The sequence below is a fragment of the Antechinus flavipes genome, chromosome 5 (assembly GCF_016432865.1).
Source record: "Antechinus flavipes isolate AdamAnt ecotype Samford, QLD, Australia chromosome 5, AdamAnt_v2, whole genome shotgun sequence".
Classification (NCBI taxonomy): Eukaryota; Metazoa; Chordata; class Mammalia; order Dasyuromorphia; family Dasyuridae; genus Antechinus; species Antechinus flavipes.
This window is the reverse complement of record NC_067402.1, coordinates 63,275,534-63,347,622: the sequence shown is the minus strand read 5'-3', so window position 1 is coordinate 63,347,622 and position 72,089 is coordinate 63,275,534. Positions and strand designations below refer to the sequence as shown.

General features: G+C 34.9%; 2 protein-coding genes across 2 annotated transcripts; one reads left to right on the top strand and one right to left on the bottom strand.

Annotated features, from left to right (window-relative positions):
• Window positions 1–21,300: 21,300 nt before the first annotated feature.
• PTCHD3 (patched domain containing 3) lies at window positions 21,301–30,315 on the bottom strand. Its single transcript, XM_052001605.1, has 4 exons — window positions 28,966–30,315; window positions 28,065–28,186; window positions 27,254–27,399; window positions 21,301–24,959 (listed from the first exon to the last, which is right to left on the bottom strand). Exons 1-4 carry the CDS (start codon window positions 29,830–29,832, stop codon window positions 23,404–23,406), a joined length of 2,691 nt encoding a protein of 896 aa, XP_051857565.1. The 5' UTR covers window positions 29,833–30,315; the 3' UTR covers window positions 21,301–23,403.
• A 14,143-nt stretch (window positions 30,316–44,458) lies between these two features.
• On the top strand, window positions 44,459–63,858 carry LOC127538547 (uncharacterized). Its single transcript, XM_051962358.1, has 6 exons — window positions 44,459–44,513; window positions 46,704–46,857; window positions 50,116–50,276; window positions 54,403–54,606; window positions 56,264–56,445; window positions 58,330–63,858. Exons 1-6 carry the CDS (start codon window positions 44,459–44,461, stop codon window positions 63,856–63,858), a joined length of 6,285 nt encoding a protein of 2,094 aa, XP_051818318.1.
• The last annotated feature ends 8,231 nt before the right edge of the window (window positions 63,859–72,089 follow it).

Below are 72,089 nucleotides of genomic sequence, written 5' to 3'. Positions count from 1 at the left end.
CAACACCATCCCAGAATCCCAGGCTTACAACCTAGATACTATCACTTTCTACCAATTACTCACTTTCACTGAAGCTACATATCCAATCTGTTGTCAAATCAAATTATTCTTACCTTTATCATAACTTTCCTATATGTTCTTTTCTCTGAATTCATGCAGCCTCCACTTTAGAGGAAGCCCCGAATCACTCATATTTGGATCATAATAACCTGTTAGTTGACCCCATTGCCTCAAATTTCTCCCCATTCCTGTCTATCTTCCACTCAGTTGACAGAATGATCTTCTTAAAATGACCACATCACCTATCTACATCTACATCATCATCATCACTATATTATCATCATTATTATCATTATATTTGCATTTTTGTAGCATTTTAAGATTTCAGAGCACTTTGTCTGTGCTATCTTATTTAATCTTCACAATAATCCTAGGAGGCTAACAAAGATTGTGACTTGTTCAGGGTCACACAATGATTTATTCACTGAGCGAGTTGACTCAATGAAACAAAATAGGGACACAACAACAGAAGCAACCCCTCCCCCCCACCAAAAGCACAGTGTTTGCTAAAATCAAAGACCCAATTATTAGAAAAAAGACTCATTATATGACAAAAGCTCCTGGGAAAACTGTAAAAATTAGGTTTCGACCAAACCCTCTACTAAATACCAAGATAAGATCCAAAGGGACTTATAACTTAAAAATAAAAGGTCACATTACAAACAAATTGCAGGAAGAAGGAAATAAAATCATTTCAAGTGTATGTAAGGGGGAAAGTTCACAAACAAACAAGAGTTAAAGAGAATTTTTTAAAATGGACAATTTTAATTTTACGAAATTAAAAAGGTTTGAACAAATGAATCCAAAGCAGCTCAAATTAAAAGGAAAACTCTTAATTGACGGAAAAAAATCTTTGTAGCAAACTTCTATGATAAAAGCCTCTTAACAGGTATTAATTTAAAATGAAAATAAGAGCCATTACCCATTTAATAATTGAAATAAATAAAAATTTTAACAAAACATATACAGAAAAACAATTAGGCAATAATTTTAAGGAATATTCCCAAAAGAAAAAAAAAATACTGATAAAGGTAGATATATCTCTAGACATAAAAAGCTATTACAAAGTTGTTAACAGCAAAATAATAAAAATCCCAGACACTGGACCAAAAACATACAAATGATCAATTTTTTACAAATCTATAGAAAACTAAAAATTAGAGAAATAATATGATATAAGATACATTCAAACCTATTCATCATACCATAATCAATGATGAATTCCTATTGAATCATAAACTTGTATGTAGCAAACAATTTTTTAAAAATAGAAGAGATAATCTATCTTTATTATTATGAAGACATAACACCTATAAACAAAGAGCAGAATTTTTTAAAAAACAGATGGCCACGCCCAATTACAAAAAAAATATCTGCACAAGAAAAAATGTCATCAAAAGAAAAACAAACAGCAATATATTAAGAACAAATATATATGGCAACATGACAAATTAAAGACAATATTTCAAAAAATATCCAAAGGTTGACCCAGTCAATTGGCCAAATGATACAATTAGCAAAATAAGAAATTCAAATTGCTTATAAGAAACTAAAAATACTCAAACTCACAAACTAGCAATTAAAATAAAACAAATATGAAATACCACTTTATTTCCATCAAATTGGTAATAATAATAATGTAAAGCAATGAAAAGCAAATACCAATACCAAGACATTGATATACGCAGCATAACCAGGGAAACAAATAGACTCCAGCTCTGAGAACCACTGTGAGCACCAGTTTAGCTCTGAACAAATAGATAACTGCCAGTGGCTGGACTGCCACATTCTTCAGTGGACTACAGAGAAAATGCAGAAACAGCCTCTTAGCTTCTGGTATACCAGATACCATCAACAAGACCCCAGCTTAGCAAAGCATCAGACATGAGGGTCCTCCATTGGTCTCAAGGAAATATCAATACAGCATCAGGCCTGAAGCCTCTGGCGCAAGAAACCTATAGCAGAACCTCAAATTTAAAAGAAAGGAAAAAGGCTAAAAGATCATTTTAAAAAACAACAAAAAATGATCTGACCATAGGAAGTTAGAATGGTGACAAGGAAAATCAAAACAACAAACTTAGAAGAAGATAACAATGTCAAAATATCTAGAGATAAAACTCCAAATTAAAAAATGGGAAGCATTCTGAAACCTAGAAAGAAATCATGGAAGAGATCCAAAAAAGAGCTTAAAAACAATATAAGAGAGGTGGAAGAAAATCTGGGAAAATTAATGAAAATATGTAAGAGAAAATATGGAGAAAAAAAAGTCAACAGCTTGAAAAAAAGAAAACAATTCCTTAAAAAGTAAATTTGGTTAAATGGAAAAGGGGATACAAAAATCTACTAATAAAAACAACTCCTTAAAAAGTATAACTGGCAAAATAGAAATGAAAGCACAAAAGCTAATTTAGGAAAACAACTACTTAAAAGTTGGAATTTGGAAAGTGGAAGCAAGTAACTTTATGAGACATCAAGAAACTTTATGAGACATCAAGAATTAATCAAACAAATTCAAGAGAATGAAAAAAGAAAAGGAAATGTAAAATACCTCACCTGAAGAAGAGAGTCACACACAAAGAAAAAGTACAGATCTGGAGACTAAGCAAGATAGCCTAGCAATACCAGATGTCAAACTATATTATAAAGCAGTAATCATCTAAATTATCTGGTACTGGCTAAGAAATAGAGCAGTGGGTCAGGGAAGGGACAAAAATTTGGAACTCAAAATCTTGTAAAACTGAATGCTAAAAATTGTCTTGACATATAATTGGAAAAAATAAAATACTATTAAAAGGAAAAAAAAATCAATGAAACTCAATCCTTTAGAGCATGGTAGCGAAATGGTCGATTCATTCCTCATGTAACTCTAAACTGCTAGAATAGTTTTAAAAAGCAATCTGAAAAAAAGTTTTAAAATTATGCAATGTTGTGTCAATAATTCCATTGTTAGCAACATGCATTGAGGGTTATCAAAAAAAAAATTCCTTTGTTTAAAAATACTGATAGATGCATTGTTTATAAGTGCAAGTGACTGGAAAAACCTTAAATGCCCCATAATCAGGGAGTTGTTAAATAAATTACAATAGATTAGTGTAATAAATCTGTATTGCCTTTAAGATTAAGGACTATAACAAGATATAGCTGAAAGAAAAAAATGCAAAATGAAAAAAGTCAAGCCAGAGCAGAGCACACAGCAATTGAATCACGTAAGAGCAAAAATCAGAAGATATGGAATAAGAAAGTTAATAAAAACTGAGGTGGAATGATGGATATGTCATTATGGGTTACATTAAAATTCACTCATTTATATGTAAAAACCAGGTTTAAATAGTTCTATGTTTAATATGTTAATAATGATTCATTTAAAAAATATATACTTGCATGAAATCAAACCAACTAAAGAAAGCCAAATGCAAAAATACATTTTGGACTACAATGATATGAAGAACAACAAAATTTTCTAATTAGATGAAAAAAGATCAGAAAGGGTTACAGAGCAAATAAGTTATTGCTTTGTTAATTTTTTAATTTTATGATTGTATAGGTATAACTTTTATCATTTTGCTTGCTTTCTTGTGAGGGGAAGAGGAATGGTGAGGGAGAGAAGGAGAAAAAAAATTGGAACTGAAAATCTTATACATATAATTGAAAAAGTAAAATACTAACCAAATTCAAAAAAAATAAAAGGTCCACAAATTCCTTCAGTAACCAAAAAATTATTTTATCAAAATTTAAGTAATTTAGATTTTTATCATTTTAGTTGGGTTTCATTTTTTGTCCTTATTTTTTTGGTTTTGTTTTGCTTTTGGAAAGATTAATTCTACTTTTTTTTTCAAAGTATATACTAACAACTTTCTACATCTCTAGTTTTCTTAACAATGTAGGGTACCAAAGCTTGAAGAGTATCTCTGGGCACTCCTCTGTATACTCACATGCCCCATCTAGGTACCCTACCTACTGCTTAGGATCTTAGCATAACAGAGCAAGGGAAGGATCTTAGAAACATCTAGTCTACTCTCCTTAAATTACACATGATGAAAACAGGCCCAAAAGAGATGATGTGCCTTATCCAAGATCACTAGCTTTCAGTCACCAGGTCCTCTGACTCAATCCAAAGCCATTTTACTACTCTTAACCCTTGAGATCTAAAAATCCCTAGTCTTGGAAACCATCTCTTACCGTCTTTCTGATCAATCCCAAGTGTTCTAGTTGGTTTGAAGCAATTCTTCTGACTGCTCTCTCTGACTGCTATTGTCCTTGTTGGTGAAATTGGCTTTTAAAAACAATAATAACAGGACATTATATAATGATTTATAAACATTACAGTGAATCATCATAACAGCTCCTGTGAACTAGGCAGAGAGAGGATTAGCCCTTCCATTTTAGAGTTGATTAAATTGACATTAGGGGAAAGGAAATAACTTTCCAGAATTCACAAAGATGGAAACTTGAAGAACTGAGTCTCAAGTACGTTCTTTTGACCTTAGATTCAGCTCTCTTTCCACTGCCAGACTGCCTCTGTGATTTCTCTCTATAACCAACAAGTTCCCCTTTTTTCAGGAAGTGTTGTAACCCTTGGAACCATATAATCTAAGTCACTATGATTCTCTGAACTTAATTCAAGTTTCTGAAATGTTCATAATATGGTCCCCTTCTAGACTGAATTATTTTTCCACTTAAAATACTTGTGGTGTAGGATGACCCTGCCAGGAAGTACTCTTCTGATTCTTCATTATAGCCAGTTCACTGATAAAACTATATTAACAGACATGTCCTAGGGTGACCCTGTCACGAAGTATTCTTTTGAGTCATCCTTATGGCCACTTCACTGATAAAGCTACATTCACAGACCTATCCTTGGATGATCCTGCCAGAAACTACTCTTTTTTAATCTTTCTTATTGTCAGTTTACTGATAAAGCTATATTCACAGATATATCCTGGGGCAAATAATAATGGGCAACTTTTCTTTCATCCTAATCTCCTCCCTGTGGATATGGTTTTTAGAGATTTCCCAATAAGAAACGTTCATGACAAATGTAAACTGATTAGTTTAAATGAAAAGAAAGTACTTACTAGTTTCTCCAGCACTGCCTCCAAAACTAAATGACTAACATTTTTTAAGATGGAAACATCCAAAGAATAGAATTAAGTAATTCCTCAAGTAAATCTAACTTGATGGGAATATTCCTTAGAAAAACCAGTTCCTTGTTTCCATTTGAAAAAAAAAAAAAAAGATAAACCATTGATTAAAGAAAAAAGAAGAAAAACAAATACCAGTGTCAAAAATGAATGGGTGAATGAATTACCAATGAAGATGAAATTAAAACAATTGCTAGGAGTTATTTTGCCCAATTATATGGCATTAAAAGTGACAATAAACTGTGCAGATTAACAGAAGAGTAAATAACATACTTAACACTATCTTAGAAATAGAAAGTGAATAAAGCCACTGATAAGTTTTCTAAGAAAAAATTCCCAGGAAAAAAATGGATTTACAAATGGATTCTATCAAACATTTAAATGGCAATTAATCTCAATTCAGTACAAATTATTTTTTAAAATAGATAAAGAAGGAATCCTATCAAATTCCTTTTATGACACAAATAGGACTTTGACACTTAAACCAGGGAGAGCAGAAATAGAAAAAAAATGCTATAGACCAATTTCTTTAATGAATATTAATGCAAAAAATTTTAATAAAATATTAGCAAGAATATTATATTAATATATCACAAAGGTCATACATTATAACTAGATGGGATTTATATCAGGAATGCAGGGCTGGTTTACTATTAGGAAAACTATCGATATAATTGACCATATCAATAACAACAACAAAAAATCATGTCATTATATCAATACACTAAAAGCATTTAACCAAATATGTACTCATTCCTATTAAAAGCACTAGAAAGGTTAGGAATCAGTGGAACTTTTCTTTAAATATTAGATAGTATTTATCTAAAACCATTATGAAGCATTATCTGTAATGGGGATAAAGGTGAAGACTTCCCAATAAGATCAGGAGTTAAACAAGAGTATCAATTATAACTATTATTATTCAATGTTCTATTAGAAAAGCTAACTGTCTCTATAAAAGGAGAAAGAAAAATTGAAGGAATAAAAATAAGCAATGAGAAAATAAACTATCACTCTATGCAGATAATATGTTGGTATAACTAGATAGCTTTAGAGAACACATTAAAAATTAGCTGAAATAACAACTTCAGCAAGTTTTCACAACTTTCAGATTAGCTAAGATGACAGGAAAAGATAATAATAAATGTTGGAGGGAATGTGGGAAAATTCGAACACTAATGCATTGCTGGTGGAGTTGTGAAACAATCCAACCATTCTGGAGAGCAATTTGGAATTATGCCCAAAAAACTATCAAACTGTGCATATCTTTTGATCCAACTATCTCACTGCTGAGTCTGTATCCCAAAGAGATCTTAAAAGAGGGGAAAGGACCCACATGTGCAAAAATGTTTGTAGCATCTCTTTTGTAGTGGCAAAGAATTGGAAATTACTTGAGTAGATGCCCATCAATTGGGAAGAGCTGAATAAGTTGTGGTATATGAAAGAATGGAATATTATTGTTCTATGAGAAATGATGAACAGGCTGATTTCAGAAAAGCCTAGAAAGATTTACATGAACTGAAGCTGAATGAAGTGAGCAGGACTAGGAAAATATGTACACAGAAATAGCAAGATTGTGTGATGATTAACTGTGATGAACTTGACTCTTCTCAGCAATTCAATGATCCAAGACAATTCCAGTAGACTTGGGATGCAAAATGCCAATCACATCCAGAGAGAAAACTATGGAGACTGATTGTAGACTGAAGCACAATAATATCCCATCACAATTATATACCACAGCTCAGTTAGCCATTCCTCAATTGATGGGCCTTCCTTTGGTTTCCAATTCTTAGCCACCACAAAAAAAGCTGGTACAAATATTTTTGTACAAAAAGGTCCTTTCTGGGGAAGCTAGATAGCACAGTGGATTTGGCACCAGCCCTGGATTCAGAAGAACCTAAATTCAAATCTGGCCTTGGACACTTAATATTTATTATCTTGTGTGATCCTGGGCAAGTCATTTAATCCCAATTACCTCAACAACAACAAAAAAGGTTCTTTCCCCCTTTTTTGGAACTCAAAATGTTTTGAAATTGTTTTTGAAAAATTTACATATAACTAGGAAATATTTAAGGAATAAAAATGATTTTTTTAAAATTTCACTTTTGACCAAGTCACATGATCAACAAAATTGAAGACCAGATATTTTTTCCAATTCTCACAACCTCTTTAACTTCTTCACAATAAGAATGATGCCCAAGAAGTAAGTCAAATATTTACTTGATCTAAGAAACAATTATCCCAATAAGATAAAAGCCTGATGCACTAACAGCAGAAAAGGCTAACCTAATCTTTAAGGAAATCCTTGAGCATCCCTTTCCTCACTAGCCTTCATGCTCTTCTAGAACAGATCAGCTTGACTCATGAGTTTGCAAGAAAACTTAACTGATTCCTCGTTCCCTAAAGTTTAGAGTAAGTGGAAGTACAGGAAATCAAGAAGCTTGCTTTGTCTGGGGCAGTAGCTTAGCAATAGATTAGACTATAGCAATACTAATTCAGACAACCAAGGAAAAGATAGAATTTGGGCAGGATGCCATTATACTGTAGGCCTGAAGAAAAAACACTGGCATCTACTTAAGAACAGTCCTATCCTAGAAGAAGTTTCTTGCAGCTGAACCTGAAGTCAGTAAAAAAGTGCATTGCCTATTATGAGAAAAGACTAAGACAGCTTTAATAGCATTAAAATAGCATTAAATAGCATTTAAAAGAAAGCACAATCTCTGTAAAGCAAAACATATTGATGTCTCTATTGATTGATGGAGACAATTTAAGGATTATAGATCTCTAGGAAAACATGTCATAAAATCTTAATCCAATAATTTAAGAAATACAAAAAAATTACCCAAAACTTCTGAACCCAGAAAATGAAGTACAACTTGAAAGAATCCACAGAATGCCTTTAGAAAAAATCCTTTGCCAAAAACTCCAAGACACATAGTGGTTAAATCTAACAATTCTAGTACAAACAATAAATTCTGGAAGTAACCAGGAGAAAGTCTTCAAATATAAAAGAAAGGAAATTCAAATAACACAAGACTATTCTGCACCAATCAGACACCATAGAAGGGAATGGAATGACGTGTTTTGAAAAGCAAAAGGACTCAATCCAAGTGATAAACCTTTCAAACTTGAGCCAAATTGTCAATGAAAAAAATGAACATTCAATAAAAAAGATACATTTGAATGACTGAAGGTAGGAAGGAAAGAAGAATCTAGTGGAAAAGTCTACTCGACCCAGAAATTAGGGTACAACAAGGAAATTTTGTTAAAGAAAGTAGAATTTCAGCTAAAATGGGACAGATGTTTAGAAAACAGCCTTCTTTTCCAATTCAAGGAAACTGTGTAGAGAGCATTGTCAGAGTTATGAAAAGCTAAGGTTTAATTACAATTTGGGAGCAGATCACTGAACTTTTAGAAACTGTAAGTACACATCTCCTTGATTCTCTATGAAAAAAGAATTGGATCTAGAGGAGTGGAAATTAGTAGAAGAGCAACTATGTAATTCTACAATAAAAATGAACCTGACTCAAATTCCAAAGACACACTTAATACATCTAATTTAATACAGCTGGCTTTAGGAAATTATATAAGTTATAGAATAAAGAAAAAGATGAAAAACAGGAGGGGGAGGAGCCAACTAAACTAGGCGAAAAGGATGAAGAATCAGATAAGAATGGAGTTAAGTACAATTTTGAGTGTGATACTTCACAGCAGAAGAAATTAGGTCATTCCATATCCTCTGACTGCTTCCCTGAATTAACCCTTTGTGGGTGGAGGGAGGGGAAGGGGAGAGGCAGTGACACAAACAGAACCATCTATTAAGCAGGCTATGACAAGATTACAAAGAGCACTGGTTAAGGCAAAAAATGAAGGACAGAATGTATCTGATTTAATACATGCATACTTTGTGATTGAAGAGCTTGACTCTTTGGGTCAAAAAAGGAGAAGATACACTTTTTTTGATTTAGAAAAAATTAAGGATTTGAAAAAGGGTTGCACTTTTTGTGGGGCTACATCATCTTATGTTGAGATGTTACTAGATAGTTTGTCTTATGAAATCCTAACCCCTAGTGACTGGAAATCCATAGCTAGGACATGTTTAGAACCTGACAAAACTTGTTGTGGCTTTCGGAATATCATGAATTATGTAGGATTCAAGCCCAATGAAATAGGCAAACAGAAGTTAATGTACAAATCACTTTTGACTAACTAGCAGGTGAAGGTCAGTATGGAGAGAATTTAGCACAGATTAATTACCCCGTAACAGTGTATGAGCAAATGTCTAAGGCTGCAATAAAAGCTTGGGGTTCCCTCTCAGGAAAAGATGAAGGTAAAGCCTTCACAAAAATAGAGCAAGGTCTCAATGAACACTTTGCAAATTTTGTGGGACATTTGCAAACAGCTGTCACAAGGACCATTGAAGAAAATGCAGCTACAGAAATAATGACCAGACATCTGGCTAAGGAAAATGCTAATGAGGTTTGCAGAAGAATTATATGAGGACTACACAAAGATGCTCCTTTAGAGGAGATCATAAGACGCTGTGCCACAGTGGACAAAGTGCTTATTATATCCAGACTATGATGACCATGGGAAGACAGGGTCCCTCTTGGCAAGGGACTTCTAGAGAAACTCGTCAATGTTTTCAGTGTGGAAAAGTTGGACATTTGAGAGTCCATTATAGATATGGAGATAGAGTGAGAAGACAGGGTGAGAGAAAACCCCAAACCCCATGTCCAAAGTGCAACCGAGGCTTCCACTGGGCTTCAGAATGTAGATTGACTCAGGGAAATGAGAGGCAGGGCCCAGCTCCAAGATATCATACAAAAGACAGGTGGGGAATGATGACAGCTGAGGTTACACCCAAAGAGTCTTTAGAAGGTCAGGACTCTGATGTGATCAATTAGCCTAAAAGTAATCACATGGCAGAAAGGGATTATATGATCAGTCAGCCAAAAAGCAATCAGATGGGAGAAAGGGATTACAACTGGGGAGAATACAGGCTTTTTAAACCAACAGGGCAGTGTCCAGTGCAAACAGCTTCAAGATAATTGCCAGATGATGAGGAGAAATTTAGAAAGTGGTAAATAGAAGGGACTAGATAGATTAACTGCCTGGGAGAAATGGTTTGCTTGTATTCCTACAAATGGAGAAGGAAACAGATGGGTGGCAATGAGCCCCTGGAGAGAGACAGAAAAAGAGAAAAACCTTGAAACAACGGAGAAGACCTAAGAACAAAATCTGCAGGAATCATTAGATTCCCTAACACAAGATGATACTGTTGTAGGACTTGAAAACCAGCAGGAATCATTGGATTCCTTGAGATGAACAATTGTTGATGAGACTATTGCAGGACTTCAACACTTGCAGGAATTATTGGATTCCTGGCACATGAACCAATGGACAATAGATTCCTTTTGGACTATTTCTAGGACTTATGGACATGTATAATTCCTTATGTTGATTCATGTTATTTGTTACCTCACTACTAGCCTGTGTTATATTGCTATGTGCTTATGTAATGTATGTAATTATGTGTAATACCTCCCATATTGATGGATTTATGCATACCTGTATTAAGAGTGAGATCCTTCAGAAACCCATTAATTTGATTTGATTTCCCATTTCCTTTGGTGTTTTCATCTCCCTTCCTGAACAGCATGATCACCTCCTTTTCATGGTGTTTTCACCCCTTTTTTGAGCAGTCAGGGAAGGTGTGGTCATCTTCTTTTGGGGAGTTCTCACCTCCTTGAGAAGTCAGGGAGGTCATGACCACCTATGTTCTAAATCAAAAGAAAGCAAGAGATTCTATGTACCACTTTGGGGATTTCTTAGCACCTTGTAAGAATTCTAATGAAGGAAGGAAGGAAGGAAGGAAAGAAGGAAGGAAGGAAGGAAGGAAAGAAGAGAAGGAAAGAAGGAAGGAGGGAGGGAAGGAAGGAAGGAAGAAGGGAAAGAAGGAAGGAAAGAAGGAAGGAAGGAAGGAAGGGAAGAAGAAAAGAAAGGGAAAAAGAAAGAAAATAAAGAAAACTTATCTCCCTCTGTTCTTATTCTATAATATCACTCTTTTTCTTCTCCATCCCCACCATAAAACTATTGATTTTATAATTTGACCTCTTGATGGACTTACCAGAAAGGTAATAAGTGATGCCATTTTTCAGTGCCAAGTATATAAAGACATATCATATTGTAAAGTAATAAACTGATATTCACTTTAACCGTAAATCATTCTCTAAGGGCACGATTGATTCTGAAAGACTTTAAAAATCCAGTTCCTGAATACCCAAACTAGAATACCAAAGGGCAAACCTTGTGCAAAGGCCAGCCTGAGCAGGATCCAACCAACCATACAGTTTTTTCACTCTGACTTTTCATCTCTTTTTTTCTCTGTCTTCTATAGTGAAAATTCATTAATGTTCAGGAAGAGGACACATTCACTCACTCAACACCACTGTGGATGCTATGTATTGCGATGAAAAGGTTTGGTTCAAGAAAGGAACCTCATACATTCAATTAATGCTATTGGATGAATGAATGTCTCCAAACTGTAGCCAGATGTTATGCATTCTATCATAAAGCGATTTTCCTCCCACTGCACTAAAGTGGGAGCTGACTAGTCCAAGATAAACATAAAATCTATCTCCATTTTAATTTCCTGAGGATGGGTTTATTATCTGCCACCAGAGAAGTAACTTAGGTGCACTTTGTTATAGCAATCCAAATTTCCTCCTTCTCTTTCAGCTACCTTGATAGGGACTAAAGGGTGACCCCAATTTTAGTAGGGGGTGTAGAAAGTATGAGAGGAATTTACTCAGCAATTTCCATTTATCTTGCCTTGAATGACCCCAAATAGCCATTAACTAGGTCATTGTGATCATTTAACAACACCCATAATTTGTCTTCTTCCAAATGTATCTGATTCCTCCTCTCTGAAGAACCTATTGTGTCCCAGGTACAGTGGTAGTTGCTGTAGGTTGAAAGCACAAACCCCTAAATGATCATAGAATCACAGATTCAAGTCAGAAGGAAACTTAGAGACCACCAAGTCCAAGACAAGAAACTGAGGAATAGAAAGGTTTAATATCTTGTCTAGGGTCACATTAACCAGTGACTTTCTAAAGTGAAAATTGGATCTAGATCCTCTTTACATAAAGTCTGGTGCTGCCTTGAATTAAATGAAATGAAACAGTCCTATCTTTCAAGGAGATTACAAACTATTTGTGAGATAATACATATTAGTAAATATATACAAAATAAATACAAGGTAATTTGGGATAAGAGATAAGAACAGCGCTATTGATGCAAGGAGGCATTGGGACATAAAGAAAAACCTCCCATAGAAGATGGTGCTTGAGTCTAGCTTTGTTGTTTTTTTTTTAATTTATTTTTATTTTTTATTTTAATTTTTTATTTTATAATAACTTTATATTGACAGAACCCATGCCAAGGTAATTTTTTTACATTATCCCTTGCACTCGCTTCTGTTCCGATTTTTCCCCTCCCTCCCTCCACCCCCTCCCCTAGATAGGAAGCAGTCCCATATATGTTAGATATGTTGCAGTATATCCTAGATACAATATATGTGTGCAGAACCAAACAGTTCTCTTGTTGCACAGGGAGAATTGGATTCAGAAGGTAAAAATAACCCAGAAAGAAAAACAAAAATGCAAATAGTTTATATTCATTTCCCAATGTTCTTTCTTTGGGTGTAGCTGCTTCTGTCCATCATTTATCAATTGAAACTGAGTTAGGTCTCTGTCAAAGAGATCCACTTCCATCAGAATACAGCCTCATACAATATCGTTGTCGAAGTGTATAATGATCTCCTGGTTCTGCTCATTTCACTTAGCATCAGTTCATGTAAGTCTCTCCAGGCCTCTCTGTATTCATCCTGCTGGTCATTTCTTACAGAACAATAATATTCCATAACATTCATATACCACAATTTACCCAACCATTCTCCAATTGATGGGCATCCATTTATTTTCCAGTTTCTAGCCACTACAAACAGGGCTGCCACGAACATTTTGGCACATACAGGTCCCTTTCCCTTCTTTAGTATCTCTTTGGGATATAAGCCCAGTAGTAGCACTGCTGGATCAAAGGGTATGCACAATTTGATAACTTTTTGGGCATAATTCCAGATTGCTCTCCAGAATGGTTGGATTCGTTCACAACTCCACCAACAATGCATCAGTGTCCCAATTTTCCCGCATCCCCTCCAACATTCATCATTATTTTTTCCTGTCATCATAGCCAATCTGACAGGTGTGTAGTGGTATCTCAGAGTTGTCTTAATTTGCATTTCTCTGATCAATAATGATTTGGAACACTCTTTCATATGAGTAGAAATAGTTTCAATTTTATCATCTGAAAATTGTCTGTTCATATCCTTTGACCATTTATCAATTGGAGAACGGCTTGATTTCTTATAAATTTGAGTCAAGTCTCTATATATTTTGGAAATGAGGCCTTTATCAGAACCTTTAACTGTGAAGATGTTTTCCCAGTTTGTTGCTTCCCTTCTAATCTTGTTTGCATTAATTTTGTTTGTACAAAGGCTTTTTAATTTGATATAATCAAAATTTTCTATTTTGTGATCAATAATGGTCTCTAGTTCATCTTTGGTCACAAATTTCTTTCTCCTCCACAAGTCTGAGAGATAAACTATCCTATGTTCCTCTAATTTTTTTTATAATCTCGTTCTTATGCCTAGATCATAGACCCATTTTGATCTTATCTTGGTATATGGTGTTAAGTGTGGGTCCATGCCTAATTTCTGCCATGCTAATTTCCAGTTATCCCAGCAGTTTTTATCAAATAATGAATTCTTATCCCAAAAGTTAGGATCTTTGGGTTTGTCAAACACTAGATTGCTATAGTTGACTATTCTGTCTTGTGAACCTAACCTATTCCACTGATCAACTAATCTATTTCTTAACCAATACCAAATGGTTTTGGTGTCGAGTCTAGCTTTGAAAATAACTAAGGATTTTAAGAGGCAGAATATGTAAAATGATATGCTAACCTATATATGGCTGTATATATATGCATATATATGTAGCTATTATGATGATTCTATTATAAGTGGCTTAGGGTAATATATAGGTAGATGGAATAAACCCCAAAGGAGAAAAGATTGACAAAATGTTGTTGTTGCTGCTGTTGTTGTTTATACTTTATTCTTTTTTTTTTAAGAGTTGAAACCAGTATGCCCCTTCATTTCAGCATCCCAACAGTTGAGAAAAAGGGAAGAAATTAAACTGACATGTAAATATTTATACTGAAATACCAGCTGATGGACATTTAAGGGAAGATGCAAAGAGGGAATGGAGAGACTAGTCAGCAAGAAGCACACTATGCTACTTTATTTATTCTTGAAGTCAAAGGAAGTTCTAGAGGGGACAATGAGAACAAGCAATAGGACTGCTTCTCTTCCTCCGCCTAGTGCAGTATGTTGGAGTTCATCAGAGAATATGTATTCAGTACTGGAGAAAGTACCAAGGAATGTAGTAACAACAATAATAGTAGCAAAAAAATTTTAGGTTTGCAAAGCATTTTGCAAACATTTTATTATCCTTGCAACAAGATTGGGAGATGAAAGTGTCGGTCTTTTACAACTGAGAAAATTGAAGCAGACACATGTTAAATGACTTGCCCAGAGTTACACAGCCAATAAGTGTCTGAGGCTGGTTTTAAATTGGAATTTCCCTGACTAGTTCCAGCAATTCTATTCTGATTATATATTTAGATTTTTGATCATACAAGAATATGGTAGAAATAGGACAGAAAAAGTTCTAAAATAAAAGCAAGTTTGCTTACCATAAGATACATGTTCCAAAGGGTACAAAGAAAAGGACTAGGAAAAAGTAGAATTGATGTGGATAATAATAAGAGATCAGGAGATGCAAATAAGGGAAGACCGTTGGCTAAACAGTCTGAAAATTTTGAATGGCAACTTGTCTTTTGAATGGCATTTAGTATACAGAAGGGAAGAAATGAGTAGGATCCATAAAAGGATAAATGGTGGTACTTTCTTTCATCCCTTAACAGAATTTACCTGTTTCCAGAATTCCTAATTGTGGATTTGAAGGATAATATATTTTCTAAAGATTAACAAAAGGGATTAATGTTATTCATTTGCCTTCCCCAGGTTACTGTAAATATTTATCTAAGTATAAATGGTAAGATAGGAAAATCCACTGATAAATGGTAGGGCAATAATTTTCTTAGGAATTAACCTATACAACTATACAACCATTAATGGGCAGCAATAAGGAAGAGAAGCAGGGCTGGGGAAAATTTTAATTACAACAGGTACACTGTGGCTTGAGTTTCATTTCCCTATTTGGGTTATCTCTTTCTGGATTTCAGGACACAGTGAAAGACTTGATTGGATAGGTATGACTTTAAAACGTTCAGTTTGTTATCTAAGGACTTTTTCCAAGTTTCGATTAAACTAACGATTGGCAAAAATAATATTAATAGTAATAACACATTTATTTAGATCTTTAAAATTTGTAAAGTGTTTTATAAATATTGTCTTTTTATCTTAGCAACTCTATAAAGTATGTGCCATTATTATCTTCATTTATAGATGAAGAAACTGAGTCAGCAGTGACTTGTCTAGGATCACAAAATAAGCGTCTGAGGTGAATTAGAACTCAGATTTTCCTGACTACAGATCTAATGCTTTATCCACTGTATATATAAGTAGAAAGTGCCCTATGAGATGAATTTGAGGGAATGGGCAAGGGCCTAAGCAAAATTAGGCGGTAAATACATTTGATTTGGTCTCTGATTTTCCCGGTTAATATTCTTTCCTTCTTTTTGAGAACTCTTGTAATATCAGTTTTCTATTCAGTGTCTCATTTTTGCTTCTAGAGTTTCTAGCTGCTAAGGTATTATCAGACCATTAAAGCATAACTTAATAACTTTTGACTAAGAATAAAGATGATGGGAATCACCTTCCATGAGATTTGTTGTTCCCCAAACCAGGAGGCTATGGGTAAATGGAGGTAGTAGGATGTTTTGATGCTTGTCTATGCTACTAAATAGTAATTATCATGCATACAGCTCCCAATCTCTGGATCCCTAAAGATTTTTGATAGTTTTCAGACCCCAGGGGACAACAGATAATGTCTCTGGTCTCTGGTTTCTTGTGAGTCTCCCACAGTGCTAGGTCTACTGACTTAAATTAAAATAGTGGGAAATGAGTCACTTTCCTTCAAATAAATATAGTCTGCTTTTCATTATATTCTGGAATTTCCTCAGATCACTCAATTCAATGTAGGGCATTTGGAAAATAAGTATACTTCAAGTGCCTTGATCCTCCAAACTAATTCAATTGAGCTCTTTTACCATCTTCTGAACTGCATTTACACCAAGTTAACAGACCATACAAAGAACATATTTTTGAAAAGTTAAATATTCCATCAGGATCAAAACAATTAACAAAAAAATATATAGAATAAATGGCTTCTATAAAACAATTAAGAAATTTAGATTTGCACTTCAGGGATAGAGTTCTAAAATAAAATAGATATTTTATTAGAGTAGAGAAAATGTCTCTTCAAGACTGAATAGAGTATAGCAAATGTCTTCTTTGTTGATCTGAAAACTTCCAAGCTATGATTCAAACCAGTACTGACACTGGTTGATATTCTACTGGGTCATCCACATGGAGTTGGGTCTCTGAGCATCCTGAACCAGCAGAGAGCATCCTACATCTAGTCTGTTTGTTTCTTTGCTTTTTCTGGTTGTACTCCCAGCAACTCAGAATTCTTCTTGCTCAAGAAATGTTCCCATTTCTCAAGTATATGCTGAAAGTGAGCATATTTCTGACCTGAGCTCTTGGGCTCAACCATTTTGGACTCAACCACACAGCTCTACTCCTTAGAAGTCTCCTGATCTGCTAACAGAATTTGCACCTCCTGAAGCAATTCCCTTGCAACAGACACACATCTCATGGAATTTCAGATTTAGGAACTCCAAAAAAAGGTATTATGGGAAAGGTGGTCAGGTGAGCAATACTTTTGCTCCATCCTTTTACATGCCAAAGTTCTAATGGCTTTAAAGAATTAAGTCCCCTTTTGAATATATGCTATCTTTTCAAGGATTGACATTGAAAATTCTTACTTTAAGAATCTCCTTGATATGCCCCTTTCTCTTTTCTGCGACGCAGTCAATGTCTTTGTTAAGCTTTGCTAAATCCTAAACATTTAGTATACAAAGAAGGCAAAGGCAGAGACTGTCCTCAGGTGCTCCCTGTCTAATGGGGACATACAACTATGTATAAACAAGCTATATACACAAGGAAATAACCGTAGGAGGTGAAACTTGAAGGAAGCCTGGAATTGGAGATAAGGAAGGAGAGCATTCCAGGTCACTACCCTGGTGCAGCTCCTCCTCTGCACTGCCTCATGTCTGCACTATTGCAATAGCTTGTTAGTTGGTCTCCCTGTCTAAAGTCCAGTGTCTCCGAGTAACCTCCAGAATCAAAAATCAAGACATCTGTTTAGCTTTTAGAACCTTGTTCCTTCCTACCTTTCCAGTCGTTTTTACACTTTAAATCTAATGATAATAATAATAATTAACATTTAAATGCATTTCCTAGATATCAGGCACGTGCTAAGTTCTTCAAAATTATTACTTTATTCGAACCTCTCACTAACCCTACCTGAGAGCTAGGTGTTATTATTATCCCTATTTTACAAATGAGGAAACTGAGACAAACAAGGATTAAATGATTAATAGGGTCACATAGCTCATAAGTGTCTGAGGTCAAATTTGATTTCAGATCTTCCTAACACCTGGCTTGATACTCCACCCAATGGATCACCAACTGTCATATACTCTGTGTTCCACTGTCACTGGCTTCCTTACCATTCCTTGCACAGGACCCTCAATCTCCTCATTCCAGGAATTTTCACCAGCTCTTCCTCATATCTAGGATTTTCTCCTTCTTCATCTCTACCTCCTGGCTTCCTTCAAGTCCCAGATAAAATCCCATCTTCTGCAAGGTATTCCTTTTAATGTTGATGCCTTCCCTCTGTTGATTATCTCTAACTTATCCTATTTGTATTTAGTTGTACATAACTGTTTTCATGTTGTCACTCCCACTAAATTAGGAGCTCCTCAAGAGAAGGGGCTGTCTTTTGCTTTTATTTTGTTGTGCCATAGTTCCCTTTTACTGTCCTGTCTCAGTTTCCCTAATTGTCCTGCCTCGGTTTCCCTGAATTGTCCTGCCTCAGTTTCCCCAATTGTTCTGTCTCAATTTCCTTGAATTGTTCTGCCTCAGTCCCCCTGGTTGCAATCTCCTTTTCTGCTATCTCAGATACCTAATGGATATCCTCTAAGTATAGACTTCTTGGCTCTAGTTGGACACCTCCTTAACTCCCAATTTGTAAGAATTTATAGTCCTGCCCACAATCTGTCAGAATCACATTGATGGTCCCCTTCTTGGAGATTCCTGCTCACCAGAGTTTGGACTCCATTCTCTTTGTTTACCCAAGCTTGGAGCTCCTTGTATATTTAGGTCATTGAGAACTCACATTCTCTACTGGATACTTTGAGACGAGAGTCCAATCCAGTCAATCAATTAAGCTCTCCAATAAATAAAATATTTAAAACTCTCTAATCTCTATCTTGCCTCAGTTTCTCCAGCATTACAATTTATATCCTTAATACTTAGTACAGTGCCTGGCACATAAAATGTGCTTCACAAAATGTTTGTTGTTCTGACTTGGAAAGAATAGTCAAATGTCATTGACTTGCACTAATTATATGAATACATTTAGAAGCAGAAGTCTTGTTTAAAAGCAAAAAAGGTAATTATGCTCCATGAGCAACAATCTTTTAAAGCTGAATCTGTATCAATAGCTAAATTTAAATCATATAAAGCCATGAAAGTAGGAGAATGATATGGCAGGCTGTAAGAACGCAGAGGAAAGAACACTTCTGAACAAGATGACTATCTAACTAGGAAGCAGATCATCCAGCTCTCCTATGGTTACTTCAACAAAAATCTGATTTGCCCCAGATTGAATAATGATGAAGTAACCTAATGAGAAACTAAAATTAGTGACTTCAGTCTTAGAACTGCACACGAGATTTATCAAATAAAAGGACAATAGAAATAGTCATGCAAAGTTGTTTGAATAAAGCAGTAAAATCATAAGGTTCCCCTAAAAAAGCCTCAAGGTGGCCAGAAAATCCCAGGGTTAACCCTTGAGAGAGGACCTTGGAAGGGCCAGGGAGTCAGGGAATGGTAATAAAGAATATGCAATATGGTAGTGTTCAGACTGCTACAGTAGGGCCAGGTGCTCCGAATATTTAGCATAATATCCTAAGATAACCTAATGCTTGAAGACCTAGTGCTCTGAACCTCCAAAATCCAGGGAGGGCCAAAAGATGGTGACTGGTGCAGACCTCAGGGAATCTCAGGGCAAGACCAAACAGAGATCACCACAGCCAACAAAAACATAACTAAAAGTGTCCTTTCCCTTTAATTCTTACAATTATCATTTCATTCTCCGACTTTCATTATTTTAATTTAATTTAAATTTTGTTCTTGATATAGGATCAAGCTTAAAAGATCACTGCTCTTGGAATATAATTACTTCGTATCATTTTTTAAAATAAGACTACTATTTGCAAATATACCCTATAATACCTGACTCAAGTCATTGACATTCTTTCCAAGTAAAATCAAGTCATGCATTTTTTTTTCACATGGCAACTGTATGATTTATTTTGCTTGGCTCTGCTGATTTATTATTATTTTTATTTTGTTTTTCTCTCTCAGTTTTTAAAATGTGTGTGTGTGTGTGTGTGTGTGTGTGTGTGTGTGTGTGACAGAGGGTTTAGTCTTAGTAATGCCAAAAACAAAAATTTCCAAAAGATGACCATCATAACATTGTTTAATGCAAAAAAGAGAACAGAAAAGTTAAAAAAGAAAGCAAAGATAAACAGGATAATTATGAAAGTAATATGTAAAATTTATGATATGCTTTCCAAAAAAAGCAAATGATGTGAAGTAGAGATTCAGATTTCATGCTTCTTGCCTTCATTTACTCTTTTCCCAAAGCATGAATGGAAGACATTATTCTATGTATGGAAGTTAAAAAACAAAAACTGAATGAGCCTTAGAAACTGTCTGGTTTAACTCTTTCATTTTACAGATAAAGAAACAAAAATTTAAAGAAGAGAATGACTCTCATCATAATTATCTTTTGTGATGCTGTTCAATGTCATAAAACTCTTTGAGATAAAAGAGAGACTAGAACTTGGGTCTTAAATATGAGAAGAAAAGAGATAACAACTGAGAAATTACGCAGAGGTTTCAGTTTCTGGACTGTGGCCAGTCTACATTATAGGCTTTTCCATTCAGTGACGCATTTCATACTTTATTATAAGGAGAAAGTCCAGAGGAAATAACTTACAAAATCTTAGTTCCCAAGAAATTAGAATGCCAGTTTATTCATTTGTAATGGGAGATATATCTGGCTAATGAATGAGTAATCACTGTTACTTAATTAATCTATTTTTTTCTATCTTGGTTTTTCCCTTTTGTTGTGATTTTCATCAAGGTAAAATCCTACTCACATGAGTCATTATGATGAGGTTACTAAACCAACAAGCATTTATTAATATTAGGTATACTCTTTGTAATATGCCCAATTCTGTGCTAAGCACTGAGAAACAAAGAAAGGAAAAAATATGGTGCCTTCCCTGTAAGAACTTACAATCTTATGCAAGAGATAACATGCAAATAACTATGTACACATAAGCTTCATAAAGAAATGTGTATTTTTAAAAATTAATGTATATGTATAACTAGAAAAAAGAAAACAATAAAACATCCCTCATGTTTGGAAAAAAAAGGAGTCATAGATATAAAGATGTATCAAAAGCCATATCTACAGTAGAGTAAACCACAAAAAATAAAGAACGAAAAAAGTGAAAATGGTATGCTTCAAACTGCATTCAGACTCCATAGTTCTTTCTCTAGATGTAGATAGCATTTTTCATCATGAGAATTTTGGAATTTTGTCTTGGATCATTTCATTTTTGAGAAAAGCCATGTCAACCATAATTGATCATCACACAATGTTTCTTTTATTGTTTACAATGTTCTCCTATTTTTGCTCAATTCACTCAGGATTATATAAATCTTTAAAGGTTTTTCTGAAATCCAACCACTTATCATTTCTCATGGCATAATACTATTATGCATACATCCATATACCACATCCATATACCACAACTTGTTCCATCATTTTCTAATTCATGGGCATTCCCTCAATTTCCATTGCTATAAATATTATTATACATGCAGGTCCTTTTCCCTTTTTTATGATCTCTTTGGAATACAAGCCTAGTAATGGTATTGCTGGTTCAAAGGGTATGCACAATTTGATTGCCCTTTGATCATAGTTCCAAATTGCTTTCCAGGATAGCTGAATCAGCCATTAACAACTCCACCAACAATGCCTTAGTGTCCCAATTTTCCCACATATTCTCCAATATGTATCGTTTTCCTTTTCTGTCCTACTAGTCGTTCTGACAGGGGTAAGATAGTACATCAGAGTTGTGTTTTTTTAATAGCTCTTTATTTTTCCAAATATATGCAAAGGTAGTTTTCAGCATTCCCCTTGTGCAAAACCTTGTGTTCCAAATTTTTCTCCCTCCCTCCCCCATCTCCCCTAGACAGCAAATAATCCAATATAAGTTAAATATGTGCAATTCTTCTAAACATATTTTCAGATTTGTCATGCTATGCAAGAAAAATCAGATCAAAAGGTAAAAACAAAATATGAGAAAGAAAACAAACAAACAAACAACAAAAAACCCTCAAAGGTGAGAATACTATGCTTTGATCCACATTCAATCTCCATAGTTCTCTTTCTGGATGCAGATGGCTTTTTCCATCCCAAGTCTATTGAAATTGCCTTGAATATTCTCATTGTTGAAAAGAGCCAAGTTCATCAGAGCTGATCATCACATAATCTTATTGTTACTGTGTACAATGTTCTCTTAGTTCCATTGATTTCACTTAGCTTAGTTCGTGTAAGTCTTTTCAGGATTTTCTGAAATGTCTGCTCATCATTTCTTATACAACAATAATATTCCATTACATTCATATACACAACTTATTCAGTCATTCCCCAACTGATGGACATCCACTCAGTTTCCAGTTCCTTAACATTACAAAAAGGGTTGCTACAGACATTTTTGTATTTGTGGGTCTTTGCCCTATTTTATGAACTCTTTGGAATTCAGACCCAATAGGGACACTGTTAGATCAGAGTATGCCTGGTTTGATTATCTTTTGGTCGAAGTTCCAAATTGCTCTCCAGAATGGCTGGATCAGCCATTCCCAACTTCATCAACAGTATCTTAGTGTCCCAATTTTCTCACATCTTCTCCAATACTTATCATTTCTCTTTTCTGTACTATTAGCCAATCTAATAGTCTAAGGTGATACATCAGAGTTGTTCTAATTTGAGTTTCTCTAATCAATAGTGTTTTAGAGAATTTTTATATGACTATAGATGGCTTTAATTTCTTCATCTGAAAACTATCTGTTCATATCCTTTGACCATTATTAACTGGGAAATGGCTTGTATCTTTACAAATTTGACTCAGTTTTCCACATATTTGAGAATAGCAGGAGAATAAAAGTCAACAAAAGAAGGCAATAAGATCATCCTGAGTTCATTCAGATGATCAAAGTTCCACTTTTGCTCATTGTAGACCATTGGACAAATGTTAGAGCAAGACTGGAGCTCATTCTAGCAATTTCTGGACTTGGAAAACCAAGAAGCAATCAATAGCTTGAGTCATTAATCCCCTGAACTAATCAAGTCTCAAAGTTGATTAGAGAAAAATGAGCGTAATCTGCATGGGTTTGGAAAGGAGAACCTTACACTTACCACAGATGGTATAATTGTAAAGGGAAGGAAGGAAAAGTACACTAGTGGAATTGAGGAGTGAAATGTTAGGGGATATTGTTGTGAGAATAAGTCATTTCCAGCCAGAACCTGCATCTTATGCTAATGGATTTAAAAGGTTAGCAAAGAAGGATTTTGACCCAAACAACCCAATACATTGCATTTGGGAAATGTGGATTTCAGATTAAGAAAAAATGCATATTGTCAACTCCTCTAAAGGCATCGTTTACAAAAGAGCATAGAAATTAAGGACAGTCAGGATCTCTATCAGGGATCTTTTCACGGGCTTTGCTACAAATTCCAAAAAAGGTTAAAAACACGGGAATGAAGATGAGGCCATGAGCTGCCCCAAACAATATAACCAGAAACATGATCTTGAAAAAGGTCCTGAAGATGTAAGCATTTGCTGCAGCTAAGGCGATCACCCCTATTATGGTAGAAGCAGCTCCTTGTATCACTGGGTAGCCCAGAAGAACCAGTGCTTCAATGACTTTTTGGTTTGCATTCGTAGCATCACTGGAAACAAATGCATAGGACACATGAGCAGAAAAGTCTACTGAAAATCCAATACAAATTATAAGGTTGATCATGGATATAGAATCAAGATTGACGTTCCAATAGGACATGAAACCCGCCACACCTACAATCACAGAGGCAATAGCAAAGGTAACCCACAGAGAACATAGTGGATTGGGAATGAACAACAAGGAAATTATCAACATGGCGCCAGCTGCTACGGCAACATTTTGAATAGTGTTGTCTACAATCACAGCATACTGATCGAAATAGATAAATGCCGGGTGATACACCGTAAGGGGGATGTAGCATTGTGCAGCAGTGTTTCTTAGTTGGTTTAACATCATCTTTTCATTTACTGCAGTATTAACCTTTACTGACTGAATGAAGAAGCGTGAAGATAATATTTCTTTTGCAGTTCTATTCATTTTAATATCCAATTTAAATTCGGGAAATATTTCTAAAAATAGGTCTATGAAGTTTAAAAATACAGTCCTATCGTTTATATCTTGGTGTGATGCTGTTAAAAATATCTCATATGCCTTTAACCAAGACTCTGAGAAATTTTCATTCACATAATCATTACTTTCTAATGATTTCAAACAATCGTTCAATTCGTTCCGAGTGAGTTCATCCCAATATGAAACAGATTTAGTAACTAAAACCATGACCCTGGGACCAAATTCTGAAAAATATTCTTTTTCTCTAGAATAATAAGGAATGACATAGGAGTTATCATTGGCCAGGTTTCGAAGGTCTATACCTTCCTGGATTTGGAAACACCCGTAAATACTAGCAGCTAAGTAGCCAGCATACAGTAGTATCACAAAGAGCTTAGACCCTTTTTTGGTGAGTAAGGGGCCATAATACTTCCTAAAGAATATATTCATTGCATGGATTTCTTCTTCACCATTTGGTGAGATATAAAAGCCTTTTCTATAGAGAATCTTTTTTGCACAGGAATTTTTTTCCTGTTCCTGCTGAAAGACAAATTGGTTCAGATAGACTTCAACTTTACCATTGAGGGCAAGAAATGCTCCAAAACAAGTAATGTTATATAAAAAACAAAAAAGAAGGGTTGTTCCTGTGTAGATACAGAAGGCCTGCACGGATTTGAAAGGGGTCATGATCCCAATATAGAAAGCGAGGACATCAGTCAACGTGGTGATTGTGATGGACACAGCTGCCTCTGCATAGGTGTCAGCCAGCCTCTGTTCAATACTATGTATGGATTTGGTCTTCTGCCAGGCAGAAATCATGATAAACATGTCATCAACACCAACTCCTATAAAACAGGGGGAAAGAACTGCAGTTTATAACAGTTCATTTAAAATTAAGACAAATTTCTTATTTATTTAAACATGACAATCTGTACTCTTTTCCCTTCTTTACAGAGGTGAGGACTGTGTATTTCTACATTCCACATACTATGGAACTTGGTTGATTTTCTGGTTAGTTCTATTGAAATGCTTTTTGTTCTTCCTTTTTCATTCTTTGTAATAAAAACTGTCTCTTTGAATAGAACAAGGGGAAAAGGTATGCTTGGAAATTAAAATAATATAAAAAGATGAAAAAAATTTTAATTGACATTTTTTTAAAAAACAATGACATCCTTTTGGACAAGCTGGATTAGAATTCTACAATTTAACCAGATGCCATCATAAAATTCTGAAAAAAGGATCACAGCTCCTATATTATATGGAATGTATCAGCCTCCTTCAAAGTGGTTAAGTTACAACCCTGAAATCTCATAAACAGACATTAAAACATGATTGGTAAAAGGTGGTTTGAGACAAGCCAAATGGTCCTATTCCCTTGCCTGTCAGATAAACAGGAAAACATATGTGAATTGTGAGATGAACAAAGGACATTTTCATTGCCTAGCTGAAATACTATGAATGTAGAATATTGCTGTCACTCAAATGATATGCTGGTTAGGTTTGCTAAATTACTTTTTTTTTTTTACCATTCTTTTTAAAATCTTTGTTATAAGGGATGCTTCAGAAAGGGTTAGGATAGATTTTTAAATGAATGCAATATAAAAACAAGAGATAGTTACAAAAAAATTTTAAATGCAGGAGGGAGAAACCTGCTAATGTACATGATACACAAAGAAAGATACCCTAGAAGATCCAATGTGGAAAAAATAGGATGGGAAATAGTATCCAAAAAGAAAAGCATCAATATATCACATGGCTCAACTTACTATTGCCAAGTTGTTGAAGTCTAGATAACAAAGCAGGAGGAGGGCAAATAGGCAGTAAGAGATACTAATATGTATTTGAGAATTAGCAGGATATAACATAACTGAATTATGACTATGAAATGGCATATGTTATTCAAAATGAATCAATAAAAGGAATGGTGGAATATCATTGTATAATAATCATTGCTTTACAGTTGTAGTAATTCCTACTCCTACTTCTCTATTTTAATTAATAGAAAGATAGGTTATATCCCTTCTCCTGGGGCACTAGTCATTGGCACTTAAAAGAGAGGAGAACATATTATAGATTCGAGCCAATGATATTAAATAAGAAAGATACCCCATAATACTTCAGAGTACCTCACACCCTGTTTCACTATCTCAGAACCAGGCCAATACCATCTTTTTTCTCAAGGTTCAAGGATTATCTGGGCCTCAGTTTCCTTGTCGGTAAAATGAGGAAGTTAGATTAGATTACTTCTAAGGTCTTTTCTAGGTCTACATGAATGATCCTAAGATTTGTAATGTTTAAAAAAATAGTCCGGATGGAAATCACATAAAATAAATGAACTTTAAAAAATAATTCAAAGATTTTTAAAAATTAAATTTTTAAAAATTTTCAATGCTTATTTGATTTTTTTTCTCTCTCCTTTTCTTTCTCCTTCCCCAAGATGGCAAGCAATTTGATAGAGGTTATATATTTACAATCATACTAAACATAAATTAATTAACTTCTAAATTATGCAATTAAACATTTTTTCTTTTCTTTTTTTTTTTTTTTTTTTTTTGCTGAGGCAATTGGGGTTAAGTGACTTGCCCAAGATCACACAGCTAGGAAGTGTTAATTGTCTAAGGCCAGATTTGAACTTAGGTCCTCCTGACTTCAGGGATGATGCTCTCTCCACTGTGCCACCTAGCTGCCCCTGCAATTAAACATTTTAAGTACATTTCATTTTGTAGATTTTTGTTCTGAAATTTTCCTGAGACTGTATTTCCTTATTGATATAAAATAACTCTAAATCTATTCTACTTAAGCTTCTCAATACCCAAACTTCCATTTCCTATCTTTATATGATTGCACAGAGTACCTCTCTAGGTACTCTCTTCACCTTAAAGAACACCTAGCTTCCTTCAAAGATTATCTCAGTTGCCATGTTGCCTTTTCCAATCATCAGCTTGTTAGTAATCTCTCTGCCAAAATTACCATGTAATTATTTTGTATTGCCTATTCATGTTATCCCTTCTACCCCTCAGCAAAATATAAGTTCCTCAAGAATAGGGGCTGTTTGATTTCTGTCTTTGTTGGCCTAGTGCTAAGAACATTGAGAAAGATTAGCTATATAGATTTATAATCATATTTCTCTTTTGCTTACCTAGAATAAGAAATGGTGCATTGGAAACTGTGACAACAAATGGTATTCCACAATGCAGCAAAAGACCAAAGCTGCTCAGCACTGCTAAACCAGCAGAAATGACTCCAAATGCTGCCACCCACATTTTGCTGATTATGTGATTCATCCTAAAAATTTGAGCAGAAATATCATTGAGATAGTGATTCATCTACTTAACTTCAGCTAATTCAAAAAAAGTTTTGTTGGAAATCTGTAAGATATCACTAAATAGTAAATGTATTTGAAGCAATGACTTAAACTACCTTATTAACTTATAGAAATCCCCACTTTGAAAATAAAAAAAACTTCTACTTTTTGAAGGTTAATGCCTCCATCAACATTGATCTGCAAAGAGATATACAAAAGGCAATGCAAATCTATTTTTTTCCTAAGTATAGGCATAAACATGTCCTCTTTCAATAGGAATATAATGTGGTCAATAAATGGCATAAGCGTTTTCTAAAATCCCCAGATTGTAAGTTCAGAGTTTTGAGCTAAATCACAGAAGCAGAAAATTTCATAGAGTAGTCCAATCCAGTCTCCATCAGGGATAGATTTATTGTAAAATCTATTGTAAAATAGATTTACATTTAAGGTTCCACTGCTCTCTTAATATAAGATTATACTAAATACAAATACAAAAATAGGTTCAATAAGGTATTGGATAAGGCAAATATGATGTGTCAGTTCTAATTTGTACCAGTTTCTATTGCTTTAGGAACCTACAGGGAAGTTAAAATTCAATTCAATTCAATTCAAATTTAATTAAAGAATTTTTTAAAAGTACAGTTACCTGTAACATGAGACAATTGAAAAGAATATGATGAGAAAGTAGGAGACAGAAAACAATGGAATTACTTCCTTCACATTTCCTTCGAATTCCTCCTGCCTGGATAGCGATGTAAAGTAGGATATCTGACATAAAACCGAATCAGAGCAAATTAGATTTTTTTTATTTGTACATAAATTTTAAATAATATAATGCAATATTTTATAATTTATAATACGTTAAAATTCTAGGAGAAATTTAAATGTATAGTTTTTTTTGTTTTTTTTTTTTGCTACAGAAAAATGCAAATTTATTAGTACTATCCATCCTCTTCTTCCACGTTCCTCACTGGGTGATAATTCCCTTTGTTTATTTTTTTTTTTTAAAGGCTAATAGCTTAGGAATGCACTTCCAAAATCAATTTTGAATTAAGAAAAAATAAGAAAATGGGGTTTTTAACAAGAACAATCTAATAACGACGGGGACAGCTTTTTATTGTATTCAATTCTAAATGCTTCCATATTCTTAGAACCCCCATTTCGCTTTGGCGATGAGCCAAGATAGGTCTACTGGCAGCTTCCATCCGGAGGGTTTTATTGTAGGAAAATAAGAGAAAAACCTAGCCCACCTGAAGCCACTGATTTCATCAGATGGCAACTTTCATTTCAAAGCGTTCCCCCCCTTTCACACATACACCTCCCCACACCCACACCCCGGAAAGAGTAATGGCATAGTCGGTAGCAAGTTGGTCTGGAAGCCAGCAAGACCTGCCTCAAATTCGCTGTGAGACCCCCGCCAAGTGTCCCAACCTCTCTCCCTGTCCCGGTGGCAATCCTTCAAAGCCCTAGAGCAGGGGAAACCCCACATTGCGCCCCTAGCCAGAAGCCCTTGCCTCCCCATCTCCAGCGCGCGCTCCAGTAGGTACCTCCAAGTTCTTCTGCGGCAGGGACGGGATGAATTTGAGGAAAGCGCTCAGCCATTTCTGGCTCCTTAGGCGATCCTGCTCTGAGTCTTCGCGCAGGTAGTATATCAGCTTCAGAGCCTTCGCCTTCTCCAGGATCCTGTTCGGGGCCCGCCCGGCCCCGAGTTGCACGCCCCCGACCGAGTTGCCCAGAAAGATTTGGACCGAGCCGTTTGTCATGATGGGGAAAGTAAGGTTCGTGGGGAGAACCCGAAATGCCAGAAGCGGGTTGGGGAGACTGCACCCAGAGAGAGTCTGGGCGCACAGGCTCTTGTAGGTGAAGGAGACGCCATCTGCATCCTTTATACTAAAGCCCTTCACGATTTCGTCCAGCAATTGGATTTGCATCCAAGTCGTTGATGTCAGCAACGAGTCCGACGTGGAGACCAGCAGGAGGGAGGCGAACGTGCCCTCGGTTGTGAGCCTCGACGCCGAAAAGTGCTCCGAGTCATTGGTGGGAAAATACTTCTGGGCCAGACTCCTCTCTCCCTTCGCCGGGCCCCCAACGGGCGTGAACTGCTCCTCGATGTCGTCCGTTTTGCGCTGCTCCAGGAACATAAAGCCAGTTCCCAGGCCGGCCGACAGCAAGAGCGACGATAGCAGGAAGAGCCAGGGGTACCTGGCCACCCAGCGCCCCAGCCCGCGGAACAGCCGCGACAGTGGGGCCTCGATGCAGTTCGTGTGCCATCGGGACTTCCTGACTTCTTGGCACTTGCCGCTGCCGACCACGGCGGGAAGTGGCAAGTCTCTCTGATGCTGTAAAAGAGATTTAGGCGGCGGCGGAGGCAGCGACAACCTGCTGTTACTTGTCTTCAGGAGGCCGGGATCCATGTCGAGTCCCAAGAGAGCTGACAGGAGGCAGCTTCCGCGGACTGATCCGCCTTCTGATCAAAGGCTCCGCCGTCGGGGGAGCTGTCCAGACCACTCGAGTCGCTCCCTAAACAGTTTGTCTGGTTCTCTATACACAGATCCCCTAGGCCTTGCAGGTGGAAGTCACATCCAAAGCCAGCCTTTGCGACAGACATGAGAGAGGCGGGGAAGTGAAACTCCAAGCACTTTTTCCTGGTCTCAGTTTGACTCTGGCCGTCACAACCCCGGTGTGCGTTGAGACCTTGGACTGGCTGAAACAGTACTTGTGGCGGGATCTTGGGGGAGGGAGAAGGTTGGATTTCGGGAATTGAGACAACCTGGCTGGGAGATTCTCTCCATTCCCATGTGGAACTCCAGCAAAAGGGAGTCAAGAAGCTGAACAAGCATCATAATTCCATGACAGCAGAGCCTTTCAGATGAAAGAAAGAAAAGAGAGAGAGAGAGAGAGAGAGAGAGAGAGAGAGAGAGAGAGAGAGAGAGAGAGAGAAGGAAAGATAGATAAAAAGAAAGAAAGATAAATAAATAGAAGGAAGGTAGATAAATAGATAAAAGGAAAGATAGGTGGATAAATAGAAAGAAAGATAGATAATAAAGAGATATTAATTAATGCACCAGTAATGTAGAAAACCAATGGGGTCTTTGAAGGGGCATTGATGGCCTACTCAGTTTCAAAAATAGTTGCACCATCTGTACAATTTTCTAAGGATGTAAAAGATAACAATATAGTCAGCTCCAAATCATTAAAAAAAAAAAAGGCAGATTTAAAAAATGACTTTGAGTGACCTTTCCCATCACATTTCCTTTCTTGTATCTTGGGCTAATAGGGTAAGGAGCCTAGATGAGAAGCAGTTGTAGAAAGAGAAGGCCATTTTGGATTTTAAATGTTCAGTGGATATACAAAGCACAAGGAAGTTAATTCTCAGGTGGACAAAATTGAGAGTTTCTAATATAGTATTGATGCAAAATTGGTAGAATGAATCTGAAGAGGAAGAATCTCTATAAGGTGAGAAGTGTTCTTCCATGCAGTCTCAAATTCTCACTGGCCTTTGATCTGGATCTGTTAACACAGTCTAAATTTTAATTTTGTAAATTCCACTTCTCTGGGATTTAATAATTCATGCAAGTTAGAATAAGGAGAGTCACATTTTTAAGGTTTCCCAAATATTTTCCTTGCAATAAATACAAGATACTGCAAGCATTTTATCCTCATTTTACAGAAGAAACTAAAATTCTGAAAAATTCTAATGACTAGCCTACAGATGCCATAGCTGTGTGTGTGTGTGTGTGTGTGTATCACCCAGGTAGGATTCATAAGCAGATTCCACTTATACCACTTTAAAGGCTATATGATTCTGCTTTAGGGATCCTAGACAATGTACTTGCCATGTGATATTAAGTAATATAATTATATGGGTTTCTGTCTTATTCCTCCTATGACTTATGATGGAAGTAAAAAAAAACCTTTTTTCCTTCAATCTCCAATCTAGGATGAAGTTTTTTTGGAATATATGTTGTTATGGATGTGAGCATCATCAACATAGAAATGATCATTAAATCTATGAGAAAGGGGGAAATATATAAGAAAATGTCAAGCTCTTTTAGAATCAGAGGGAGCAGTCTTGTTGAATGAAGAGGCAGGGTGCCAATCTCTTTTAGGAAAAAAAAAATAAGGTTCCAGAATCCAATCTTATATTAAAAGAAGGCAGCATATGCTCTTAATAACAAAAGTAATTACAATGATAATGATGATAGCTAATATTTACAGAGTGTAGGCTGCAGAACACACACACACACACACACACACACACACACACACACACACACACACATATGCTTTTCAAGGAGGAAATATTGTAAACACCCAGAAAAAAAAAAAACAACCTAATACTGTTAACTGGATAGGATCTCACAGGATTTAGCAGCTATGTTTAGAAAACAGGGGCTCAGAATATAACATTCTAGAAAGCAAAAGAGCTAGGACTAAAACCAAGAATAATCTATGTAGCAAAATTGAATACAATCCTTTGGAAGAAAAATAGACATGTTGAAAAGACTAAAAATGAATAGAAAATTTGATTTTCAAATATAGGACTCAAGAAAAGTATATCAAGGCAAGCAAGAAAGAGAAATCACAAGCGATTTAACAAGTTTAACTGTTTTCCATTCTTAATAGGAAGATGATACATGTAATTCCTAAGTTATTAGGGTATGAGAGGGGATCAATTATGATGGGTTAATCTAAAAAACTGGATGATCTGGAAAGAGGGATATACTGGGATTACGAGAAAATGAAGAATAAAAGAAGCATTCAAAGAAGAATGTTTATTGTGGAGGAGGAAATGGGGTTTATAGGTAACATTTGAACCTTATTTTCATCTGAATAGAATTAAAGAAATATATATGTGCATGTATATACATATATGTGTATATACACACCCAATTGGATATAAAAATCTATCTTACTCAAGAGGGAAATAGGAAGAAAAGGAAATAAGAGAAAAATAGAAGGAGTGATAAAAAAGGAGGACAGATAAAGGAAGCAGTAATCAAAAGCAAAACAGACGTTAGAAGAATAACAGGAGAGAGAATGAGAGAATGTGTGTGTGTGAGAGAGAGAAAAAGAGAGGAGGATGGAGGGAGGGAAGGAAGAAAGGAGAGAGAGAGGGAAAGAGAGACATACAGACAGAGACAGAGATAAAGAGACAGAGAGAGGAAAGAGGAGGAGGAGGAAGAGGAAAAGGAGAAGAGAAGAAGAAGAAGAAGAAGAAGAAGAAGAAGAAGAAGAAGAAGAAGAAGAAGGAAGAGTTAATAAAATAAGATAAGAGAACCATTATGTAAGGTTTCTGAACAATGATTGGGAAATTACACAATGAGACAATATTTCTTTTTTTAAAAAAAAATTTATTATAGCTTTTTATTTACAAGATATAGGCATGGGTAATTTTTCAGCATTGACAATTGCCAAACCTTTTGTTCCAACTTTTCCTCTCCTTTCCCCACCCCTTCCCCCAGGTGGCAGAAAGACCAACACATGTTAAATATGTTAAAGTGTAAGTTAAATACAATATGTGTATACATTTATTTTGATGTACAAAAAGAATTGGAGTTTGAACTAGTGTAGTATTAGCCTGTGAAGGAAATCAAAAATGCAGGCGAACAAAAATAGAGGGATTGGGAATTCTATGTAGTGCTTCATAGTCATCTGCCAGTATTCTTTTGCTGGGTGTAGCTGTTTCAGTTCATTACTGCTCTATTGGAACTGATTTGGTTCATCTCATTGCTGGAGATGGCCACGTCCATCAGAATTGATCATCATATAGTATTGTTGTTGAAGTATATAATGATCTCCTGGTCCTGCTCATTTCACTCAGCATCAATCCATGTAAGAATGAGACAATATTTCAATATTTGGGACTTTTGCCCTTCCTGGTTAATAATGGGAAAAAATCCACATTTATAAAGTCCATTACAATACACAGGACATCTTTCTCCATAGCAAACCTATGTAGGAAACAAAGCATCTATAACTGGTAACAAGACAGTCTTGCTTAGTTGGTTAAATGATTTTCCCAAACATAGCTGTCAGCAATTGCTAGAGATAGAATCTGAACACAGTCCTTCAGAGTTCAAGTTCTATGCATTTTTTATTACATGATAACACCTCTCCTATCTCCTAATGTAGATTGTTCATTGGCCCATAGAACACATCTTTGATTGCAAGGAATACTAGTAAGGGAAGTTTGATAGGAAAATCTATTTCTTGGGGTCAATTTGGCTGCCTTCCAGTCCTGCAATGACTCCTTATCATTAGTTCCAGGAATAAGAGGTGGTCAGTGACCTAGAAATTAACTACTCACAAATTATTGATATTTGTTTATCCCTTCAATTGACTAACTTATGTCTTTAATGATCTTGTATCAAGATAATCTATGTTACACTGCTAGGACTCTGGTTTCTAGTCTCTTCAAGAAAATTTGCTACTGGGGAAGTAGTGGTTAGAAAGCCTCCTTCTGGCAAGAAAAGCTAGTTCTACAGCTCTGTACCACTATACCAAACAATGGAGTCAATAGAATCCAGTAGTATGCCATAGGCTAAAATTTAGTATATTATTTTGACTTTTCTTGGTATGAGAAGAAGAAAAGAGAAAGAAGGAGGAGAAGAAAAATAGAGAAAGAAGAGGGAGAAGGAGAAGAAGAAGAAAAAAGAAGGAAGAAGAAAGAAGGAAGAAGGCTCAAAGGCTCTAGTATTAGCCAGCTATATGATTTGGGATTCAAAAATACTTTTTAACTGTTATTAAATTCCTGTGGATTTCTTCGACAAAGAGATCCAACTCAGTTTCAATTGATCAAGAATGGACAGAAGCAGCTACACCCAAAGAAAGAACACTGGGAAATGAATGTAAACTGTTTGCATTTTTGTTTTTCTTCCCAGGTTATTTTTTTACCTTCTGAATCCAGTTCTTCCTGTGCAACAAGAGAACTTCAGTTCTGCACATATATATTGTATCTAGGATATACGGTGACATATTTAACATGTATAGGACTGCTTGCCATCTGAGGGAGGGGGTGAAGGGAGGGAGGGGAAAAATCGGAACAGAAGTAAGTGCAAGAGATAATGTTGTAAAAAAAATTACCCAAGCATGGGCTCTGTCAATAAAAAGTTATAATAATAAAAAAAACTGCTATTAAATTCCTGCTTGTGAATTTGCATCTCCAAAACTCATCTGCTATTCAAAATCCCAAGGAAGTTTTATATGGAGGATTTGAGGTAATGAAGCTCACTTCCAAAATCATCTTGGATTAGTATGAGAATGAAGCTAGGACAACAACAAAAACTAGCTGAAGAAGGCAGGTTCCACAACTTCACATATCACACACAACTATCAATGACTTTTCTGCTTGCTACATTTTACCTAGCACAAATTTCATTATTTTCACTACAAAAAAAACACAAGAAAATATTGCATTAATTTAATAAGTATCCCTTCAGTTGCTTTGCCTTTTTATTATATGTCCCCAAAATATATCTTTCCCAGAGATAGCAAGCCTTTCTAAGATTCATACTAGATCTGGAGGAATTATGCATGGACAAAATGTACAAATAGATCATACAGAATCAGCTTCCACCAGCATGAATTCAGGCTCTGAACCATTGTTTAAAAACAGAAAATATTTATGAAATAATGGTATTCTCAAGATTGATGAAATCCCTCATATAACTGTTAAAAATGTGAGTGTTAGGACTTTTATGGGAAAGTTATGCAAAACTTCACATGTGCTTTCTTAAAGGAGGCTATGGGTAGAGAAACTGGAACTCAAAAGTTTTAAAAACAAATGCAAAAAAAATGTTTAAATTCAACTGGAGAAAAATAACAAACAAAGTTTCTTTTAAAATCTAAGTGTTGGATAGTTGTTAAGCAGGAAGGAGTAAATTTCTTTCTTTTCCCATGTAATCCCTTCCAGGTGGTTGCCAACACCATTAAAATTACCCTGTAGCTTTGGCAAATGACAAGAAGTCTCTTAGCAACCCCATTAGAGTAGAGAGGAGCTGGCAACCTTTGCTCTATACTCTGCTTTTGGTTCCTATCTCCCTTACACCAAGACTTACTACCCCAGGCAAATAGACACCTGGAATATGCAAGCAAGAATAGTAAACACATACACAGCACACATAACAGAATGAAATTTGGTTAAGGCAAGATCTGTCAGAAAAATGAAACATACTCTGCCCTTGAAGCTCATCTTTTCAAGATTCTTCTCATGTGTTTGCTTGGCAAAATATAGGAGAGGCTCAGCCCATGCTGGCAATAATATCTGAAAATGGGAATCCAGGTTACTCAGTAAACTCAACAAACATTGAGGAGGAGAAGGAGCAGGGCAGGTCCCAAATAAACCAGTAGAACAAAGGCACCACTGTAGGGACCATGAAAATGGCTGAATCACAGGTATCTCTCTTTACATAAGCCCTCCTGAACTTTAGACAACATACAGAGGTCTATTTGTCATTTTTTGGACAATGAACTTCTTCACTTGTTGGACTACCATACGCCTGAAGATCACTGAGTTTTTCAGAATTTGTACATTAAATGAGTACGTTTCCCCAAATTTCTAGAGTATCTATGGGATGAATTTTGATTCTGTGTGAGTGAAATCAAAGGACATGTAAGGAATAATTTGTTTTTACTTTTGTAACCCCAATATCTTACGTAGTACCTTATACCTGGTAGGCACTGGATAAAAGCTGGTTAAGTTTAATTGAAGTTGTCAATAAAGAATTCAGTCTGAAGGAATACACTTGGAAAAGAAGAGGATATATTCATTCCTTCTCTGTGGCTACAGAATTTGATCAAAGTTGATTCAAGAGACCTTAACAAGTTTGCCCAACCAAACTGAGGGGGACCTGTAAGAGGAGGCTGAACTATAACCAACTGATCTGTGTGGTTATGAACCAGGTGTAGTAGGGATATTTAAAAGGCAGGAAGTGTTATCCCTAGTTCTGATGATGACAGCAAATCTTTTCTTTTCTCAATAGTATTTTATTTTTCCCAATACATGGAAAGAGAGTTTTAACATTCATTCTTCTAAGACTTTGTGTTCCAAACTATGTGCAATCCTTTAAAATATATTTCTTTATTTGTCATGTTATGAAAGAAAAATCACATCAAAAGGGATAAAACAGAAGAAAGAAAAAAAACAAGTAAGGAAACAACAAATCACATCTACATTCAGTTTTTATAGTTCTCTCTCTGGATAAGATTGGTATTTTCCATCTCAAGTCTACTGGAATTTCCTTGAATCACCACATTGTTGAGAAGAGCCACGTCCATCACAGTTGATTATCATGTAATCTTGTTGCTGTGTATGATGTTCTTCTGGTTCTTTTCACTTCACTCTCATCACTCATGAACTATTTGTTCATGTAGGCCTTTCTAGGCTTTTCTGAAATCCACCTGCTTATCATTTCTCATAGAACACTAATATTCCATTATGTTCATATTTCATAACTTATTTAGCCATTCTCCAACTGATGGGCATGCCCTCAGTTTCTAATTCTTTGCCACCACAAAGAGAGCTGCTATAAATATTGTTGTACATGTAAGTCCTTTTTCCTTTTTTATGATATATTTTGGATATAGGCCTAATAGTAATATTGTTGGATCAAAGGGTATGCACAATTTGATTGCCTTTTGGGCATAGTACCAAATTGTTCTTCACAAGGGTTGGATCATTTCACAACTCCAACAATGCATTAGTGTCCCAGCTTTCCCTCATCCTCGTCAACATTTGTCATTATTTTTTCCTATCATCTTAACTAATCTGAGAGGTATGGTCTGGTAACTCAGAGTTGTCTTAATTTGTGTTTTTCTAATCAAAAGTGATTTGGAGAATTTTTTCATATGAATATAAATGGCCTTAATTTCTTCATCTGAAAATTGTTTGTTCATATCCTTTGGCCTTTTATCAATCAGGGAATGACTTGTATTCTTATAAATTTGACTTTCCTTGCCTAAACTCTGTCTCTCTAGAAATTGCTTTATTAACACCAGTGCTCCTAAAAATATTAGATTTTACCCTTAATAATATTTTTAAAATCTTGGGATAGCCATTTGTCATTTCAAATGCTTTTGAGCCTCTGACATGGTCTTTGTGGAGACATAAACTATTTTCATATTATTTTTTTAAAATTTATTTATTTAATATTTTCCCCAAATTACATTCAAAACTTTTCTTTTTAATTTGTTTTTAAGATTTTTGAGTTCCAGGTTCTCTCCCTTATCCCCATCCACAATTAAGAAACCACATGTGAAATTATGCAAAACATTTCCATATAAATCAAGTTGTGAAAGAAAACATAGATCTCCCACTCTAATGAAAATAAAAACCCTCAAGAACAATTAAGTTAAAAATAAAGAGAGAGACAGAGAGAAATAGAGAATGCTTTGATTTGTATTCAGACTTGATCAGTTCCTTCTCTGGGTATGGATAAGGTTTTTCAAAAATCCTTCAGAGTAGTTGTGGATTATTGAACTACTGAGAATAACAAAGTAATTTACAGCTAGTCATCCCAGAACATTGCTATTACTTTGTATACAGTATATTTCACTTTGTTCATGGAGGACTTTCCAGGATTTTTCCTGAAAGCATCCTGCTCATCATTTCCCAGAGAATAATAATATTCCATCAGAGAAACTTGCTTCAAAAATTTTCCTTACAATTACTATTGCTAATTGTATTTCCCCCATTATTCTCTCTTCTTTCACCCTGTCCCTCCTCAAAAGTATTTTGCTACTGACCACTCCCTCCCCCAATATGCCCTCTCTTTTATTATATACCCCCCTTATGTCATTTCCCTTCTGCAGGGTAAAATAGATTTCTATTCCCCTATTGAGTATATAATTTCCTATTTGAGCCAATTCTGATAAGAGTAATTTTCACTTGCTCCCTCTTTCCTCCCCCTCTTCCCTTCCATTGTAAAAGATTTTTCTTGCCTTTTTTTGTGGCAGATACTTACCCCAGTACATTTCTCCCTTTCCCTTTATCCCAGTACATTCCTCTCTCACCCCTTAATTTCTTTTTTATTTTTATAGCTTTTTATTGACAAAACATATGCATGGGTAATTTTTTCAACATTGACCCTTGCAAAAACCTCTGTTCCAATTTTTCCCCTCCTTCCCTCCACTCCTTCCTCTAGATGGCAGGTAGTCCCATACATGTTAAATATATTAAAGTATATATTAAATACAATATATCTATACATATTTATACAGTTGTCTTGCTACACAAGAAAAATCAGATTTAGAAAGAAGGTAAAAATAATCTGAGAAGAAAAACAAAAATGCAAGCAAACAATAACAGAAAGAGTATAGATGCTATGTTGTGGTCCACACTCATTTCCCAGTGTTCTTTCACTGTCACTCCTTAATTTCATAATTTTAAAAAAGATATCATTTCTTCATATTCAATTCACACCCATACCCTCTGTCTATATATCTTCCTTCTAACTGCCATAATAATGAGATCATTCTAATGAGTTTTAAGTATCATCCTCTCATGTATAAACAGATAAACCTTATCAGGTCCCTTATGACATCACTTTCTTGATTACCTCCTTTTGCTTCTCCGGAGTCCTATATTTGAAAGTCATATTTTCCATTCATTCTATTTCATTGAAAGACCACCTTTTCCTCTGATGGATTATACTCAGTTCTGCTGAGTAGGTGATTCTTGATTGCAACCCTAGCTCCATTGCTCTCTGGAATTACAAACCCTCTGGTCATTAAATGTAGAAGCTGCTAAATCTTGTGTTATCCTGACTGTGACTCTATTTTACTTAAATTATTTCTGGATGCTTGCAATATTTCCTCCTTAATGTAGGAGTTCCAGAATTTGGCTGTAATATTCCTGGAAATTTTTATTTTGGGATCTCTTTCAGGAGATTATTAGTAGAATTTTTTCACTTTTACTTTACCCTCTAGGTTCTAGAATATCAGGACAGTTTTCCTTAATAATTTCTTGAAAAATGATGTCCAGATTTTTTTTTTCGATCATGACTTTCAGGTAGACTAATAATCTTTTTTCCCCCCCCTTGAACAGAAGAGACTTTAATTTTTTTTAATAATTATAACTTTTTATTGACAGAACCCATGCCAGGGTAATTTTTTACAACATTATCCTTTGCACTCACTTCTGTTTCGATTTTTCCCCTCCCTCCCTCCACCTCCTCCCTGAGATGGCAAGCAGTCCTATACATGTCAAATATGTCACAGTATATCCTAGATACAATATATATGTACAGAACCGAACAATTCTCTTGTTGCACAGGAAGAATTGGATTCAGAAGGTAAAAATAACCTGGAAAGAAAAACAAAAATGTAAACAGTTTACATTCATTTTTCCCAGTGTTCTTTCTTTGGGTATAACTGCTTCTGTCCATCATTGATCAATTGAAACTGAGTTAGATCTCTTTAGGTAGACTAATAATCTTAAAATTATTTCTCCTGGATCTGTTTACCAGCTCACTTGTTTTTATCAATAAGATATTTCATATTTTTTTCTATTTTTTTTTGTTTTGCTTTATTGCCTTTTGATTTCTCAAAAAGTCACTAACTTCCATTTGCTCAATTCTATTTTTTAAGGAATCATTTTCCTCAGTGAGTTTTTGTAACTCTTTTCCCAATTGGCCAATTTTGTTTTGTAAGGCATTCTTCTCTTCATTAGCTTTTTGTATTTCCTTTTTCCAGGTGCCGTATTCTTAAAAAAAAAAAGAAAAGAAAGAAAGAAAGAAAAGAAAACTTTTCTTATTTTATTTATTAGCCCTTTCTCCTTCTTGAGATTACAGTACTTTATATGTACTCTGTTGTATGTCCTCATAAACATGTTATTATCCTAAAAAATGTAAGCTCTTTGAGTACAGAAATTCTTTCATTTTGTCTTTGTGTACAGTGGGAATGTTTTCCATAGAGTAGGTATCTATTTATTATTTATTGAATGGAATTAATTTGCTAGCAAAGAGAGACAGACCTAAGTAAGTCTCAAGGATTTGGGATGGGAATAGTTAACATTATTTGTGAAACCTGAATATCTTTCATTATATGAACATTTCTCTGTATATTACTCGTGGAATACCAATTCAATTATTTAAATCTGAGTTTATTTGTATAAAAACTGCTCTATGTTTATGTTTTTATAGTTCTTGTGTCTGTTTTGGCAGGTACGTTCTCAGGTATTTTATACTTTCTAGGACTTTTAAATGGTCTAAAACAATACTAACTACACTTTATGTCAGCAACATCATGTAAGAGAAGTAAATACAGCAGTATTAAATCTTAAACTATATTATAAAGTGAGAAAGAACATTGTCAAAGCATATAAAAGGGTAATTCCCATTAATTTAAAATTTTCTTGTAAAAATAGAATGTATGTGGCCAAGAATAGAAGGAATGCAGAAAATTGGGGGAAAACTTTCATAGATCATCTCTCAGATAGGATGCATTTGACTGGAATCTTGTTAGGTATGGAAAATGATGAGCTGGTTGATTTAGAAAAAACATGGAAAGACTTACACTTATAAAGAAAGATGCTATCCATCTTCAGAGAAAGATAGGAATATGATAGGAGGAAATAAGCATGGTATGGACTTAGTGTGTATGCATGAATATGTGCATTTATGTTTATAGATATCTATGTATATACTATATTCATGATTAATAATGCCTTTCTTTAGGGGGAGGGAAAAATTAAGAGTGCAGAGCAGAGAACTAAAAGAAACCAACAAGGAAGCAAAGGAAAGCTGGGCAGCTTTGAAAAAAAAGAGTGTAGTATTTATTATATAGGTTTTCTTGAAATGGAAATTTATTATTTTATATTCAATCTCCTGTATATATGGCATTTTTTTCTTTTCACGCTTAATTTAAAATTTTAATAATTACCAAAAAATAAAAATAAAACCATTATTATGGGTGGGTGGGGGGAAGGGGGGTCGGAGAAAGAAAGTGATATAAGAAATAACTTAATAGCCAATACTATTTTGTCTTCTATTTTTTTTATATGAAATGGTCATTTTTAATATTTGTTAAGTTCAGGATAAAAATTAAGTTGAAAAAAGAAAATCAAGGTTGTGATAAACTGAAATATCAAAAAAAATTAAAGAATATCATGGGGTTTGTTGATGAATGGAGGGGCTACAGCATTTTGTCAAACAAAAAAAGGATGGAATATTTGGAAGAAGGTAGCTGGTATGAAAAAGGGACAAAAAGAAGTGCTAGCTTAAGAGGAAAGGCAGGAAATATAATATATAATTATTAATAGAAGCAGCTTAGGGCAACCATTGGGCCACAACAACAGCAGGAAAAGAAGAAACAGGAATGACAGAAGCATAGGGTATTGGGCATAGATAAGACAATAAGTTGATGAGAGAAAAAAGTAAAATCTACATGGAAGAATAAGATAAAAGTAGAAGACAAAGAGTATCAAAGAAGTACATGGACAGAAAGAATATAAAAAGATGAAGAAAGAGCCAGAATCAGTGAGCCATTAGTCTTAGTTTCCAACGGCAAAATCATGGGCAAAGAAATTTTAAATATAATAGAGGATTACAATTGGATATAAGAGGAAAAGTCAGTAACAAACTGCGATTAGCATTGTTTAATCTGATTTGTTTTAAATAGAGTATTTGAAGGATGGAATACATCTTTGAAATGACTATCAATTGACTATCAAGAGGCTCCCTCTAGAGAAAAGATGTGAAATTGAGGGATTAATGTGCCATTTTCCTTCTCATACTTTGAATCCTTTTGTTTTCTTTCGTGTCAGAAAACGAAACCTATCGTCAATAAAATTATTCTTCTGCTGAATCAGGGTATTGTCAGATACTTACTTCAGGCCAATTACTTATTGGAATGAAGGAAATGCTGAGATTTTTTTTGAACTTTAGTCAAGGCTCTTTTACAAATTAATTTATCTCTCATCTATAAACTGTTAAAAACAAACCAAAAAAAAAAAAAAAAAAAAAAAACCACTGACTCATTAGATAATCATTTAAAATCCTGTCTGCTTATATAAGGAGACTATGAAAACGAGTCTAAAACCTTCATCTTAGGAGAAGAGAGGAATAAGTACTAAAGGTAAGAATAAACCATCTCTTTTTTAATTGGCAAAAATCTGGACCTGGAAGCCTAATCACAGCACTCTGAGTGGTTGATCCCATGAAGCTAAATGGACATTGATACAAGTAAATTTCTGAAGGAGGATTCTTGCTGGCTAAATCTTTCTAAATGAAAGGCAAGGTGAATCCTATTAAATGCCAAATTTGGTGCTAGATGAAATTGTGTTATTTTACTAAATTTGACAAACATTTAATAAACTTACAAACATACAAAGAAAAACAAAAAATAAGAGTTCCTACTCTCAAGGAGTTTATATTTGTAAGTTTATTTTATTTTTACATATCATTACTAGTTGTTTTAATTTTACTTCAAATTATGACAAGCTCAAAGCTTGAACATATACACATATTATATTTATATATATATATACACATATTACATATGTACAATATCTATATATGTATATTTACACATATTGATTTTATATATATGTAATATAGAATATGCTATATAATAGTATATTAAATAATTAAAATAATATAGTAATAATATGTTAAATAGTAAAATAGTAATGTATTTATATATGACATGAAATCATGCAATAATATATCATAGCTATGTTGTAAAATATAATGTACTATGTCATTTTAAAATATATAAAACATAAAATAATTTTAATATATAATATATATTTATATTCTAAATCTTTGAATACTTTAAATTTTTATACATGGGACTTTTAAAAATTGTATCTCTGATTTTATCAGTGGGGGAACATTGTAAGAAGCATTGAGGATACAAAAAGACAAAAGATAACCCCAGTCCTCAAAGAGTTCACAATCTTGCTTAGAAAGATGTCTATGACACTGAAAGAATAAATGATTTGTTCAAAAGTTACACAAGAAATATGTGTCAAAGACAGGACATAACCCTATGTTATCCTGAATTTAATGCTGACCTAGCCATTATACCATACTGCCTCTGCTCTCAACCTATGAGCCTAATTAATTCTATGATATTGGTCAAATCACTTGATTCTCTATGCCTTAATTTCCTATAATTGAAACTTGTGATGCTGCTTTTCATTATGTGTGAATTTCATTCAGTTAGATAAGTTTTCTGTCATTTTCTACCTAAATATGACTCTAGATAAATGCCAGTGTACTCTGCAGAACGAAGAAAACTCACCATTACTCTAACTGGGCTTAATTTCACCACTGTCTGGCCTCTTGAAACCTTTGACTCCCTTAGCCTACCTGGCTTGCTAATAAAGTATCTTCTGTCCAATATTTGTTTTTTTGACTATAGCTTTAGTTTGCCCATAAGTTTTTTTTAATCACCTCCTCTGCAGTTAAAAATATGGAAAGTTGAGGAGTAGAGGATTAAATTAATTTCTTTGCTATTGATCCAAGTCAAATATTACTGTTACCCCCAATCAAATAAGTGGCTGTAACATTAAGAATTTTCTGATTAGAAATTATTTTTTACTCTTTTACTTTTTATTTTAATTGTCAAAATAAAAAAGTCTCAATTCTGAATCTTGGAGGCATATATGAATATGCAAAGAATATTTCAAAGAAAATGGTTCTAACAATTTCTATTTTATCTGAGGTAGATAATTTCTCCTTATTCATAGAAATACAGAATTAAAAATTTAAAGATCTTAGAAATTATTTTTGTCCAGACATGAAGGCTTCTGCCCCCCCCCCCAAATTTAGTATTCAGTTTTGCCACATTACCTTAAAAATATAGGTTTTATATGACTTTTATGGAAGTGTTTTGCATAACTTCACATTTCTTAATGGGAGTTGGGGATGAGAATAAGAGAGAAAACCTAGAACTCAAAAGTTTTAAAAACAAATGTAAAAAATTGTTTTAGGTGTTACTGGGGGAAAATATTAATGTTTTTAAATATAGGTTTTAACGTACTGTGTTGTCTATCTTTTTTTTTTTTTTTCAGCTATCAGGTAAATGTGAGAAACAATGGAGACAGATGACAAAATTGCAATTGTAGGAATTGGTTGCAACTTTCCAGGGGGTGAGTATGGTAGTAATAATGACAAAAGCCAACAATATTTCTAAACTTTCACAAATTGTTCTTATTAATGTCCAAGTGTCCAGAATCTCATTTCTAATCACCATTGAATATCACTATATTTGAAGACTGTCTAAGCAGACTAAGTCTGTCTACTAAATGGTAGAAGAATGGTGATCCCTGTCAGTGGATGGGAGTGTCCTTAAGAATGAAATGACAGAACTTTGTAGCATAAAGGAGAACAGATCCTAAGGTTCTTGAGCATCACAGTACTTATAAACTCACTTACTTTTCCATATACCTAATTTGTCAGTACAGAAGTTAGAGATAAGGTTCACATATACCTATGACTACCAACCCATTGAAGAATGGAGGAGCATTGGCTTGTAAATGTCCATAGAGGACAAGAACAGATGAGTAACTGGTATAATTCCACTTTACCAGGGTGACTTAGTACTACACATCAGCCCTGACTGCTTTCCTTGTTTCCAGGAGCTTTAGATTGCATTGACTAGGAATGAAGCTTTCCTTGGTCCTGAAGGTACACTTAATAACAAATCACTTCTTGGCTTGCCATGTTGAGGCAAATCAACTGCACTCAACCATTAGATGTATTTATAAATAAGTTCTGTGTCTGAAGTCAAGGAAAGTTGGATACAAATCCCATTTCAGGAAATTGCTCCCTTAATTGTGACTCTGGACAAGTTATTTAACCTCTGCCTCAATTTTTTCAAGTATAAAATGGGGACTAATAATGGCACTTATCTTGCAGGATTAAATGACAGAATTTGCAAAGCACTTAGTATAATGCCTGGGACAATAGGTGCTATGTAAATGGCATTTTCTCTCCTAGATTTTAAAAAAGTTTATTGTTTTGAAAAAATGAAAATAAAAACATTCTTAGTTTTGGCCTTCAGGCTAGGAGTTTGCTAACCCCTGCCCTAACAGACAGCAGTGTTTATCTCATTAGTCTGGGGTGGGGGGGAATTCAAGATTTATCAAATCAGATTCTTCCAACCCTTACCTCTTGGTACTGGGAAAGAAATATTTATACCTCTTGCCTTTTGAGGAAAAGTTTGAATGAAATTTAATCAAGTGAGCATGCCATAATATAGTCATATTTTACAGGTCTCTGGATAGTCTAGTGCCTAGAGTTAGGAAGAGCTAAATTCAAATCAAGGCTCAGATATTACAATATCTGTGATCCTGGTCAAATCATTTACCTCTGTTTTAATTAATTGTAAAACTGTCTTTCTTATTTGTAAAATGGAGATTAAAAATAACAACTATCTCAAATGAATTAATATTTACCAAGAGCTTTGCAAATATCAAAACACTGTCAAAATGCTAGCTATTATTATTTCATCAGCCAAACAAAATTTAATTGTATAATGTTCTCTATAAAGATGATAGAAGCAAGATGAAACCCAACATGTTAAAATAACCACCTTAGGACTTAGGTGCCCAAGATTCCTACCAGTCTCAGGCAACCCAAATCAGTCTTTAGTAGAAGAGCTCTAGGAATGGTTTGGTTGTTTAGAGTCACATTTCTCTGTCTGGTGTCCTATCAGAAACTAACAAGCATCCTCCAAGATTGTTCCACTCATGATTTCTTTGTTGGTCAGAGCACAATCAATGGGAAACTCAAATTAGGGAATTAGGATATCCCCAAGCTAATATTTTCCTGATTCACATCTCTATCACAAAAGGAATCTCTGAGACAGCTTCTTGGAGTTCATCAACTAAATTATATAGAATGTCAATTATTCCTCATTACTGCATCATCATAAGTTGCTTGGTAGAGCCATACCCAAGAGCATGTCCAGGCTGAGAGATACTCTTCCTTCCACCACTCATCGTTCCTTGCCAAATCTATGTCACTTCCCACATATCTATATAATTGAAATGTGCTAATTCTGACACTAATCTTGGCTCTATTTTTTGTAAACTTCTTTCCTATCTGAGCAAGATCAATCAGGATTCAAAAGGAAGAGGACTTTTCCTTTTCCTTTTCCAACCCCACCACTGAGCATAGAGTAGGGAGTTAAACTTCATGCACAAACAAAACCTTTATATGTTTGTTTGTTTATTTATTGCTTAGAGAGAGAGAAAAACTTGATTGACTTAGTGCCAGTACAGGGCCTTGCCTAGCAATTTCTTCATTAACTTTGAAACATTATATTCCTATAACAGGTGAAGGGATTGACAACTTCTGGCAGGTACTTGTGAAAGGCCAAAACTGTACGGTAGAGATATCACCTGAAAGATTTAATACTGAAGAATGGTATGATGCAAATGATAATACACCAGGTAAAAGTCGGTCAAAAGAAGCAGCTCTTATTGAAGGGTAAGGCAACTTAACTGGAATTTCAAAATATTGTTTTTTTTTTCATTTGAACTGAGCATTTCATTTTCGGAACCATTCTAACAATCATTTGTTACCCGATCTGACTTGTTTCTTTTTAGATTTGGTCATCAATCCAAATCATTTCACTTAGTCCTATACAATTCTCTTAACCCAGTCTAAGATTCCATTCAGCAGTTTTTAATTTTTGATGCTACTGTATCACCTTTTTGACTCACATTGATTGTGACTGCTGCTCACTAACACCCTAAGATCTTTTCAGATATACCATCATATGATTAGTTGATGGCAGCACAGAATATAGAAGACTAGAGTTGGAGTCAGAAAGACCTGATTCCATGTCTTGCCTCAGACATTTGCTAACTGTGTAATCCTGGCCAAGTTATTTCACCTGTCTCTCTCAGTTTTCTTCATCTTTAAGATGAGGCTAATAATGGAAATTTACTCAATAATCATTTCTGCCAGTTCTCCCAGTGCTCTGACATTTTAGTTTAACAGGGTTTCTGACCTAAAAAAGGGAAGCTAGGTTCTATCTTAATATGTCCCTTGTTATCAGCTCCCTAATAACCACTTTTGTTCTGTTCTATCCAGTTCAGAGATCATTCTCCTTAGTAGAGAAAACAGAAGTGGAATGGACTAAATGCTTCACTTTTGACTTTTTGTGTCATTGATAGCTCTTCCACATCTAAGCAATTCCATTCTTTCACCCTCATCTTTTCCCCTGAATTGCTTAAACAAAAGACATCATTACATCAGAGTGGAATATGTGATGTTTCTATATTCATCATCTGTATCTATCTTTAAAGAATCTAAATTGTGTGATCAATTTCCTATGATTCTTCAATAATTTTTTTTGGGGGGGTAACTCTTCCATTTCTTGTTCAATGGAAATAATGTTTTGAATATTCAGATTTCCATTCATTAGTCTTCTCTATTGTTTATTGAATGAATTCCAAGTGAAATTTCAATCTGAGATCTCACATATTCTTTCTTTCAACACTTTGAAATTTGCTTTTCAGAATTTTAAGATGTGTGTCAAACTATGTCCAACTCTCTTTTCTCTCACCATCATAAATTCTCAGCCAACCTTCCCATTATTTCTATTTCAGTAGTAAGTTCCTCTTTGTTGTTGATAATCAATCAAATCCATAATCATAATTCATTTCATTACTTCCTCCTGTGGTCAGTTTTTGTGTAGATGTCATGTGCCACTGAAAAAAAAGGTATATTCCTTTCTATTCCCATTCAATTTTCTCCAGAGGCACATCATATATAACTTTTCTAAAATTCTATTCATCTCCTTAATTTCTTTCTTGTTTATTTTGTGGCTAGATATATCCAGTTCTGAGAGAGGAAAGTTGAGGTTCCTTACTAAAATAGTTTTACTATTTCCTCCTGTAATTCATTTAGCTTCTTTAGCAATTTGAATATTATGCTATGATGTAGATATTTTACTGTAAATTGGCATTAAGCATGTCAGTAATTTCCAGTTTTCAGTGGATAAGAAATGAGAAAAAGTGTCTATCGGCTAAAATTTTAGTAATTAGAGCTTTATAGACTCCTTAAATCTGATATTCTAAAATTCATTTCCCTAAGAAAAATATCAGAATACTCAATTGTTGGAATGTCCTATTTGCTAAAATTTTCATTTACATTTTAGTGCATATATTCCATTGCAACCTAAGAAATAAAAATATAAGACTTCAGTGGGTATTTTGTCATGCTTCATGTTTTGCTAGAAATACACTCTCATCAATGTTTTACATGGATGCTAGCAGATTTGTGATTTTCCATTATTATTGGTTTTCTCTTTTAATCTTCTCTTCATCCCCAAATCTCAATTTTCTAATTACTTAGGAAAATATTTGGATGAGTTTAATACCTTAGAAAAAATGAACTGAGATTCTTGGTTCTCTGTACGTTGTACTTTATTATGTGTATCTCCAACACACAGAAGTCCCTTTGGAGAAATATACAAGTAAAAGAAAGGAATATTAAGGAACTAGAATCTAACAACTTTCTTATCATCACTACCTTGCTAACAGATGTATTTTAAAACTATAATTTGACACTATGAGAGTTAAAAAAAACTAAGAGTGACAGTCTCCAAAAGGAAAAGCTACTGTCAAAGCAAGAAAAGTCAGTAGCATTACAGATTGAAAAAAAAATTTTTTTTACAGCATTTGTTGAAGTCAGGAGGACCTGAGTTCAAATCTGGCCTCGGACATTTAACACTTTCTGGCTGTGTGATCCTGAGCAAGTCACTTAACTCCAATTACCTCTGGGGGGGGGGAACATTTTAACAAGTAGGGTTAGGGTTTGGTAAATTCTATTGTGTGATCTATTCTTGCACATCTTTATTTCTTAAATCATTCTCAAAATCCATTGGTATTGTTACTCCTTGACCAAAAAAGAACAATACAAAAAATTTTTACTTCATTTTCCTTTAGAAAATCAATGTGGTTAGTGTATTAGATGCTTTCTGAGATGCCAGTCAAACCCTTGAGGCTTCTCAGCAATTCTCAACGTCACATCAAAATCATTCAGACAGGACAGTTAAAGGGTGATTTATCAGTATCAAACCAAGTCAATTGATTACTGTCACTTAGAAGAAATCCATCCATAACCCATGTCCCATCTGGAAGCCCATCAACTGGGTTAGTAGCAAACCACCTCATGTTCCATCATAGGGTCTATAACCAAGGCATCCTGGCTACAGACATCAGAGGGGAATGAATGATAGCTAGGATCAGAGAACCAAGGGGTTTTCCTTGGGTATCAATGTCAAGTCCAAGATCAGCAGTTTCATTCCAAGTCATCAGTTTGATTCTGAAGAGTGAGCTAGTTAGGGTTTGTTTGTTTGTTTGTTTGTGTTTGAAAGAAAGAGATTTCTTGTAGACCTGTGACTTGTCCTCAGACATCTGGAAAAATATAGCAGCTATGTATGTAGCCCACACCCTTGTTTCTTGAGAGCAGTAATTCTGTCAGAGGAGCAGTGACTCCTTTGGCCCATAATTTTTGACTTAGGAAGATGAACTAATGCTTCTTTTGATTTCTGCTGCTTATAATTAAACTTGAGTCAAGCCTTTTACTTAATTATTTGTACATTCAATTTTTAATTCTAAATTACTTAATTAAAAAACTATGCAACAAAAGAAAAAGAAAGCAAAGGTTTCAAAAATACTTCAAGTATGGCATCAGAATATATTTCAGACAAAATTGTTTTTGTTTCTTTCACAGATTTAACGATTTTGACAACAAGTTATTTGGAATAAATGATGCAGAAGCTGAACGCATGGACCCTCAGCAAAAAATACTCCTAGAATGTTCCTATAGAGCCCTGGAGGATGCTGGAATTCCAATTGAAGATGTAGCTGGGTCCAAAATTGGTGTTTTTATTGGTGAGATAGCAATCTAGCAGTGATGTTTTTCATAGCCTTTCCAACTCATAGACCAAGAAATTCTTTAATACCATCAGGGACCAAGAAACTAAAGTAGTACACTCAATCAGAGCTTTATACACTTTTGCTAAAAATTAAAGGAAACCAAAAGCCCTTTTCAGTTTTTCAATAGTTAGAAGCAACTGTGTTTAATACCCAAATAGCAAGAATAATTCATTTAAAAGGAAATTTTAGGAACTTCATTCATAGCAAAGTCTCCCCTAAGTGAGAGTCCTGCCACAATTCCTTTATTGTTGATCCTAACAGTTTATACTAATTCAAAGAAAACAAAAGTTTATCATTATGTGGGTAAAAAACCCCAGGTCATCTAGACATTGTACACTCTTCAGCTGTTAACAGGTCTTCCATTTGTAATATCTGGATATGAAGGGTATCCCTCAAAGAAAGAGAGGAAGAGTCAGTCAAGGTGACCAGAAGCTACCTTGCAAATGGTCAGACACACATAATTACTCCCTCCCTTCCCTGCTCCAAAATAGGAAGCAACAGCAATACACAAAATGCCATCAAGCAAAAATCTCAATTAGGCAACCATTACACTAGATTTGTTTTTTATTTGGGATTTGTTTTTTATTTGTTCACTTGCCCTAAGATAAAAAAATAGATATGGATAATCTTTCTCATTCTAATTGGCTTTTACTCAGGGTGTTCTGGGAATAAAAATTGAAATTTGCTCTTCCCATTAAGTACTGAATTTCCCATTCCTAATCTTACTCTGTGGATCCACAGATAAACTTCTAGTAGAGAACTGTGTAGTTATTAAAAACAATAGCTTTAAATTGCACAGAATGAAAATAAATAGTAAAAAGAAACATATCTTGCAAAAGCTGTTTTGGTATGTTCTTGCAAAAGAGACAGAAATCGAGTTTTTCAAAGCCTTTTGTCTATATCTATAAGATGATCAGAAAGAAAGGTAAGAAACAAGTGGTGAATTGGGAAATGGGAAAGATTTCCCTTTTCCAGAGAGAGAAAGAGATGGGTAGAAATCCTGCACTAATGATAAAGCTCCCCTAGTTAAACTCCTAGATAATGTTTGCAGGAAAGAGTGAGAAACTCTAAAAGGTTGTAGATGGTTTCCAAGCATCTCAACACCTTTCTGTACTCCTTATTTCCCTTTTTTGCCTTTGTTTCTTGGCTTTCACTCAATATCACAGATCTGAGCCAATCTTCTTAGCCCCTTCATAGACTGTTCAATAGATTGTCACTCTTTAGGAAGCCATTCAAGGTCAAAAGACACAAAATTTGGACAACTCTGAGTAATATCTATCTATTCACATGCAGACACTTAAATCAAATCTCTTTGTCTCTAGAGAAGGGGAGGTCTGTGCCACAAAGAAGACTACAGTTTCATCAAGAAATCTTTCAAAAGATTAGTAGCCTTTCTATTTTTTTATTTCTTTACTTTTCTGCCTATTTACTTCTTATACCTCTGCAATGTGCTATAATTCTATTAAGATTTCTCTCTTAAATATCATAAGTATCCTATTGTCAAATCAATGATTCTCCTTCAGTTCACCCTCTATTTAACCTTTGCATAACTTGAAATATCTGAACACCCCATCTTTCTTGAAACACTATCTTCCATTGGCTCTACTAATATTCTTCTGCTTTTCTGCTCAACCCTTTGATTTGTCTTTCTCTGACATCTTCCCCTATCATTCCTTTCCTATCCCAAATGTGAACTTTTCCTAAGATGATGTTCTTGACTTTCTTTTTTCTTTGACTTCTCTTCCTCAGAGACCTAATCCAGTCTCATGATTTCTAAAATCACATCTTGAAGTTATTGCTTCATCTCTGACTTTTCTTCTGAAGCCCATCTCCACATTTCTCCACATTTCTTGTTTTCTGCTAGGGATTTCCACTTGGATAGACCTTCAGGACCTCAGATTCAACATGACTAAATGAGAACTTAACCATTTTCCTTCCCTAACCTCAATCCCCTAAACTAGTTCCTTCTTCTGACTTCCCTCTTTCTATAGATGCCACCATCATTTTCTCAGTCACCCAGGCATAAAAATAATCAGCTAAAACAAAACAAAAACAAAATCAATCAACAAGCATTAATCAAATGCTTGCAATGTGCTAGGAACAGTGCAATCTTCAATCCTTCCCTCACTTTTTTTTTTCTTCCCTCACTTTTTTTATTTTTTTTATTTTTTTCTTCCCTCACTTTTATTTTCCATAGTTAATAATAAAATTCTGTCAATTCTTCTCATATTTATTTCTTCCTTTCTATTTCCACAACTACCACCTTAGTAAAGACCTTTATTACTTAGAAGCATTGAAATTTAGGCTAAAAATAGACCTCAGAATTTAGACCAATTCCCACATAAAGTACGAATCCTTTTCTTCCATCACAAACTCATCCCATTTTGGGAGAGTTATTTCTCATACTTAGCAGTGATAAGCCACATTGTAGCAAAATACATTGCATCTCTAATTCATACTCATTTCACAACCCCCTGATTAAATATTATGTCTTTAATTAACTTTCCCTAGCCATAATGAGTAATAATACACCATTCTTCTGGAGCCTATTCTCCAAGAATTTTACCTCTTCTTCCTTTGAGTCATGTCCTCCAAGTATTTTTATCAATCAATGTCCATGGATTTGGCAAACACTTTCAGGCACTGTGCTAGATCCTGTGAAAAGAAACAAAAGTAAAAGTCTTTGCTTTCAAGGAACTTACATACTATCTGTGAAGATGACAATCATTAGTAAGCATATATTAAATACATAAAAATGAATACATGATAATTTTTTGAGGGAAATACTAATATCGGAGGTAGATTGGGTGGGGGTGGGGGGTTCAGGAAATCTTCATACTATTTGAACTGAGCTTTAAATTAAGGATGTTAAGAAGTGAATGTATAGAGGTAGTGCATTCCAGGCTTGGAGCTATCCAAGGTCATGAATATGTGAAATGGAGTCTCATAAGTGAGCAATAACACAAAGATTCATTTGTCTATATGAAGGGAAGTACCAGGTTATGCAGATCTTAAGACCTAACAGAGGAGTCTGTATTTGATCCTAGCATTAATTAGAAACCACTGGAGTTTATCTAGCAAGTAACTGATATAAAATCTGTTTTTTAGGAATATCACTTTGGCAGCTGAAGGATGGATTGGAGATGGGCAAAACTTGATTCAGGGAGATTAATTAGAGGATTATAGGCTAGGGTGAACAAAATCTGAAGGTCCTCTGGAATAGAGAAAATGGGCCAGGAAAGTCCTAGAAGCAGGCATCAGAAGGATTCAGAACAGACGGATAAGACAGTATAGCAATAGATGTATCTTTGGTCAGAGGCTTAGGAATCTAAAAAAGAGAAATCTGGTAGAGGCTAGTTTGGGGAGGTCCAGACAAGTCAGACATCAACAGCAGACATTTAACCAAAGGGTCTGGGTCAGGAGCAAAGCCTCACTTCTAGAGATGGCTGGAGAAAATAAATCCTGGCTCTGATCAGGGTTTTAAATTTTTTTGTCCTAGAATTAAGGGTGAAACTCAGGCTGTAGGTCCTACCTAAAAGAATTTGGGGCATTATAGTATCATCCATATGAAATATTGCCTACTGTCCTATGCTATATTACTTGTGCTGTGTACTTTTTACTAGATTGTAAGTCTCCTGAATGCAGGAACAAATGTTTTAATAAATCTTTGTATTCTGAACCACATTGTACCTGGTACCTAACAGAGTAACCACTCTCAATTCAAATAAAAAAAAAAAAACCACTTCTTTGGTGCATGCTATACACAAGAATATTGCATTGAATGCTGGAAGGTATATGACATAGTTTTTTACCTCATACAACATAAAATAAAAAGTAAGAGAGAAAATACATTTGCAAAAAGTACAGAGAAAATGCTTTGTAAACCAAGTCAGCCTGTGTGGAAGGACAGAAGGACAGAAAGAAGGAATGAACAAATGAATAATGAAAAAGTGAAGGAGGGAGGGAGGAATATAATTTCATTAAGTTTTAAAAGTAAATAAAAACTGGAGTTCATATTTATTATGCTGTTTTCTCATGAATCTCTTATAATTCTTTGAATTAATTTTTTCACTTTTTTCAGGTTTGATGAATCAAGAGTTTGCAAATGTAATTCGCAATCTTTACAACATTTTGAACCATTATGATGTCACTGGATCTTCACCAACAATTGCAGCAAACAGGATCTCATATGTTTTTCACTTAACTGGACCATCCCTTTGTATAGATACTGCCTGTTCTTCATCTCTTGCTGCCTTACATTTTGCCTGCCTCTCAATTAAACAAGGTATTCATTGGACTTCAGCAACCTAGAAAACACTCCTATGCTAGATACAGTACATGATAAGATCAGATGCTAACACTGTGTTATTGTTTATCTTATTATAATTATTATTCTTTTGTTATTTATCTTTTAATGGATATGTCATATCTACCCAGCTACAAAAGTGGGGCAACTTTGTATTCTCAGCCCTTAATGCTAATTTCTATTAGTGTCAATTATGACTACAGTAATGGTAGTGGTGGCAGGAGAGATACAAGTGAATGTGAGTAAAAAAGGTGGTATTCATCACCATGAACATTGTAATTGGGTTTAATCTTCTTATAGTTAATCAAAACATTGCACAGTAAATCATTCAAAGGTGCACATTATGGAAAATTTAGAACTAAACTAGAATAAATAAAATAGTAATTTTTAATGGGGGGAAAACTTGAGATAACAATCAGTCTGTTTCACATTTATAATTTTACATAAATAGCCTATATTTAATTGCTTACTGTCTCAAGGAGAAGGGAAAAAGAAAGGGAGAAAGGGATAGGATTTGAAGCTCAAAACTTTAACTAAAAATGTTTTTTTAAATCAGAAAAAATAAAAGCATATGGCATAGCATTTATCTCAGAAATTTATAATTCAATTGAAAAAATAAGACTAACAGACATGAAACAATTAGAAAGCAATAAAAGATAGTATATAACTAAGTGCTGAATGATAAGATATTTTTTTAAATAATATAAGAGTTTAGAGGAAGAAGTGACCAATATATAGCAGAATACAGACAGGAATCTTCAAGGAAAGAACCTTAAGGATACAGAGAAATAATACGACTTTGAAGAGGGAGAACCAATCAGCCAAGAACATACTATCAGCATGAACACAGAGAATTGAGTGAATACAATATTTGCTAGTACCACTCATATGATACTACATCACAAACTGCTTTACTGTATTATCCTGTACTGTGTTATGTCCTTTACTTGACTGTAAGCCTCTTGAGGACAAGGACTGTGAGAAGAAGGAAGGAAGGAAGGAAGGAGTGGGGAGGAAAGGAAGCAGGGAGGAAGGGAGAGAGGGAAGGAAAGAAGGAAGGAAAGAAAGGAGAGAGGGAGGAAAGAAGGGAGGGAGGGAGGAAGAGAGAGAGGGAAGGAAAGAAGGAAGGAAGGAAAGAAGGAGGGAGGGAGGGAAGAAGAGAGGGAAGGTAAAAAGGAAGAGAGGGAGGGAGAGAGGAAGGAAGGAGGAAGGAAGAAGGGGAGGAAGAAAGGAAGGATGAAAGGAAGGAAGGAGGGAGGGAGGGAAGGAGGGAAGGAAAGAAGAAAGGAAGGAAGGAAGGAAAGAAAGAAAGAAGGAAGGAAGAAACAAGGAGAAAAATTATAATCTGTGTGTAGAACAGCAAAGATTTCTTAATATAGCTCAATAGTAGAAGATATTATAAAATAAGGTAAAATATTTAAAAATCTTTATAGAAGTTGAAAAACATAAGAGATCACATCAATCTGGAAATGGGGAAGAGTTGAACCCATTGAATCAAAAGGCTGTTTGCTATAAGACCAGATGTGAGGTGATGCCCCTAGGATAGTTGCCTGATGGGGAAAGATGTGGGAGACGTGGTCAAGAAGAACAATGAGAAGAATTTCAAAGAAATGATTCCTTTATTTTTTCATTGCAGGAGACTGTGAGGCAGCTCTTTGTGGAGGTGTGAGTATTATTTTAGACCCTTTACTATATGTGTCACTGAGTAAAGCCAAAATGATATCTCCTGAGGGGATGAGTAAACCCTTTTCTAAAGAAGCAAATGGCTACGGAAGAGGAGAAGGTTGTGGCATTGTCTTACTGAAACCACTAAGGAAGGTAAGATTTTTTTTTCTGGAGTTTCCCTCATGAAAATCCAATAATGTCTAATATCCACATAATTGATTCTTTTTACTTAATAACAACTCACATGATGGCATATAGCATACAGCCCTTGAAAGAAGGCAATTCACAGTTCACTAGACTCTTCCCATCACAACCCTGTGAGATAAATAGATGATATATTGCACTATTAATCTATCCCCCAGTTTTGTTCCTTACCTCTAAATGTTTTTTTTCGTTCTTTGGATAGTTCACTAATTCTTTTAGCCAGTTTTTTTCAATTTGTTTCTATTCTCTGCAATCCTATTTTCTGCTATTTCAGCTTATGGGTCCATTTTGATTCATTTTATTGGTCTCTTCAGATTATGATATATATCTTGTGACCCCTTGAAGAATATCAGCTTCTTAGAGACAGGTACTGTTTCATTTTTGCCTTTGGCTCCCCAACATCTAGCACAAGGCTTCTGAAATACAAGAACTTCAAAATGCATGATGAACTGAATGGAATTCAATGATAGTCTCAATCTTTGTTAGTTTACTTCTCTATCACCTCCTGATCTATATACCATTTTAAGTTTTAGCTTAAGTGACTCCCAGGACTTCTAAATATTTCTGTAAAACATTTTATTTGGTCTTGTACCATTTTTATCAGTATTGCTTTTGCTTAATTTAAGCACTTTTTGTTATTTATCCATGTAAGACTCTCTCCAAATGCTTTACATATTTTTAATTTATTTTGTTCCTGGTACTACTAGGGGAGAAGGTTGGTCACTCTATAGTATTGGATTTTTTTTCAAATTGTATTGACACTTTACTCTGCTTTGTTCACTTTATCTTTTGGGTTATTTTTATTTTCTTCATTTTTTTCTAAGCAATTTTTATGCTCTTTTGTGTTCTTGGAAGAGATGTGAGGAACTCTGTTTCCTCTGAATTTCCAACTATACAATTTTGATAAGAAAATCCCTCATCAGAAAAATTATATAGGGATATGAAAGATAGGTCTTTGATATTATTCTGAAAATATATAGTAGATGTATATGCCTACTATTTTAAAAGTTAACACAATGATGAAAAAGAAAAGCTATTAATATCTTTGCCATAAGGTACAAAGTCAGCATCTTAGATCCTCTTTTGTGCTTTACTGTAAGTATCCCAACTCTAAAACTTTATTCCTGAAACCCTATAAATTGGCCAATCCATTAATTAATTAAAAGTAAAGTTCTAATTTCTATCAAGCACTACAGAGAGAATCCTAAAATCATAAACTGATTCTCCATATGATGTTGAGATAGGATGGTGGTGAAAGGAAACACAAAATCCTGGGAGATCCTAGAGAATCTGGAGTTTTTTTTAGGAGGGGGATTTGCTATTTATTTATTTACTATTAATGAGTATATAAATTGGACAAGTAACTTAACTATTAAGTTATCTACAATAAAATGAATGCTGAACTAGATGAAATGGACTAGTTCCCCTTCAGAGGAAAAAAATAAATGATTTTCCTTCACTCCAGAATTTAAAAGGAAGCTCTCTGCAAAGAGTTCTAAGCTATTTCAGAAGTTAGAGATTTGGAGTTCTAAAGAGAATTTCATAGTGAAGATGAAAGTTTGATCCCACATCAGTAAAAAGTCACCACTCAAGACACCCATTAATAGATGATGTCAAGATCATTTTAAGTCTTTCCATTAATCCATGGTACATTTCAGTGCATTATTCTGATGTCAAAATTTTATGTTAAAATTTGAAATTAAATTATTTAGATAAGACAAAAATGTTGACTGTCAATTGGGGGTAGTGGAGCTTTCTTGGATGTTACTTTTTAATCAGAAAATATTACCTAAATACCATTGCATCTACACTGAATTTCATTTAATATAATAGGCACTGGAAGACTGCAACAAAATCTGGGGTGTTATCAACATCAGTGCAGTGAATCAGGATGGACGATCAGTAACTCCCATCACCAAGCCCTCTCAGAAACAACAGGAGAAACTTCTAGAGAGCATTTATTCAACCCACATCAACCCATCAATTGTGCAATATATCGAAGCTCATGGGACAGGAACACCTACTGGAGATCCTATTGAAGCAGAGAGCATAGGCAACATTGTTGGTAGAAGAAGAGCTAGAAACCTACCTCCTCTGAAAGTTGGTTCAGTGAAAGGCAACATTGGCCACACTGAGTCAACTGCCGGGGTAGCAGGTCTAATTAAAGTCCTTTTGATGATGAAACATGAAAAGTTTGTCCCATCGCTCCACTATTCAGAGGATGTCAGTAGCATCAACACAGAAAAATTAAATATTTCCATTCCAACAGCAATAGAGAAATGGGAAGAATCTGCAGAATTTGGCAGAATAGCTGGCATAAACAGCTTTGGATTTGGAGGGACCAATGCCCACGTTGTCGTCAAGCAGTTTAAGCAGCAACTTCAGGATATACCTTCTAAAAGGCCCTATGAAATATTTATACTTTCTGCAGCTTCCAGTAAGTCCCTCACGCTCACAATCGAAGACACAGCTCAACAGCTGCATGAGAATGATCATGTATCTCTACAGAATCTGGCTTATACATCTGCCTGTAGAAGAAGCCACGTCAACTACAAATACAGAAAAGCATTTGTGACAACTTCCCTAGGAAATCTGCAGCAACAACTTATTTTGGCAACTGGAGTTCAAACATCTCAAAGGAAAGGGATTCCTCAATTAGTATTTGTGTTCTGTGGTAATGGGGCCCATTACAAGGGAATGGGCAAAGTCCTGCTCAGGTCAGAACCAGTGTTTAGAGAAAAATGCCAAGAAATCTCCAAGTTGTTTCTCCAATATGCACCTATCAATCTGTTGGATTTAATAGAGGAAGAATTTGATGATTTTTCAAAACCCACCATCATTCAGCCCCTCCTCTTCCTAATCCAGGTGGCTCTAGCATCCCTCCTGAAGTTCTGGGGCATTGAACCTGCTGCAATTGTGGGGCATTCGGTTGGGGAAGTAGCTGCTGCCCATTGTGCGGGGTATCTCACCCTTGAGGATGCTGTGAAGATTATTTATTACAGGAGTAAGTTTCAGGCAAAGGTCACTGGGGGGAAAATGTTAGTTGTTGGGAACATTCCTGTAGAGGAAATCTCAAAATCCTTAGCCCCTCACTCTGGAAAGATATGCATTGCAGCCTTCAATAGTCCCAATTCCTGCACAATATCTGGAGAAGCAGATACGATAAATGCATTTCGTGAAGAACTATCTCAGCAATTTGGGGCAAGAAACGTATTTCTCTTTGAATTAGAAGTCCCTGCTGCTTATCACAGTCATATGATGGATCCAATAATCATGGATATTACAGAGAATATAAAGGATCTATCGAGGCAGGAGCCAGAAGTGGAAATTTTCTCAACAGTGACAGGAAAAAGAGCTTCTGAAGAGGATTTCACAACAAGTAAATATTGGAGCAGAAACATTCGAGAACCAGTTGCTTTCACTCAGGCCATCAAAGCTTCAGTTCAAGGAAAGGACAATGTAATGTTCATTGAAATAGCTCCTAAACAAGTATTACATAGGAATATTAAAGAGACTTTAGGAAAAGAAAGTGTTGTTTTGCCTGCACTGCAAGCAGAGAAAGATTATGAGACCCTTTTTGCCCTGGTAGAAAATTTATTTGAATCAGGATATAATCTCAATTGGTTACACTTCTATGATGGATTGAAGGTGGTTCCAACAGAATATCCGAGGTATAAATTTGATCATCAGAAACTCAACACATACCTCAAGAGCAATCAGCAGCAGCACAGCCCAGACCATTCCGGTCACCCTCTCATTAACAGTGTAAACAGCAATTTGGAAATCACCTGCACCATATCTCAGAATACAACACCCTATGTTTATGAGCACAAAAACAATGGCATACCTTTGGTTCCAGGGGCCCTTTTTGCTGAAGTTGGCTTAGCTTCAATAATGATCAGTTCAAGACCTAAAATACCTCTAAGTACATGTCAGCTGAGCATCAGTTTTCTACTTCCCTGTGTGGCAAACGAAGATACTCTTGACTTGCAGGTCAAACTTGAATTGAAAAAGACAGCAACTGAATTCAAAATATTCTCACCATCTGCAGTTTTTGCAAGAGGACAAGTTACAAAAATTCCAGAAGGAAATTTAAGTGAATGCAAACATCTCTCTCTTAAGAGCATCTTCCAAAGATGTAAGTCAATCATAGTCATCAGAGAATTCTATGAAATCCTCTCTTTTGTTGGTTTTCAATATGGTGCCATTTTTAAACAACTAGATGATATTTTTTACTGTGATAAACTGAAGGAAGGTATAGCAACCCTTAAAGTAAATGAGGCAACCAGAAAGGAAATGCATGACTATCACATTCATCCAGTGTTGCTGGACTGCTTCTTACAGATGACAGCTATCATTGCTAGCAGAAGCACAAAAGCTGGAAGAAAGGCTGCATTTCCTTCTACCATAGGCAGCCTTGTAGTCTTCAAACCCCTGGAAGAGGAAATGAAGATATATATGAAAGCCAACAAATCCACTGAGAATTACTTAGAAGTCTGTGGGTTTTTTACAGATAAACATGGGCAGGTTTTGGCAGAATTAAAGCACGTTGGGATCACATATGTGACATCTGCTAATGATGACTTTTTGTTTGAAAATAAATGGATACCAATCTCTTCAGTGCCAATGGCTGGGTATTCACTTGAATCACCCCAATTCTTGGTGTTTGCTGACAAATTTGGAATAGCTAAGCAGCTAAAAAAATACTTACACAGTCAATCCAAATATATTACATTTGAGGAATGGGAAACAATTCAAAAATCTGAAAAGTCAGAAAGAGATTTGATGAGAAAAGAGATCAAGGGCTTCCACAACGTATTATTCATGTGGGGAATTCAAAAGTTCAATGAAGACTCTCCGGGATTACTAATCATGCAACAGTCAGCCAAGTGTTGTGAGACACTGCGTCAAATTATTTTGGCTTTGAGGGAACAAAATGCTCATTGTTCTGTGACTCTAATCACTTACAGAACAACATCAAGAAATGTTGATCACATTAATCCTGGTTTTGCTCTGTCCGGCATGATGAGGTGCTGTTTTGTAGAAGTTCCAGACATCACATTGAAGATGATAGATATCAGCTTTACAAGTACACAGGACATAGAAAGTTTAGCAGAAGCTATCATTAAATATAAAGGGGAAGATTATCCTGAACTCTGGATTGATCAGGGAAAAATGTACTTTACAGAAGTCAAGCACACTCCCTTTGAACTCCCTCCTGAAAGACCAACAACTTCAGGAATGTTGACTTTATACACAGCAAATCCATATAAAGCAATAGACCTGTCTGCTCAGGTAACAGAGCCCAAGGTCATTCACCTTGAAAACCACGCTATTGAGGTTCAAATGGAAAGGATGTGTATCCATTCGGAAGACTATTTTCCAGTTAGCACCACCAGTTCAACCTTTGGAAAGACTCTGTACTGGACGGAGCACACTGTGGAACAACATCAATTGCTAGCCCTGGACTTCAGTGGCATAGTAACCAACATAGGCAAAGGAGTAAAAGAAGTAAAGATAGGTGATCACATTGCTACATGCTTCCCAGTCACAGCATCATCAAGGGTCTTAATTCCTGAGATGACCTGTTTCAAAACCAACAAATTGCCAATTTTGAAAGATACACCCTGCGTTTCATATTTCATAATAGCATGGAGGATTCTCACTCAGATTTTGCCAAAACCAAAGACTCTTGCCCCTTTATCTGTTATCTCTACTCATCTAGGATCCATTTTAGGGCAAGTACTGACTTTGGCAGCTAAAGATATGGGTTGGAAAGCCAGTCTTCTCTCCCCCTCTCCTGATCTACACAAAACTGTGAAACAATGTCAGGCACTCATATTTCTGCCTTCATTAACTAACTTCTCCACAGAAATGCTGTCTGACCTTTCAAATCTCAGAGACGTGGTGGTTTTACATGGGAGTCATCAGCCTGAATTTCTACAGCAGCTTTTTCATTACAGTCACGATCATATCCAGGTTCACACCCTTAATATTAATCCAGTTTTTCAGAAGTCAGCTTTAATACAAAATAGTAGAGCTGTCTTCAAGTGGGCAAAATCAATGACTTTTCCAAAGAAAACAAAATTAACCTATTCCATTTTTCAACCCACTGGGTCTGTTGTGGACACAGAACCAGCTCTTTTCTCCTACTTCACTTGCCCAGCCATCCTACTGGCTGTGTTGAGAGGTAAATTGCCAGAAACTGAAGTTTCAGAAATACCTAAGACTGCAACAAGGAAGAAATTGTTTCAGTCAAAGGCAGTGTACATTGTGTCTGGCGGACTCTCTGGTCTTGGCTTTGAAACAGTCAGATTTATAGTCCAGAATGGGGGTGGCTATGTGGTGATTCTTTCAAGAAGAAGTCCAAACGCTGAGCTACAAGAGGAAATACGATCTTTGGAAGATCAGAATAAAGGCTGCAAGATCATCAGCTTGCAGTGTGATGTGAGTGTTCACACGAACGTGTACCAGGTGATCAGTTCCATTGGGGACAACTTTCCAAAGGTTCCAATCAAAGGTGTGTTTCACAGTGCAGTCGTGTTAGATGATGCACATCTTGAAGCTCTGGATCTCACTCGCTTTGAGAAAGTACTAAGTCCCAAAGTTGCAGGAGTTATAAATCTTCATTGTGCTACTAAAGGGCATGAGCTGGATTATTTTGTCTGTCATTCATCTGTTACTTCATTCCTTGGGAATTCGACCCAAACTAATTATGCTGCTGCTAACACCTTTCTAGATATCTTCTGTCATTACCGCAGGAACTGTGGTCTTGCTGGCCAATCCATTAACTGGGGAGCTTTAAATCTTGGATTGCTGCTAAACAAACAGAATCTTCAACAGTTTTTAGCAAGCAAGGGGATACTTACTCTTCAGAAATCTGAAGTTTATGAATACCTTGAAAAAAGCTTACTTCTAAATAATCCTCAGCAAGCAATAGTTAAATTTGATTTCAAACGAATGAGCAATTATTTCTTTAGTCAGGTTCCATCTTTTAAAATCCGATTTGCTTCTCTTGCTCGGAATGAATACAAATTAGCGGGTGAAACTAATAGCACGGTTCATCAAGATTCATCTCAGATGACAACTAAAGATTATATCTATTCTCTAATAAGTGAACTCACTAATACCAATGTTGAGGACATTACAATGAACACCTCTCTCATGTCACTCGGCATGGACTCGATGTCAGCTATGACCCTACAAAATAAACTCTTCAGCGACAAAAAAGTGGATGTTCCTCTTGTCAGATTACTTGATCCCAACACAACTCTGATGACCATCCATTCACTTTTGGAGAAACCATCAGAGAATATAGAAGATAATGGACATAGTGATAGAAATCAAGACACTTATTTTTAAGATAACCGAAGGTAACATTTTGAAGTCCCTGGAAAATGCTGGAAAACTTAACTACAAAATGGAAAGTATGAGATTTATCAATTTGTAAAATCTTGTCCTGCTTTTTGCAAATCTCTAGAAGACAGAGGTGGGGTCAGCACAGCAACTAATAATGAAGTTTGATCCATATTAACAAATAACTGAATAATTCAGTTACAACTTCTCCTTTTGTTGAAGAGAACCAGCTACTTGCTACCTGCCCATTGTCAGACTGCTTGTTGGTTCAGTTCAAATCATGTTTTTTGTTGTTGTTTTTGTTTTAATTAAAACTTTTTATTTTTCAAAGCATATGTGTGGACAGTTCTTCAACATTAGTCCTTGTAAAACCTTTTGTTTCAATTTTCCCTCCCTTCCCTCATATCCTTCCTTAGATGGCAAGTAGTCCAATATATGTTAAACATGGTAGAAATATATGTTAAATCTAATGTATGCATGCATGTTTATACAATTATTATGCTGCACAAGAAAAATCAAATCAAACAAGTAAAAAAAGAAGCAAAATAAAATGCTAGCAAGCAACAACAAAAAGAGTGAAAATATTATGCTGTGAACCACATTCAGTTCCCACTCTCTGAGTGTAGCTGGCTCTCTTCATCACTGAACAATTGAATCATCTCATTGTTGAAGAGAGTCACATTTTAGAGGTTTTGGTTTTTTTTGTCAAGATTATCAGTTTGAAATTGCAGAATAGAAATCACCTTTAAGGATGAAAAAAAAATAGATCCTCCCTAAGCTAGAACCTACATCTCATGGGACAATTGGCTGTATTTCAGAATTTCAAAAAATTTTCCTTCACACTTTAAAGTTTACAAAATACTCTCAGCAGATTTTGCAATGGCCACATCATTTGATTCACTCAATGTATCTGAAGCTTTCCTTATCCAGGAAACAGCAACTCCTATAATGGGCTGAAACATTTTTGTACTGAAACAAAAATGGGCTACATTTATTATTTAGCTCATAAAAAATTATCAATTTTTTATTATCTTTTGTCTTGTACCAACAGGTTTAGTAAATAAAGGTCTTTCATTATTTATTTTTACATTAGAATAACAGTAAAGAAAACAAATTAAGAGTATATTTTGATAAACCAAAAGAGGGACAAGTGAAAGATTTTTAGAAATTTGTTTTGCTAAAAACAGAAACTGATTAATGTGATCCTGAAACAAAAGATGGCAACCATAAAATATGTGACTTTTTTGTCTAAATGTTTATTATGATTAATATCTTAAATATTAGAAATTTGTTAATCCAATAACAAAAAAATGTGCCGAACCTGAATCTTAGTTTAAAATTTAAGATTTCTGAAATTCAAATATGTTTATGGTAATATAAAAACATTTTTATTTGTTGAGAGCAGTCAAGGAAAAAGCTTTTAATACTAAGATTTCTGAAATTACTTGGATATTCTGCATATCTCAACATGAACATATAAAAGTTTCTTTCCCACAAAACTATCTCATTATCTTATCACTTTTTTATTGTTTATGGCACCCTTATTTTCTAAGATCAGAGGCTTATAATTTGATTCCTAGTTGATTTCTTTTGCTGTCATTATCCAATAAATCCTATTGTCACTTCTTTTACAATGTATCCTACATCCATCCTTTCTTCTATTCTCCAGCAGTCACAGTTGTTACTGTGATGCCATATATTGGAGATAAAGTGATAGAGGAGTAAAGAACAGTGATATGGGTGAAACAATACTAGACTGAGCATAAGAAGAGATTTGATTTTGGGTTCAAGTTTGAATACTTAGAAGTTACCCGACCATGGACAAATTACAATTTCTGTGAGCTTTAGTTTCTTCATTTGGAAAATGAAGAAATTAATATTTGTACTACCTACTTTACAAAATACTTCTGAAAAAATATTCTAAAAACCATGAAGTATTATATTTATAAAAATACCAGCTATCATTATTGTTATTGTTGTATTCTAATCCTGCCTAAATCCTAAGACTTCAAGCTCCTTTTTCTGCATCCAGTCTCTACACCTCACCTTTCTCTCTCCCAACCATCTATCCCACACATTTCTGATAATTTTGCCATTTCTTCTAATTTTGCCATTTCCTAGTTCAAAAGTTTGTAATAGCTCCCAAATGACCTCAAGATAAAAATCTAGATTTCTCAGTTTGCCATTCAAAATTCTATCCAATCTAACATTACCTTCATTCCAACATTATCTCACACTTGCAGAGCTAAGCAACAACAATGCATGTTGTCTTCAAGGCAAAAACAATACTAATATAAATAAAACTAAATTGCTAATATGTAATATTGCAAGTCAAGAACACTAACTTTTGGCTGTTATAGAGTTATTCAAGGTATGTTCATTTATGACCTCAGGAAACACATTTTTTTAATTGGATAATTGGTTCAACAAATTAGAAAATACTCTGATGAAGGATGACATAAAAATGTTAAGTAGAAACAAAATCAATTATGAAAATCATGAAGCAAAACCCTGAAATTTACACTGAAGCATGTTATTAATAAATGCTGGTGCAAAAACCTACATTAGTGTCCAGTGTGTTTTTGAGAAAACTATTGATCCTTGGACTTTAGTAAAATGAAAACCAAGACAAAATTATATAGGTATTACATTGTGGGGGGCGGGGGAGGGGGGAGAGAGAAGGGGAAGAGAAGCCATGAAAGGAACTGGGGAATATTGCTCTATGTTCTGCACAGTTGTTTAAAAAATGACATTTTGATATATATATATATATTCTACTTTACTGATATTTTAAGAATCATGGAATTTGCATATATTTCTTTTGTGTCACAGCAATGAGGAAATGATAAGAAATCTACTCAACATCTTTTGTAAATAACAGCATGGTAAATACAAACCCTTGCCCTCTTTTGTCTTTTGTGTAATATGAACTATATGCTCATTAATAAGAATTCTCAATTTTACCAGTTACATTCTTTATGATTTTTTAAAATCCATCTAACATATTGTATGATGGAGAACTGTGAATGATTTAGCTATTGTCAGCAATACAATGATCCAAGATAATACCAAAGATTTCATGCTGTACTCCTCCAGACTCTGAATACAAACTGAAGTATACTGTTTTTTTTCTTCTTTCTTCCTTCCTTTACTTCTTGCATGCTTTCTTGCTTTCTCTCTGTATCTTTCTCTTTCCTTCTCTCCTTGCCCCTTTTCTTTTTCTTTCTCTTTCTCTCTTTTTGTTTGATTCTTCTTGCACAAAATGATAGAATTTGGAATTCAAAACTTTAAAAAAAATGAATGTTAAGAATTGCTTTCACATATACTTTAGGGGAAAATAAAATATTATTTGAAGATTTCATCTAATAAATTATATGTATAATGATTCATCAGGGTGGAGGGAGTTGGTATAAAGACTCCAGAATTTACAAAGGTGCCCCATGTAGGACATTTGCCCCACCATCACCACCAAGTTCATTTTTGAATGTGGCAGCCTAGCCAATGGACAGATTACTATCTCTTGTTGGATCCTGCAACTCAGCCATGGAAAAAGTCTGCTGCTGAGCTAGCTCTCAATTGCTTCTTCTGCTTAGAGCTTTCAGACTTATAAACTCTGACATGGACTCCAGTTATGTGGAATCTGTATTTTTTTGATTGACAAGAATCAATTTGTTTTTCTAATACTTCTTAAACCGAGATAGAAAAAAAAGAAACATTATAGAACAGAAGCAATATCTGTGTGTTCATGGCTTCATCTCAACTAATGAGAAGAATAGACTGCAGATCCTAGCTCTTTTCACTCCTCCAGAGGCTCCAGCTATGCTTCCTTACCAAAATGCAGCCAGTCAAAAGAGACACTTTAACTCATTAGTGCCTTTTGAATGCACATCCAATTTTACCTTCACAAATTAAAGACATTTTATTACCATAGCAAAGAAGCAGAATATAAAGTAAACCCCATTCCTATATATCATCCACAAAATCTTGCAAGGAAATATAAACCCAGATGGCTCCAATGGAAAAAGTGTGGCTGGTGACTTCGCATAGCTTCCCTCACTTAAATCCAATTCACTTGCATGTCATAGCATCACCTTCCTGATGTCATGATCCTCTTTGAGAACAAAGAACCAACAAACAGTATAAAATACCTGGGAGTAGATCTGTCAAAATAAATTTGGGAATTATATGAACACAATATATTTTTTCAATTCATACAAATGAAATGAGATTTAAATAATTAGAGAAATATTAATTTTTAATGGTCAATATAATTTTAAATTACAATTTTACCTAAATTAATCTGTATATTTAATGTCATCCTAAATAAATTACAAAAATTATTTTACTAAGTTAGAAAATATAATAAGAACATTCATTTGGAAGAAAAAAGGTCAAGAATATCAAAGGAACTAATGAAAAAATGTAAAGGAAGGAGATTTAGCAGTACTAAATTAAACTATATAATGAGGCAGTAAATATCAAAATTACCTGGTTCTAGCTAAGAAATAGAAAGGTAGGTCAGTGGAATAGATTTGCATAGAGGTTTATGCAAAGCCACTAGCCACACTTTCTTCTCTAGAGTTACCTGGGTCTAGTGACAAGATATAGATCAGGATGACTAGAAATGGACTTGGATGTAGTGGGAGGTGTTAGCTTTTTTAAGCTAAGCTCCTTTAAGGTCTCTCTATCTAGAATTATTTTCTTTTATTTTTCTAGAATTATTTTAAATGGAGTATTTCTCCCTATATCTTCTTGCAAGCTTTTGTTTGTGTTACTGGAAAATAACCTAGAAGAAACTGAGCATAGTCCAGTATCATACCATTTGCCAAGATAAGGTCAAAAGAGATATATCACCTGGATATAAAGGGGAATATTACAAGAAAATTTGAAGAACATGAAACATATTATTTATCAAGCATATGGATAGGAAAACAATTTATGAATAAACAAGAGATAAAGAATATCATGTGGTATAAATTGGAAAATTTTAATTACATTAAATTTAAAAGGTTTTGCACAAATAAAACCAATGTAGCCAAGATTAGAAGAAAAGCAGAAAATTGGGGAAAGAATTTTATCAACAGTCTCTTAGATAAAAATCTCATATCCAAAATTTATAAAGAGCTTTGTCAAATCTATAAAAATAAAAGAAATTCTCCAAATGATAAGTGGTCAAAAGATATAAACAGAAAATTTTCTGTTGAAAAAATCAAAACAATTTATAGACATATAAAATTTACTTTAAAATATTATTGACTACAGAAATGCAAATTCAAACAAACTTGATGTATCATTTTGCAACTACTGTATTGGCTAAAATGACAAAAGGGAAAAGCAACAAATATTGAAAGGGATGTGGAAAAATTGGGACATTAATACACTGTTGGTGGAACTGTGAACTAATCCAACAGTTTTAGAGAGTAACTTGGAATTGTGTTCAAAGAGTTATAAAACAGCCTATACCCTTTGACCCAGCAATACCACTATTAAGTTTATTTCTCAGGATAATTAATGAAAAAGGAAAAAAAAACTTGTATGTTTTAAAGCATCTCTCTTTATGGTGACAAAGAATTGGAAATTGTGAGGATCAATTGGGGAATGGTTCAATCAATTGATCATGATGAATACTACTGTGTTATAAGAAATGATGAGTTCAATGAGTTTAGAAAGACATGGAAAGACTTGTATGAAATAAAGAAAAGCAAAATGAGTAGGACCAAGAGAACCTTATATAGAGTAGCAGCAATATTGTTTTAAAAACAACTTTCAGTATCCAAATCATTTTGAACTATGAAGGAAAATATTGTCTTCAACAAGAAAGAACTTATAAACAGAAATAGGTATAATACAGATTTACACATAAACACACACACACACACACACACACATTTTGTCTAATGATAGCTATATCTAGAGCTGAGGGGAACAAGGGAAGGAAGAAAGTTTCATGGTAACTATTAGATATTTAAAAAGAAAAGCAGGTTGTATATAACAGATTTTCAGTTTCCTATGCAATCCTCTTTTTTTTTCCCCTAGTCTATTTTGTTATGGAAATGCTTATTTTATTTAAGTTCAGAATAAAAGAAAAAAAGCACTTACCTGCTTTGCCCTTACTTTTTATTCACTCTTCTCTAAATCCTCTGTAATCTGACCTCTAATTTTATCATTCAAATAAAACTACTCTCTCCAAAGTTAACATTGATTTCTTATCAAACATAATTACTTTTTCTCATTTCTCATCTTTCTTAACCTAACATCTAACCCTGTTGAATACCTTTTCCTCCTAGATAGTTTCTCTAGTCTCAGTTTTTGTTAAGTCTATTCTTTACTGGAAATTAGAAACTACATCCAAAAATATTATAAAATTGAGTATTCTCTTGACTCAGTGAGAGCACCAATAGGTCTATATCCCAAAGAGGAAAAGAAGGGGAAAAAAAGAAAAAAGGAAAAAGAGAAAAAGGAAAAGGAAAAGGGAAAATGGAAAGAGAAAGGAAAAAAAAGAAAGAAAAAAGGGAAAAGAAAAAGAGAAAGGAATAAAAGGGGAAAGAGAGAGGAAAGGGGGAAAGGGAAAAAGGGAAAAAAGGGGAAAAGTAAAAGGGAAAGGGAAAAGGCAAAGGCAAAGGGAAAGGATCCTATAAGTACACAAATTATTTATAGCAATTCTTTTTGTATTGACATTAACTGGAAAATGGCTTAATATGTTGTGGTATAGGATTTGATAAATATTATTGTGCTGTAAGACATGATAAACAGAATGATTTCAAAAAACATGGAAAGACTTTAACCTTACTGTTCAAAGTGAAGTGAACAGAACCAGAAAAACATTGTACACAGTAAAAGCAATACTGTACAATGACCAGTTGTGAATGATTTAGCTATTCTCAGCCATACAGTGACCCAAGACAATTCCAAAGGACATAAGTTGAAAAATGTTATCCACATCCAGAGAAAGAGCTGATCTCCATCTGAATGAAGATTGAACTACATTGTTATGTTTTTGTTTTCGTTTTTGCTAAGGCAATTGGGGTTAAGTGACTTGTCCAGGGTCACACAGCTAGGAAGTACTAAGTGTCTGAGGTCACATTTGAACTCAGGTCCTCCTGACTTCAGGGTTGGTGCTCTATCTACTATAACAACTAGTTGCCCCTTGCAGTACACTTTTTAAAACTTTCTTTCTCTCCTTTATTTTGGTGTTGGTTTGGTTTTTTGTCTATGTTTTCTTTCACATATCATGGCTGATAGGGAAATATATTTTGCATGGCTGCAATTGTACAACTATATCAATTTGCTTGCCTTCTCAATGGGGGGAGAAGAGAGAGGAAGAGAATTTGGAACTCAAAAAATTTTTAAATCAATGTTGAAAATTGTTTTTACATGTAATTGGAAAAATATTTTTGAAAACACTGTTCTCTCTTGGTTTTCCTATTTATCTGGTTGCTCCTTCTCAATTTCCTGTATGGAATCTTAATCTATGTTACAGCACTAACTGCATGTCCCAAGGTTTTGTTCTGAGTTTTCATCTCTATTTACTCCATAATCTGTTTGGGTGATCTCATCAACTCTTATAGATCAAATTATCATATCTATACAGATGACTCAGATCTATATATCCAGCCCTCTTCTTTCTCCAGAGAGCAAGTTTTACATTACAAACTCTAATTGGATATAATAATAATAATAATATAATAACTAACACTTAGCCCTTACTTTGTGCCAGACACTATGCTAAGTACTTCACAATTGTTATCTCATGTGACCCTCACAAAAATCCTGAATGCAGGTGCTATTATTAACCCCATTTTACAATTGAGAAAATTGAGGCAAACAGATTCATTGACTTACTTAGTGTTATGCAATAAATAAGTTTTTGAGGTTAAACATAGACCAAGTTCAGAATTTACCCATGACACTTCCTACCTTTTAGGATGTCCCTCAAGGAGGTTAAACTCAAAATATCCAAAACAGATTTCATTATCTCTTCCCCAAAAACTCATTCCTCCACAGAATCTCCCTGCGACTGTTGAGAGCACTAACATCCTTCTTATCACCCAGGTTACAACCTTAATATTATCCATAAACTTCACTCTAACTATATCCTATTCACTTACACTGCTATGACCATAGCTCCTCTTGCCTAGATTACTACTTCAACAGCCTCCTAATTGGTCTTTCTGCCTGCAGTTTCTCCCTCTCCTATTCATCCCCCAGCACAACTAACTGTCAAAATGATTTTTCTT

Coding starts and splice junctions, on each gene's coding strand:
- PTCHD3 (XM_052001605.1), bottom strand. CDS start 29,832: ATGGATCCCGGCCTCCTGAAGACAAGTAACAGCAGGTTGTCGCTGCCT. Junction 28,187..28,965: donor TGCCGCAGAAGAACTTGGAG/GTACCTACTGGA, acceptor GTTTTATGTCAG/ATATCCTACTTTACATCGCT. Junction 27,400..28,064: donor TCAATTGTCTCATGTTACAG/GTAACTGTACTT, acceptor TCAAATTTTTAG/GATGAATCACATAATCAGCA.
- LOC127538547 (XM_051962358.1), top strand. CDS start 44,459: ATGGAGACAGATGACAAAATTGCAATTGTAGGAATTGGTTGCAACTTT. Junction 44,514..46,703: donor TGGTTGCAACTTTCCAGGGG/GTGAGTATGGTA, acceptor TTCCTATAACAG/GTGAAGGGATTGACAACTTC. Junction 56,446..58,329: donor TACTGAAACCACTAAGGAAG/GTAAGATTTTTT, acceptor TTAATATAATAG/GCACTGGAAGACTGCAACAA.